Source organism: Vidua macroura, chromosome Z (genome assembly GCF_024509145.1).
Source record: "Vidua macroura isolate BioBank_ID:100142 chromosome Z, ASM2450914v1, whole genome shotgun sequence".
Taxonomy (NCBI): domain Eukaryota; kingdom Metazoa; phylum Chordata; class Aves; order Passeriformes; family Viduidae; genus Vidua; species Vidua macroura.
The window spans coordinates 74,436,790-74,505,362 of record NC_071611.1 but is presented as its reverse complement, the minus strand read 5'-3'; the positions used below and the strand labels follow the sequence as shown (position 1 = coordinate 74,505,362).

General features: G+C 50.7%; 2 protein-coding genes across 2 annotated transcripts in view; both read left to right on the top strand.

Annotated features, from left to right (window-relative positions):
* The window catches only part of LOC128822362 (serine/threonine-protein kinase PAK 3-like), an 11,058-nt gene extending 3,269 nt beyond the window's left edge, over window positions 1-7,789 (top strand). The window contains exons 6-13 of the mRNA XM_054004057.1: window positions 1,204-1,267; window positions 2,069-2,117; window positions 3,411-3,520; window positions 3,947-4,064; window positions 4,895-4,994; window positions 5,423-5,619; window positions 5,950-6,084; window positions 7,604-7,789. Of these exons, the coding sequence (XP_053860032.1) occupies window positions 1,204-1,267; window positions 2,069-2,117; window positions 3,411-3,520; window positions 3,947-4,064; window positions 4,895-4,994; window positions 5,423-5,619; window positions 5,950-6,084; window positions 7,604-7,648 (818 nt within the window). The 3' untranslated portion in view covers window positions 7,649-7,789. The remainder of the gene's footprint in view (window positions 1-1,203; window positions 1,268-2,068; window positions 2,118-3,410; window positions 3,521-3,946; window positions 4,065-4,894; window positions 4,995-5,422; window positions 5,620-5,949; window positions 6,085-7,603) is intronic.
* A 17,192-nt stretch (window positions 7,790-24,981) lies between these two features.
* LOC128822360 (serine/threonine-protein kinase PAK 3-like) lies at window positions 24,982-66,500 on the top strand. Its single transcript, XM_054004056.1, has 11 exons — window positions 24,982-24,997; window positions 26,162-26,199; window positions 27,546-27,677; window positions 56,387-56,518; window positions 56,795-57,130; window positions 60,059-60,171; window positions 60,801-60,918; window positions 61,763-61,862; window positions 62,309-62,505; window positions 65,040-65,177; window positions 66,281-66,500. Exons 1-11 carry the CDS (start codon window positions 24,982-24,984, stop codon window positions 66,386-66,388), a joined length of 1,428 nt encoding a protein of 475 aa, XP_053860031.1. The 3' UTR covers window positions 66,389-66,500.
* Window positions 66,501-68,573: the final 2,073 nt, after the last annotated feature.

The following is a 68,573-nucleotide window of genomic DNA, read 5'->3' as shown; positions in this document are numbered from 1 at the left end:
GTTGTATGCTTAGGAAGATGCATCAAAGAAGGAAGCCTCTGCTGCATGTTCCTCTGGTACCAGGCACGCTGTACTGCTACTGCCCGCTGGTAAATACTCCTGGAATACTAAGCATTGGCCTCAATCCCTGCACAGATCGTACTCTAGGAAAGCACACCAAGGCCTTGCTGATTCTGCAGTACAACTGAGTTGCTTCTTGCCACTGGTAATAGCTGCCAGTGCAGTGCTGTCAGAGAATAAGCGGTCAGGTACAGAACAGAGCCCGGTTTACTCAGCGTCTGCCACCAGCTGTTGGGACAAAAGGTGGATTGATCTACTGCTCCGTGGGTCTGAAGTCAAAGACAATCATGTCCTGTCTTGAGTGAGGTCAGCAGCTTGTAACGGGGCTCAGTCTGGCTCTGTCTTCTTCACAGTGGCTGTCAGTGGCCATTTGTGGGCTTTGCCGAGCTTTTTGTCATACCTGCCCTGCCACTGACAGCTGGTGTGACTGCAGAGGCTGGAGCCTTCCTTAGCTGTGAGGTTGCAGCTGCCGTCCCATTGCTGCAGCTTTGCCTGGACTGATGAAAGGATCAGCATCTCATTTGTGCAGGTGTCTGTGTCACGGCAGCGCCTGAGGAGCGGCGCTGTCCTTGTTCCCCGTCTGGGCTGTGCCCATTTGGGAAGATGGGGCACGTGGGTGGTGTTCAAGGGGCTGAGTCCAGTGCCAGTGACTGCTGCACGCCAGGCTGAAGACAAGGACTTGTAGTTCTTCACTAGATGGGGGAATGGGCAAAGTCATCTTCAGAACTTAGCCTGCTCATCAATGAAGAGGGTCCTAATTCTTAGAGCCACTGTTCTTGGTTATAGCATGAGCTGCTGCTCTCTAAAAATGTCAAGGCATTTTTTAGGCAAACTGCTGAGAGGTAGAGAAGGTGCCTTCCTCTCCCGGAATTCACTTTGCAATATTCTTTCTGCCTTGGTGCCTGTACTTTTCTGGTCTCTGTCTGCTCTGATGCTTTTTCCATGGGCTTAGTTTCCTCTCAAGGTAACCCTTCAATGGAGTGTGGAGAATCAGGCTCTGTGCAGGCCAGGTGTGCTACAGAGCTGCCTGTCTTGCTGGGGCTGCTGTTGTTGTTCTTGTTGATGTGAGTGGAGCTGGGTTTCAGATCTCCTGGAAGTCAGGATCTCTGTTTTGAAGTGTGCTTCTTGCATTTTTTTTTTCAGGGCGTGTGGTGAGTGTGGGAGATCCAGAGAAGAAGTACACTGGATGGAGACCTATTGGCAGTGGGTGAGTGCAGCCACGCTTACTTCTACAGAACCATGGGCCAGGTATTTTGGTGCTGCAATATCACATGGGAAGTCAGGCAAGCTGCAAGCATCTTCAGGCCCTGGCTTTAGTCTGTCCCTGTCTCAGTGCTGAGGCAGTTCAAGGCATCATGAAAGATCACTGGATGCTGACGACATCTTGCCTGCCTCAAGGAGCAGGACCTGGAAGCCTTCCTGTCCCTCAAACATGTGGCGCCAGTTTGCCTATTTTCCCAGGAGACATGGTTTTGTATGATTCAAAGTAATTTGGCCACACTCATGAAGGAAGAAAACCTGAGAGAGCAATGTCCCACCTGATAGCTGTCAGATAGCAGCTGTCAGTAGCATTTCTTAGTAGTATTTTGCTGAAAACAACATTCCGTGGTCAGGAAAATAAGGAAGGCTGTGTGGTGTTGCCTGAGTTTGGCAGGTAGGATGAAAAGAGAGTGGTGAGAAGGCCCAGCAGGACTGTATGTTTCATTGCCTGCAAAGGCACGCCACAGGCACAGATGCAAGAAGGAAAAGGCGAAGAAAACACCCGCATGCACAGTCTAGTGTGTACATTTGAGATTTGTAGCAGTCCTTTCTCTTCCAGTTGCACCCAGCTTTTCCCTTGGACACTCTGCGTGGCAGAGGGCTGCTGGGCTGCTGTGCCTTTGGCTGAAGAGTAGACAAAGCCTGGTGGTTTTGAGACACTGCAGGCAGCAGAGAGCTCCTGCCTGGGCTGCCTTTTGCTTCTCAGCACTGACCAACTTCTCTGTTCTTGCCACTGTTCTGTTTCCAGGGGGTTTGGAACCGTTTATAAGGCCTTCAATGCTGCCACAGGACGAGCAGTAAGTGCCAACAGCCCATTCAGATTTTGCAGCCCTTGAGTGCTTTCCCTTGTGATGTGATCCGTGGCCAAAGCTTTGGGCCGCCTGACTCTTTGCTGCAAAGGCTGTCCCACAGAAGCAGCCTGTCCAGAGGCAGGCTGCAAAATGCATTTGGGACAGACTTTGTCCTCCCTCCCTACCTGAATGAATGCAAGGATGGCGGTGGTGCCTTTCAGAGAAGGACACGCTGGCTTGGACTTCCTGGATAAACATGCATAGATTAGCAGATGGCAAGAGCCGTCATTCCAGCCCAACTCCTCTTAAGCCCAGGTTCAGACACAGATAGGATTTCCCATTGTTTTCCATCACGTGGTTCAGTTTGAAAATATAATGCAAGTCCTAAAGAAGGAGAGATCTTGTTTGGAGCAGAGTTTTGCCTTTCAGTCCTAGGGAACCTAGTTCACACACACACACACACACACACACACACACACACACAGGCACAGATCAATGCGAAGAAATCGATGAAGAGCCTTAAATAATACAACCTTGTGTTGATCCTGTGTTGAAGACATGGTGTCTTGGAGAGTGCCGCTGCTCTTTGGGACGATAAGTTCATAGTCCTTGATTCTTGTTTTGGGCTCTCGGCAAATACAACTGCATCTTTCTGGTAGTTCATTATCCACCTGCAGTGCTGCGCTCAGGAACTGCACTTGGAGGGAGGTGGAGGAGGCGTCCGAAAGCCCGAAGCCCTGCTTATGACCTGCCGTGCATCCATAGGGTACCACATAAAGGGTTATTCATTCTTAAAGCCATTAAAAAATTATAAATGACAATAATTCCACGGTGTAAACCATGTTCAAGATTGTTCTTCAGAGTTGCGAAGCCCAAACTGAAGAACTTAGGATGTGCTAGGATTGTAACTTTACTCTGAGTTGCCTTGGAGTTCTTTTTTGGACAGCATGTTCCCCGTCATGTAGGTGTGTGTTTCCTTTGGCACCCAGTCAAGAATGGCAGCCATCTCCAAAAGGCTGGTGAAAGCCCCTAGAAATGCTAACGTATTTCCAGTGGTTACAATTTACCTTCACAGGAGCAAAATTACTTTTGGCTTGCAAAACCTGTGTAAATGATAATAGTAGTGATAAACAAAGTCTGTTTGAGAAGTCTGCAGGTGCAGAGAGTGCTGTTAGCGCTTTGTGGTTGATGGTTTAGTGTCCATTTCTACCGAGGTGACAAGGCATCCAGGCCTGTGAGTGCACGGAGTAAGAGGCTCTCGTAATGTCCACTCCTGATGGCTTTTCAATGTCATTGTAGGTGGCCGTAAAGCAAGTTAATCTCCAGCAGCAGGGCTGCGAGGATGTGTTGAAGGAAATCCTGGTCATGAAGGAATATAAGAACCCCAATATTGTCACCTACCTAGAAAGGTAAATATTCTGGCAGAAAATGGATCTTTCAATTAACATCAATCTAGTCCTGCACAAGGCATGGGAGGAGATTGCATTTTGTCCCCATGAATGCTTCCTGGCAGAAATAGCTTGGAGATCGATCTCAGAAACCTGGCTCTCTTACTAAGCCAGCAGCATGTTTCCCAGGCTCTTGCCTGATTAGAAAACCTTTCTCTTTCTCTCTGACTGAGCTGAGAATACCCACAGCCTCCTTTTCCACGGATGTGCCTTCCTCATTCAGACGGCACAGATGGCAAGCAGTGGATAGCCTGGGTGGAGTGTGTCTTCATTTGATTCCGTCTTCATTTACCAGTGACCTGGAAACAAAACTCAGCTGCAGTCTTTCCTTCATCCGGCAATTCAGCTGTGCACATTCAGCTCAATTCTGTTGCGTTCATCTTGCAGCTACCTTGTCAGTGAGGATGTCCTGGTGGTGTTGGAGTATATGGATGGAGGCTCCTTAGCTGATGTGGTCAGCATGAAAAGGATGGCTGTAGGACACATAGCAACAGTGTGTCGGGAGGTAAGGGGCCCTGCTTGTGCTTGGGATGGCTTGGACAGGCTCGTCCCTCAAAAGCGCTGCAAAGCGAGTGATTCCATGTTCAGAGCTTTCTTTCTGTGTTGCTCTTATGCTTTGGAGAAGAAAGAGCATTGGGAGTGAACTGCCTGCCAGTGTCCCTGCCCTTACTATAGTCTGTTCTTTACTCTTCTAGACCATTGTTGAACTCCCTGTCTCGATTTCATTTGTATTTTCTGTTCTGCACTTTGCCTCTCCAAGCCTTTGCCCAAACCCTTTCTGCATTGCCTTCTTTGCCTGTAAGTGCAAAGGTGCTGGTGTCCAAGTTTTAAACCAGCGGCAAAGCCAAAGAGAGACTCATCTGTCACATTCCCAACTTCAAAGGATGGCACGGCACCCACCATGCTGCTTGCTCCTGAAAACTGACAAATGAGCTCCTTCCAAGTCTGCTGTCAAGGAGGCCCTATAACCCTTGTCCTCCAGCCTCCCACTCGACAGTGATCCCCTTGGTACCCAAGGCAGGAACTTTTTCTCTTTTGGCAAACCATTGCTTGTCCTCCAGACAGGGAGAGCGCATCCAGTGCAGCGGGGATCATTCTGACTGGCTTTGCAGGGGACAGTCTTGAGCAAGGACTGATGTTTCCCTCTCAAGCGCTAATATGCCTTGCCTTGGAAAGATCCTGCTCTCCTCCTCGTGTTGCAGCAGCATGCACTTCCTCTTGCCAGCGCTCACTGCTCCTTTGAGATCTGTGAATCTTCAGGAGCAGTGTCCTTTTGGATGTGATGAAATCAGATCAGGCTAACTTTTGGCCTCCTGTTTCTTTTTTCTCTCCCAGTGCCTGCAAGGCCTGGCTTTCCTTCATGCCAACCAGGTGATCCACAGAGACATCAAAAGTGACAACATCCTTCTGGGCCGGGATGGCTCCGTCAAGCTGGGTGGGTGTTCTGGGTCAGGCGCAGCGCTCCGGGGAGGCGGTGTGGGGCTGCTTTTGAGCAGCTGCCGGGTGCCCAGCAGTGGCGCTGGTGAGAGGGCAGGGAGCACTCTGCGAGCCCAGGGCACAGCTGTAAGGGGCTGAGTGGTCTAGAGAGCAAGAAGGTAGCAAGAGTAACTTTGGTTTGTGTGTGTGTTCCTTCCAAAGGGAGAGAGTTACAGTGTAAACGTTCCGGTGCCTGAGGAAAAGCCAGGGTGGGAATCCTGGGGGGGGGTTGCTAAGTGGACAATTGCCCATGTCCTTGGCTGCAGCCCTGAGGAATGAGAGCCCAGCTGCTTTTCCAGCTCGATTCAGCACTGCATTCTGAGACGTAGAGTGAGGAAGCCTTTTCCTTGGTTCCCTACTTGAAGCAGTGTTTGTTTTTCTCTTCAGCCGATTTTGGCCTCTGTGCTCCGCTCAGCCCTGAGCAGAGTAAACGGAGGTCGATGGTCGGGACCACTTGCTGGATGGCACCCGAGGTGGTGAGAAGAGAGCCATACGGCCCCAAAGTGGACATCTGGTCCCTTGGCATTGTGGGAATAGAAATGGCCAAAGGAGAGGCTCCTTATATTCGGGAAACCCGTGAGAGGGTAAGGTGCAAATACGCTCAGAGAGCGGTGTCCTTCTCCTCTGTGTCCATTAGACAAAATCCCATGCCCACAGCTTAAAGTGCTTCCACCAAGGCCCACTTGTAAAACCGTCCTTGGGGCTCGCATCAGCTGTCAAGGCAAGACCTGTTGCAGCTTGGAAGAGCTGGGGCTGCACTGGAGCCTTTTTTCCTTTGGGAGGGAAGGCTCATCTCTAAGCATCTGCTAGGCAAGAAATTGCCACTGCAGCCTGGAGCTTAAAAGATGGGGTCTAGGTGAGCACTGAAGGATATGGAAGAATCACGTAGAGTCTCATGTTTCCTTTGGCTTCAGGCTAACTACCTGATAGGCAAGCAAGGCGTACCAGACCTGCACAAGCTCAGGCTGCCCTCTGGCTTGTGTGAATTTCTGGGCTGCTGCCTGCAGATGGATGTGGACAGGCGAGGCTCTGCCAAGGAACTTCTGCAGGTACAAGGCAAAGCGGCTGCAGCCCAAAGAGCTGTTCCCTGTCAGGGTTTGTTCCTCGGCCAAACTCCAGGGCTTCCGATGGGCCCCCCCACATAGCAATATCCACTCTGGGTGCTTTTCCAATGAAAACCAAGCAGGATCCAAGATTGGTTGAGATTAGAAGGGACCAGTGAAGGTCATCTAGTCCAAAACCCCAGTCACTGGCAAAGACATCTTCAAGTGGATCAGGTTGCTCAGGGTCCCATTCAAGCTCACCTTGAATGTTGCCGGGCTTGGGGCTCCTCCCAGCTCTCTGGGCAGCCTGTGCCAGTGTTTCAGCACTCTCCTCGTAAACACTTTCTTCCTTAGAGCCAATCGAGTGTCTTGTAGCTTAAAACCATTTACACTTGTCCTCTTACAATTGGCCCTACGAAAAGATTTGTCCCCATTCTTCTTAGAAGGCCCTACAAATATTGAAAGGTCTCCTTGGGGCTTGCTCTTCTCCAGGCTAAACAAGCACAACTCTCCCAGCCCTTCCTCAGAGGAGAGCTCCCAGCTTCTGGTCATTTCTGTGACCCTCTTTTGTTCTCAGGTGGTGTATTCATGTTTACCTGGTAGCAAAGGAACTGAAGTATTGCAATGCCAGGGACGGGGGCTTGAAGAACACAACAAAAGCAGTCTAGAACCAAGCGGTTCTAGATTGGTCCGTGGGAAGGCAGGGGCTGTGGGGGAGCTCACTGTGAGCATCCGAGGGCACTCAGCTTGTCCCTCCTGCCCCACTCTTAGAGGTTTCTGCCAGCCAGACGGGGACAGCTGAGCAGGAGTTGTGCCAGCCCCATGTGCTGCCTGGCCCGCTCAAGTAGATGAGAATTGCTGCGGCTTTGCTGCCAGGTTTTGTGGCAGACAAGGAGCTGGTGACCAGGCCATTTCCTTGGCTGTTCCTGCTGAGAAGGAAGATGGCAGCCAGCACAGGAGCGGGGGGCATGCCAAGGCAGACACTGCTCTTCCTGCAAGCCAGAGCTCAGCCCATCTGTGCCCTGCTGCTTGTGTCCTTGCTCCTGGCTTGCTGCTGAAAACCTGCGTGTCCAGCACTCCTGAGAACAACACGTGCGGTCAATAATTTCAGAGCCCTTGGGAGTCTCTTGAGGACTGCCCAATGCCCCACATCTCTTTTGGACACTCAAATAGCCCATGTCTGTAGAAAAGAGGAGCTGGAATAAGTCTGTTGAGTTTCCTGAAAGGAACAAAACCTTTGGACAGCAAGCAGCAATCCCACAGTGCTGTCAGGACAAAAATGCCAGCAAGTGATGACACCTTGAGGAACGGACTAGTGCAGTTCTGGGCCATGTTTGCCTGTGCTAGCAGCATCCTGGACATGAGGGCTCATGTGCTGATGGTGACCTCAGGCCACCTATGTTTGTGTATTTCTGGGGGCTAGAGGAATCCAGCTTGACCCTGTTAGGAAGTCAGTTTGGAAAAGAATGGTTCCTTTTTCCTTTCTCTCTTTTAATTTGGTTTGTTCCTTTTCCCCTTTGGGCAGCATCCATTTCTCCAGTCAGCGGAGCCTCTCTTAAGCCTCTTCTGACAGCCTGATCGCTGTCATCCCTGCAGCCAAGTCATGCAGGAAGCAAAGGAGATGACAAGGACCACTTGAGCACTTGGAGAACTGAACCTGTGAGAACAGGTAGAAATCCTGAGGGGAGAGGGGCCAGGAAACAGGCAGCCATCAGAGCAGGAAAGGAAGGTGGCATCTCCTTTTCCTCGTACCTGCTGATCCTGCTTTTGAATTTCTGCTTGGGACAGCATTGCTGGAGGGCACAAAGTCACTACTGACGTGCACTTTTCAGGTGGGGGGTGGTGTGAGGCATGAAGGTTCCACTGATTATTTGGGGAGCTTGGCTGGCACTTCATGTGGAAGTGTCTTCCTCCCCTCACCAGGAGTCGGAAGGGCAGCGTCTGGAGGCACAGCAGCTGCTGGCACAAGGGGAAAATTTCCTGGCAGAGGTACAGAAGGAGCAAGAGAAAAGGCTGCTTGAGATGAAGCAGTAAATTGCCATCATGCAGCCTGGGCGAGAAAAGATAAGAACCAGAGAGAGTCAAGAGGCACAGAGTGTGAAAAGAGAGTTTGTGTGTTGTTTTGGACTCCTCTGGGCTCCTTCTGGGCACTGTTTCTCTGGACACTGTCTGTCTGGGTGGCATTGTCTCTTAGCTGGCCCTTGGTAAACAGTGCTGGAGAGATTTTTGTGTCTTCAGGGAGCGGTCTGGTGAGAGGCTACCAGAGCGCAGGTTTGAGGAAGGCAGGAATGGTGCTGCAGGCCCAAAGAGAAAGGGAAGCCCAGAACTTCCCCTCAGAAGGAGGGAGGTGCCACGGGAAGCCCCTGCAGAGCCAGGCTGGAGCTGTGGGAGAGGGCTGGCTCTCAGGCTGCTGAGGAGGTGCCTGAAGCTGCTGAGTACGTCCTGTGCATTCTTTGTCCAGTCGAGCAGTGTATTATAGTGTGTGTGCCTCAGCATGGGCTGTAACACACGTTCCTCCTCCTTTGGTGTTGGGAGAGACATTTTGGACTCCCTACAGAAGCCACTGTGGCGCTTGGATGCAGGCAGGGAGCACTTGGGGCATTCCTTTTGCCTTTGAGGGCAGCTGGCAGTGGGTGGGCTTTGCCTGAGCTTCCCTCTACAGTAAAGACAAAAGCAGGGATTGTTTTGGGAGCAGCAGATGGCTGTGACCTAGCCAATGACTCAGAGAAGGTGTGTGTGCTAGTCTGGCCACACTGATCAGAACAGTTGGCTTCCTAGATTCCCTTTAGACTCCAGACTTGTCACCAGTCTTTGGAGACAAAATACTTCAGAGAAATTGATTGGCTGTAGGGCTGGTTTCATACTGCTGTTGTTTCTATGACTGTTTGTACTTCTATTATTCCTTCTCCAGATCACATGGGCCCCTGCCATCTAAATCCCAACTCTAAGGGCTTTTCAAATGAAAAGGAAGGAAACTTGCAGCGAAGCAATCGAGGAAGCAGAAGAGATGACCAGGACCACTTCAGGATTACTTCCTCCAAAGGCAGCTTGGAGCTGGACTCACAATAAAAGTCCTATACACCCCCAAGCCTGCTGGACGATTGCCTTCCTTGTCAGCCATGGAATAAGGCTCTACGTTCCCTTCTGAATTGGCCATTCTTTCTTAAAAATGGAAAGTCCCTCTAAAGGGCATCCTGGTGTGGTTTGGATTTGGCAACAATCTCCTCCATTTATCAGCTCCAACCCACACTGCCTTTGGAATGCTGTCCATTGGCTAGCTTTTTCCCCAACCATGGATTTCTGGATGAGGAAGAAAGGGCAATTGCATTTCCAGCCAAAACCCAGTGAAGAGCAGGGCAGCCAAAACATCCTGTGGAGATACAGGCTTTCAGCCGGGCACACAGAGGCTTTTGGTTCCTGCTCGGTGTAGCCGGCACGTCTCCTCTGTGGACTGCTCCTGCCTCCCACGTGGCCATGGCTAATAGGTACAAGGCTCTGCAAGTGGATCGAAGAAGGTGGGCACATCTGCTGGCAGTACAGGAGAGCAGAGAGGAAACAGCCTGGCAGGACCCTGGCCAGCAAGGCAAGGCACCCGCTGGACCTGCTCTTTGTCAACAGAAAAGGACTGGTGGGTGATGGCACGCTTGGGGTTGTCTGGGGTTCAGCAATCATGACAAGTCTCTGTGCTTGGCTGGGTTTGTTCCTCTTTCTGTGCTTTCTGTTGTCCCTGTGCTCTGCGGTGTCTACCCAGGGCTGTGTAGCTGCACGGCACAGCTAAAGAGCAGGAGGGCCTCATTTGTCTGCCCTTTGATATGGCTGCTCACGGCAGCCTTTTCAATCTGCAAGCTCCATCTGGAGAGTGACTTTCCCCCTGTGTTTGGTCTCAGAGGCCAGGGCCTGTCATCTGTAGTCTCAGGTGGCATTGAGGGCTGCCCAGTGCCTCAGGCTGCTGTGACCCTGCCGCAGAACAACAGGAGACAGTGGCAGGTGGTTGTTTCCAAAGTCACATCCTTCAGGGGTGGTGTGCCATGTGTGTCCTTTGTCCAGCCCAGCCCCAGACCTAGGGATCAGACGCAGGCGCTGCTGCTGCTGCCACTGAAGTCAGTGAGGATTTGGTGGTTGGTTTCCATCCCAGCAGAACTGGTCACTTATGAAGCCGGCTGCTGATGGCGCCCTGCAGATCTCTGGGCTGCACGGCTGTGAGGGAGCTGTTCCTTGTTGTTTTTCTCCATCAGGGAAAGCTGTGCCGGCCAGGTGTGCGTCTACAGGGCAAACAGGGAGCGCGCAAGTCTCTTCCATCTGTGTCTGCTGAGAGTGGTGATCTTTGAGATTAAGTGGCACAAAGTCAATTGCTTGTGGTCCCTCTGTGGGTATCCATGTTAGGTAATGCTGCTAAATCTGCCTGTAGCACAGCAGGAGGGGGAAAAGCCTCTCAGCTCTGCAGGTGCGGTAAGCTGCCATTGGTGCGCAGGAAAACTGCATTTTGTCTTTATGAGGAAGAGAACTGGCTTAGCAGCGAGAGAAGGTGGAATGGTTCTTCTGATCTTTCCTTCTGCCTCGTACAGGCAGATCTCTGTGGCTCATAGGTGTGCCCCTGACTGGCAGTAAACGGGGGAATCCCTGGAGCCATAGCCAGGTTGGGCCATGAGATGCCGGCTCCAACTGGGAGCACAGCCCTGGGTGGGCTCACCTGCAAAGTGTGGGCAGACTGTGTCTTGGAGGTCGGTGCCACAGGCAAAGTCCATCAGTTTTGCCTGTCCGGTGGCCAGGTCGAGGAGGATGTTCTCTGGTTTGATGTCCCGGTGCAGGACCCCACAGCTGCTGCAGTATTGCATGGCCTCCAGCACCTGGAGGAACAGCCCCTGCACCACCTCCTCCGACATGGAGCCCCCATGGCAGAAGGAAATCAAAGAGGTTCTAAGACTGCTCAGGGCGCTCCATCACCAACACGAAGTTGTTAGGGAGCTGACACCAATCCAAGAGCTGAACAACACCATGGAACCCAGTGGACACCTTGTCCAGCAGCTCGATCTCCACGGGCACGTGGATTCCATTGGGCTGCAAGAAGACCACAATGCCGTCAGTGGGGCTGATGCCGTGCCGGGGTCTAGAAGCCCTCACCCAGCCCAGGATGCTCTGAGCCCTCCACTGAGCTCACGCCAGCTCTCTCCTGAGGCGTCCTGGCAGCTTCCACTCTCCCGGGCCTCAGCTTACCCCGCCCGTCATGTGCTGTTTTCTGCCGCTGGCCCAAGTCATTCACCAGCTCGCCCTAATGACGGATGCAATCCCGCGACACACATTTGATGGCCACCTGCGAGCCAATGGGAGCAGCGGGCTGAGCTCAGATCCCACCCTGCCCAGCCCCGCCTTCCCTCTCCTCTGCCCTCCCCCTACTCCGCCCCTTGCCAGCCCCACCACCCACCGGGGCGTTGTCCGCCAGGCACGTCCCCAAGCAGACGGTGCCCAAGGCACCGCGGCCCTGCAGGTAACCCAGCGGAATCGCTCCTGCAGGGCCTTCCCTGCAGGCGAGGTGTGGCTGTTGGCGTTCGGGCCAGGGCTGGGAACGGTTCCCGACCTCCCGGCTACGGCCCCCCAGGCACCTCGGGCTGGGCATCCCCATCTGAACAGGGCACTGGCATCGGGCTGGGCGGCCACGCTGCCGAGTGGCGGAGCTCAGTCCGGGGAACCTGCAGCGGAGGCGGGAGTGAGGCCCTGCCGCGCGTGTCCTCCGCGGGCCCGAGAGGAGCCACAAGCGGAGTCGGGGCCGGAGTCGTGACAGACGGAGCTGAGGGGTGGCGATGCTGCCCAAGACGCAGCTACTGAGGCCTGCCCGGCAGCACCACGGGCAGTATGGCGAGGGCCATCAAGGAGAAAGCGCTGCCGACTGCTCTATGGACTCGCTCCATCATTTGAGCAATGCTGCTCCAGTCCACAGACCATGAAACAGAAAGGGAAAAATCACCCACTTGCAAGAATGCCCAGAGCGTGCCGTGAAAAGACTAAAAAAAAGAACTCTTGCAAAAGTCCCCAGATCATGCAACTAAATTGGTAAAATAAGGACACTTACATGAGTTTGCAGACTGTGCCAAAAAAGGAGGATAAAAGGACACTTGCATGAATTCTCGGACTGCACAGCAAAACAGGGGAAAAAAAGAAAAGGACACTTGCACAAATCCACAGAGTGTAGAAGAAAAAGGAAGAAAAAAGGATACCTGCACATGTCTGCAGACCCTAGAATTGCAGCTGAAAATAAAAGGATGCCTGCATTTGTCCACAGACTTTACGGCATCAGGCGACAAAAAGGACTCCTTTGACAAGGCACACACTGTCCCAAAGCAGCACAAAACCCGCTTGAAGTGCATAACCCATAGCTCAAAGGATCCAAGAGGAACGCAGAACAGGCACCAAGCCCACACACCCTGTCCTTTGGCCACCAATGCTTCTGACTAAAACCAGTTCCCTAAATTGGAATGCCTGTCATTCCTGCCCGTTCACTGCGTGGCTAACATCAACCAGCAAATTGTAGGGCTCACTGAAGGAAGAATGATTTTTTAGCGGGGAAAAGATGCCGACTAACAAATCACCCATATGTGTTTGCATGACACAGGAGCAGCGTTTATGTTGGCAATATGGCAGGGACACGTCCTCTGCACGGGGCAGTGCCCACGTCCTGTGCATGGCAGGGGGTGCCCTTGGAGCAACCCTCACACAGTGAGGGTGCACCCATGGGGGCATTTGCCCATTCTCTCCACTTCCACCAGCTCCCAAGTCAGCCCTTCTCTTGACAAACTTCTCCGTCCAACACTGAGCTCCTTGTGCCTTTGCCAAAACCCACTCCCGTTGGCTTGTGGGAAACCTGCAAGGTCAGATTCTCCATGGATGTGGGTTTGAAATCTCCGTCATGCCCACGATGGGTACGTGCTGCATAGTACTGCATTTTTCAGTCATCTGCTGCTCTCTCATTTCCGGCCTGCAGGAGCTGAGTAAATTGATCCTGGTTTTCCTGAGCTAACTTAGTCTTTTCTTTTCGGGGCCATATAGCTCACTGAACCACAAACTTCACATCTACTGCGGACAGTTGCAAGCACCAAGCAGGGCAAACGATCCAAAGTGCAGCTTCTGAAGAATTCTCCTCCGTCATTTCATTCTAGACTTCCTCATAACGTGCCTCAGTACCTCAGGTTTCCAGTCTCACGGGTAACAGGAGAAGGCCGCAGGTCAAGAACAGGAGTTCAGCCAATGGCTACAGGAAGCAGAGGAATTTGCAAGGCAGGTGAGTGCTGGAGCTGATGGAGGCCTGCCAAGCTGCCTGCTCTTGTCTTGCTGCTGAAACCCTGAACTTCAGTGCTCCTGAGAACAGCACTTGGGCCTAAATCCCACTGGAATCAGCATTTCTTAGAGGGATTGGCATTTGCTGAGGAACGGCGTACACTGCTCATCCTCTTGGCAGTTAACCCAGGCCATGTGTTAGAAAGGATGAAGCTAAGTGAGTCTGTGGAGTTTCCTGGGAGGAACAAAGCCCTGTGACAGCAAGCAGCATTCCCAGGCTGCTCTCAGGAGGAAAATCCCAGCAAGCTGATGACACCTGGATAAAGGGGTGAATACAAATGTGAGCTACGTTGGCATACAATAGCAAGGTCTGGGACATGAAGGTAAGGGGCAAATAGTGTCATTGATGCCTTTGCTCAGGTGTTCCATATCAATTTAGCTGAAAATGTCAGTGGTAAGTCTATCATTTTATTACATTAGAAAAAAAAACAATAACAAAATGACTTTAACTTCTGTGGCTGCTTTGTCTCCAGGTTCAAACGTTGTTAGGTTTGAATTCTGATGCCTATTGGAAAAGTGAATGGAATTAGCAGAATTAATGCATTGTTTAGTTATTTTTTGTTTGTGCTTGTTTTGAAGTATTAGCAGATGCTGCGGTGTGTCTAAAGTAGTGTTAAATTCATATGAACTGAGTGGTGGGATGAAGTCAGAAACAAATTCTGTCTGGCCTGGATTTTAAAAATCATGTAAGCCACATTCACAGCGCCTTTAGGTGAAAAAGAAAGAATGTTTTTCTTTGGTTTGCTGGTTTATTTGTTCATTTATTTATTCATTTGTAATTCTCAGCTGATAATAGGCACAATGAAACCAGTGCAACTGCACTAATGATAGCTTCAGGGAGAGGCTTTTTGAGTCAAGTAGAGCAGCTGATCAGTATGGGAGCAAGTATCCACTGCAAATCCTCTAATGGCTGGTAAAAAACAAACAGGCAAACCAAAGCATAGATTTGTCAGTATACAAATGAGAAAGTTTAAATGTTAAAGAAAATTCTAATTGCTAACTTAACAGGCTACTGTAAGCAATAGTAAATTTTGACATTCGAAACATATTTGAACTTCTGTTTATCACATTGTATTCCGGAAATTATAAATTGAATTCAGAGTCTTAGGCTGTGTGTCTTTTGAAGCGAGAAGTTCAAAAAGGATTTCTGTGTATTCTTTCAGGATGGCTGTGGACTGGGCTAAGCACTTGGGAGAGACAGAGGTGGTTGACTCGTTGGAATCCTACAGGTAAGCTACAACGACTTTGTAGAAACAGCTGAAGGGAAATGTTGAAGGGAAATTTGCATTTTGGCTTCTAATCAGAACAATTTTTAGCTTTTTGTGCCTTTAAGTCTGACCTAAATAGCAGGATTTATTTGAGACCAGGAATGTTTCAAAACCATGCTTTTTAAAAAAATGGTGTTTGTAGTCAGTGTATTTCTTTGATTATGTTTGATTATTGATTTGCACTTGATTATATGTAAATCCTAGGATAAGTATAGTTACAGTGGTATAGACTTCTTTCATATTTTTTTTTTATCATTTTGATGTGGGCATTGCTATCATGATTATATGTCTAGGCAGGAAATGAGTATAGTGACTTAGATAAATAGAGATAATGATTCTACTATGTACCATTTTAATTTCAGATGCTTATTTAGGAAACAAACCTGTTGTGTTTTTGTCTATACATTGTTGTCCATACATAGTAGCCATATGAAAGAAATTCAGTAGAAGTGACATTTGTACTAGGTCATTCAAGAATTGGTTTCTGATTAACGTACAGTTACAGTTCAGTTGTCGTTTTGCAGAGACTAGTATTTTTAGAACACTTTTTAGTGTAGTTTCCACTTGCACAGTACCTACTTATGGGAGGAAAACATTTGGGAAAACATTGCTTTGAAATACTTTTTATTTAACAGGTAAACAAGTAGTGTCTTTATACTTTGAGTTCTGACACTTTGCTTATGGCTGTGTTTCAACAAAGAGTAAGAACTGAAAGTTATGCTAAAAATTGAAGTTTCATGCTTTGTTGGATTGCACTTAAACCAGTGAACAGTAAGAGTATTTTGGAGGTGCTGTTCTGCTACACTTGAAAATTAAAATTGGAAAGGAGTAGTCTTGTTGGTGTTGATCTAAGTTTAGTTGGTGGCTGAATGCAAACCTGAAACAAACAGCCTTGATTCTGGTGTGGTCTGTGCATTTTTCTATTTGCTTCAGCAGGTTTTGGACATCTGGATGAAAGCTCCCTGGTCTGAGCAAGTGCTAGTGAGCTTAGCGCAGAGGACAGAGAACTACTGACAGCTTATCATCACAGTTTTGATGAAAAGGTGGATCTGGACCTCATTATGCACTCACTTCATAACATCTGTCATAGTTGTGAGACCGGTAAGTATAAACACACACTCCCAGCCAATGATTGTACTTTGAGCCTTTGATGAATCCTGCCCTTCTTTTGGAAACACTACATAGGTAAAACCTTCCAAATGCTACTCTGCACAGTACTGATGGATATTTTAAGCGAATTTGCTGCTTAACTCTGCAAACCTGCTTCTCTTTCAGGAGCAATTTTAATATTTCTTCCTGGATATGATGAGATAGCTTGAGGGACCGCATTCTTTTTGATGACAGGAGATTTGCTGACCATGCGCACAGGTAAAGCCTCTATGGTTGAGGTTTTCACTGTGTCTTTCAAAAACACTTAAATGTGCATTAGATATCAGGTTTTCATGCTTCATTCAAATACTCCGACTTTGGATCAGAAGAAAGTCACCTCCTGCTGTGCGCAAGATAGTACGATTTAGAGGACTTTGTCAGATATTGTATTAATCTCTTTTGTCTTTGCTTTTAACTATAGTTCTGGTTGTTTTAATTGCAGATTCTTTCTACAAATACAGCAGAAACCAGCATAACAGTCAATGATGTGGTATTTGTTATTGGCTCAGGCAAGGTGAAAGAGGTATGAGTGGTTAAAAGCTTCTGTGACAAGTAAACTTCCTAGTGTTATTCTAACATATGTAATAGGTAAATTTTAGAGTACTATTTTCTTATAGTAGGCTGACAGCTAGTGCATGTCAAGTAACAAAGATCACAGAAGTTTTGACATTCTTTTTATGACAAATACTGTAAAAAATTAGCTGTTAATAAACCTTGTAAAAGCTATTGTAGATTGAAATGTTGATGCATTTTACAGTTTCTGTTAGGTGTTTTAAAATGAGTCCATCTGTTTAGACTGCCATATTCCTGAGACTTAAGAGAGCACTGGGAATTCCCTTTGTCCTACTGTTGTGTCAAGTCGAAATCAAATCCATTAAGTTTTTAAGTATTGCTTATGTTGTGTTGAATGCCCATTCCCAAATGACATGTGAAGGAAAGGAGAGATAGTATGATGAGGCAGTTTAAGACCTATGTCTTTGAAAATGAAGTTGGATTTCATAGGGCAGATACATGCCAAATTTCTAAAGTTCCTGTCTTTTTCTGTGACTTTGCATCAAATGTAAGAAAATAAGGATGTGTTTTCTAAGTGAGACAAAGAAAGAAGACCTTAATCAACACAAGAACATGTTTTTTCCTGGTTTGTGATAATTCAAAATACAGTCCATCTATTTTATTGACTCAAAATTACCTACTGAGACTACAAAGAAAACTTCAAGTTAGGAAACCGTAGCACAAAGATAATGCAAAACGTGTATTATAAATTCAATTGAAAGGAGGTACTTCAGGGCATACCTCTGTGCCAGAAGCTGCTGGTGTTTGTTAAAATTATTTTTTCTATTTTTTAAAGAATTTCTGTTAAAAGCTTATTAATAACTTCTTTATTTCATGTATCATGGTTAATCATGGTTTTATGTTCCTTGCTCTGCTTTTATAGAAGTCTTTTGATGCACTGAGTTGTGTTACAATGCTGAAAATGGTGTGGATTTCAAAAGCCAGTGCTATCTAGAGAAAAGGCAGGTGATAAATGCTTGAGATTTGTTTTTATTTTGCACATTTCAGCCGTCCTGTATGTTAAGAGTGAAGTGCAAACCCATAGCAGCCAACTATTCCCCAGCCAAAACAACTGGGTAATATTTCTAGGCTAGTCCAGTATCATCTTGAACAATGGCTAATACTTCTTCTCTGCAGTAAATAAAGAGTCAGCATGTATTTTCTTGGAGTAATTTCCCAAGATACAGAAAAGCGGCCCTCAAGAATGTCCCAGAACTTACATTAGGTCCAGGTTGTTGTTCCCCCATGAACTGAATTGCTCTTTCTGCCACGTAGCACCAGCATGCAAAGTTGTTTGTCCGTGGGTAAAGGACTGCCTGCTGCTAGTTTTTAATCGATACCCTGGCGTCCCTTCTTTAGAAGTGACACTGAGCAGTGATTCCTTATTGACCATCTCCAAAGTACTCATAGATATTCAGACTTTGCATATTCATCAGGATGCTCAGGATCATACTCCTGTCAGCGCTGTGAGGGCTGAGAAGTTACGTGTGTAGATAGCAACAACTGCCTGTAATGTTGTCATTATCCTCCAGGTTTCTGAGCATGAACTGTGAGCATTTGCTGTCTCTGTTCCTTCGTTCACACATGTTAGGGTCTTCATTCTACCATTTACATCTAGACTTCCATTTACCCTTTCCACTTTACCCGAGCTTTGTGGATGCCAGGGAGTATGATATTGCCGCTTTGTTCCTACTTCTTTAATTATTTTGGAGGCAAAGTGTGGGCCTCTGTCTGAGTCTATTACTTCTGCTAGTCCGTAGTGGGGGATTATCTCTTCTAATAGTATTTTTACTACTGTTTGTGTAGTTGGAGGTAGGGAATGCCTCTACAAAGTGAGTCAAGTGATCTATTATCACCAATAAGTGTTTATACCTTCCTACTTTAGGCAAATCAGTAAAATCAATTTGAATGTGGGAAAACGCTCTATGTGCCAATTCCCGTCCCCCCATTTCCCTTTGTCTCCATTGCCTCTTGTTGACCCGTTGACAGGTTAGGCATTGTTGTGTTATTTGTTTAGCTAAGGTGTGCATCCCCATACAAGTGCATTTAATTGCAATTTGGTCTATTAATGCCTGGGTACCCCAATGTGTTTTTGTGTGAATTGCTTCCAGGATTTTTCAAGCCACTGACTTTGGGAGTACCTTGCGGCCATCTGGTAATTCTTTTCCATTTCCCTTCTCTATGATCCCCATTTCTCTTAGTTTTTCCTGCTCCTTTTCGGTGAACACCAATATCTGGATTGGTCCGTGTAGTATACAATACTTCTTGTTGGGATTCTCGCAAGCGCAATTTATTCCACACATCCCAAAATCTTTCCAACAGTCATGACAACGTTTGCCCTCTAAATCAGCTGCACAATCGGGGCAGTCTTCCCTAACCCTTTTGGTAATTACAGTTTCTTTTAACGCTCTAAGAGCCGCATTTTTGGCCTCTTGATCAGCGACATTGTTTCCCCTTATTTGGTTACGTATCCCCCTCGGGTGGCCTTTTACATGAACTACAGCGATTCCTTCAGGCAACCTTAAAGCTCTCAGTACTCTCCTAATTAAAGCCTCACGAATTAATCCCTTTCCCTGTGAAGTAATCAAGCCCCTTTCTTCCCATATCTTTCCAAATGTATGTATTACCCTTTCCAAATGTCTGTATTATAAGCATATTTTGACTCTGTATAAATGGTTCCAACCTTTCCTTTTAACAGCTCTAAGGCCCGTAATACTGCATATAACTCACAAGCCTGTGCCGACCACCCTGAGCTTAATGGCCCTGATTCTATTACCTTCAAGGTTTTTCCATCAATTACAGCGTAACCTGATTTTCTTTTTCCATCTATTACTCGAGACGATCCATCCACAAATAATTTCTCACCATCTTCTAGTTCTTCTTCCTCCAAATCAGGCCTTATCTTTGTCTGTTCTTCAAGAACTTTTAGGCAATCGTGTGTCAAGTTTTTGCTAGGTTCTCCGTACAGAAATTGAGTAGGGTTTTGGAGGGAAGTGGTTTCTAAGCTTAATTTTGGTGAAGAAATCAGGATTCCCTCATATTTTAGGAGCCTAGCATCTGTGATCCATTTCTCTGCTTTTTGCTGTAACACTCCTCGAATGTTGTGGGGAGATAGTACATGTAATTCCCCTCCAAAGGTTATTTTTACTGTTTCCTCTACTAACAGTGCTGCTGCAACTATTGTTTGTAAACAAGTGGGCCAACCCCCAGATACTGGGTCTAGCAGTTTTGATAAAGAAGCCACTGGTTTTTTTCCTCCCTGCCCAATCTTGAGCTAATACTCCGTATGCTGTTCCATCCTCAATGTTTACAGAAAGATAAAAGGGCCTTTTTAAATCAGGAAGACTGAGAACCGGTGCATTTACTAATTCTGCCTTAAGGTCCTGTAGTTTTTCCTCATCTTCCTGAGTCCACCTAAGCAAGCCTTCTTTTGTTAGTTTCTCATATAGGAATTTTACTTTCCTGCTAAATCCCTCTATCCATTGTCTACAGTACCCAGATGATCCTAGCAGCTGTCTAACCTCCCGCTTTGTCCTTGGCCCTGGCATAGCCAAGATTCCCTTAACCCTTTCCAGGTCTAATGTCTTCATTCCTTGACTCAGTCTATGTCCGAGATACTTCACCTCTTTTTCCACAAATTGTAGTTTGGATTTTGACACTTTGAGTCCTTTCAGGCTTAGAAAATTGAGTAATCTCATAGTCTCTTCCCTGACAACTTCCTCTTCTTTTCCAGCTATTAACAAGTCATCTACATTCTGAATCAGGACAGGCCCTTCTCTCAATTGAAAACCTGTAAGTAACTGCTCCAGTGCCTGGCCAAATAAATTAGGGGACTCTGTAAACCCTTGTGGGAGTACCCTGTGGGTGTCTGGGTCTTCCCATTCAAAGGCAAAATAGTCCCTACAACTCTCTTTGAGGGGACATGCCCAGAATGCATCCTTTAAATCTATAACACTATACCACTGATATTCGGGGCCTAACTGACTTAATAAAGTATAAGGGTTAGCTACTACCGGGAATCTTTCTACAGTCCTTTTGTTCATTTCTCCTAATCATGTACCAAACGGTATTTCCCATTGGGTTTTTTAACAGGAAGGATAGGAGTATTAAAAGGGGACATGCAGGGTTCTAATAACCCTTGTGCTTTTAATCATTCGGTTTCAGGTTTGACCCCTTTCCTTCCTTCATTTGGAATTGGGTATTGCTTAACTCAAACTGGGACTTCAGGATTCCTTAACATTACTTCAAAGGGCTTTATGTCCAGTCGGTCTGCCGTTTCTGGGGTATACCATACTTCAGGGTTAATTTTCTATTCATCCTCTACCCAAAGAGAACATAATTTAATAGTAGCTTTTTGTCATTTATGTCGATTTCAATTCCTAATTCAATCATCAAATCTCGTCCCAGTAAGTTATAGTCAGCCTCTGGAACGAATAGCAGTGACCCTATACCTATTTTGGAGCTGGTTTCAAAAATCACGTCTTTAATTACAGGCACTTTAAAGGCTTCCCCTTTTGCCCCAGCTACCTGTATTGTTTCTCTTGATAATTTACACCCTGAGGGAAGGGTTTGAACCGTTGATCTCTCAGCTCCTGAGTCCACAAGAAACTCATATTCTTGCTGCTGGGGACCAATTCTCAGTTTTACCAGGGGTTCTGTTCTTTCCTGGGTCCCCAGCAAATAGAGCCCCTGACTTCCTCAGTCTTCCTTGAATTGCTTTTCATCTGCCAACCTTTTTCTGCATTCCCGCCGAAAATGCCCTCTCTTACCACAATAAAAGCAGCTTCCCTGTCCACCCTCCTTTTCTCTTCTCCCTCCTTCCACCCTCTGGCCGCTCGGCTTACTTCCCTGGAACCGATGAGGCGTTCCCTTCTGCCCTTCACGTACCACAGCCATCGTTACTCTCGCTCCTTTCCTCTGTCCTTCTTCCTCTCTCCGGACATACACTTTCTGACCTTCCCGCAACAACTCTTCCAGGCCTCTACCGTGACAATCCTCAATCTTTTCCAATTTTCTCCTAATGTCAGGCCAGGCTCTGGCCACGAATTGGGTCTTTAACAACATCTGTCCTTCTGGAGTGTCAGGGTTTACTCCGGAGTACAGCTGAAAAGATCTCCGGAGCCGTCCTAACCATTCCGTGGGATCCTCATCTTTCTTTTGACTCTCACAAAAAGCTTTATTCATGTTCTGCCCCTTAGGGACTGAGTCTCTGATGCCTTGGATAAGAATTGTTCTTCAGTCTGCCATATGTGTCCTATGCAGGGGATCCTGTTTATCCCAATTAGGACGCTGTAAAGGCCACTTAGCATCTGCTTGGGGTCCTGCCTGATGGTCTCTCTCCCAAATCCTCATACCGGCCGTCCTGATCATCCCTCGCTTCTCAGATGTGAATAGAATCCCCAGTATTGACTGCATTTCGTCCCACGTACACACGTTGGGCCCCAGAAACTGATCCACCCGCTCTGCAACTCCGAGGGGGTCTTCCAATAGGTGTCCCATTTCTTTCTTGAACTCCCTCCCATCTCCTGAGTTGAGAGGTACCTCCACATAACCTATTCCTGGAATTTGGGCTGGTTGTCCCTGCTGACCAGCATTGGGGTTAGGGATCATTCCCAAAGCTACTTCCCTTAATGAATATAGAGCTTGCCCTTCCCTTTCTCTTTCCCCCCATGTTAGGCTACGAGTAACGCGGCGATTTTCCTCAGAGACCGGCTCCGGGATTTCTACCTCTTGGTTATCAAAATCTCCCCCTTGATCCAAATCGGGGTAGACTACGGGTGGTACTGGTGGGGGTGGAGGAGGGGGAGGTATGTATGGTAGAGGGGGTGCAGTTGGAACTTCCTCAGGCTTTTTATTTTTCTTTTTCCCTCCCTGGGTGCTTAAGGCAAGAAGTTTTGCTCTTGTTTCCCCCACTATCCAGAGAGCAGCATACTTGCTCTCTTCCATATCAAAAGGTTCTTTAGAGTTTCCGTAAATGTTTAATGTCTGGCAAATCCAGTCCTCAAAGCTTCCAGACACTGGCCAAAATGAATTATCACCACGGATCTGTTTCCCTCCCCATACTTCCATACAATAATGTACCATTTTTGCCCTATCCTTCCCTTTTCTTGAAGGATATTCACCCCAAGATTTTATCATTAGACCTAACGGACTGTCAGGTGGTATCTGGGGAAACTTTACTGGGGTCCCCGTCCCCATGGAATCAGAGGGCTTGCTTTTCCTCCATCCCATCTTCCAGGACACCTTCATGCACACACACACTCGCGGCCCCGTTTGTGGCCCAGCCCCTCTCGGGGTCTGGAAACCGCACTACTTAGAGGTCCACACTTGCCTCGTCCTAAAGGGACGTCTCATAGGTTATGTCCTGGGATCCCAACCCCAACCGAGAGGATTCCCACTTTTATACTCACGCTGTTCTGCGTCTTCACCCAGGCTTTGTGCACAAAGATTATGGGGTTACCGGTATCCCTTTTGCTTAATACCAAATTTAGGTTCATTGGTAAGGGTCCGGGAAGGCAAAGCCTGCACCAGGGCCGCTGCAGAGGCAGCGGGGCGCCTCCCTGATGAGGAATTCCCACCCGGTCGCCCTCATCCGAGTCACGGCACCAAATTTGTTATGGACAAATTCAGTTGGGGAGGCCAATTACAGAAAAATCAATTAACAAGAATTTATTAAGCAAGCGGTAGTGAGCAAAAGACAGCGCTGGGCGTCCGGAGAGTCTCTGCTCTACCACGGCATGCCCCCCCACCCCTTGCCCTTTTTGTTTTTATAATCTTTTTTTTTTTTTCTTCTTTCCAGGTGACGTATTTTCTCTCAATGCACTCTGCGCCTGTGCAATTGGTTGCTAGGGGTTGTGGGGGAGGTCCTGGAAGTGCACAGCCTACCTGCCCCCCCCCACACCAAGCACCACGCTCTATCTCCTTCTCCTGCTCAGCGGATTTTTGGGAAACCAGGGGTTGGTATGTATTATTTGCCACTGGAACTAATGGAATAAATTTGCTTTGCAAGCCCAGTTGTGTCTTAGATTATTTTGTGCATGAGTCTCCTCCTGAACCGGTGGCAATGACCACCAGGGACCTACAGGATACTCCTACTCTGCTGTCAATCAATTCTGAGAAATGATTTAAATATGTCAAAGAATTGGGAGTAATGTTTAGCCTGTGAGTTTCAGCAAAGTATTGACTCTGTCTTAGTTCCATGGATACAAACTAGTAAGTGAGATTGCTGGGTGTGCAGGTGTTAGGGAAGTGATTCCCTATGCACCGAGTACTGAAATAAACAAATGCCTCCTTTCTAAGCCTGAGCTGGCAGCAGGGATCAGGCCCTGCTTGGTAACTTTCATTTTGGCAACTTCTGTGAACAGGTAAGAAAGGTCAAAATGAAACCTTTTCCAGCTATTCCCCTCTGCTTCATCTTTTTAGGCGCCAGAACTCTGTGCCACAGGTGGCCTGGCTGTGTGCAGAGCAATGCAGCCCCCACAAACCCCTTGATTTCCCCACAAGCTGCCATGCCTTGTTCCCAGGTGTGCCCAGCTCTGCCAGGAGAAAGAGCCCGCAGCGCAGTGGGCACCGTGCCCTGCCCAGCCAGGGCTCTCTGGCACAGAGCAGCAGCAGCAGCTCCAGTGCCTTTCAACCCACTCCTGCCTTGGCTTCTCCTGGGACACAGAAGCCTCTGGAAATCAGCATTGCCAGTCGCAATGCAGCTTGGAGCAGCTCCTGTGGGCAGGCAGATGCTGCCAGTTTGACTGCTTCCAAAGGGGAATAAAGGCAGAGATGTACGTGCTCAGGAGCCCTGGGCATATCCAGGAAACGTGTAAATATGTGGGAGATTTGTGAGGAATTATTTCAGCTGTTATGCCAACAGTGCCTTCTCTCCTGGTTCTGTGTGTTCTAGATGAGTAATGTAACAGTTGGCTCTCCCAATTAAGAGGTAGATAGTATGTGGATGTTACAATGTATAGTGATGTTATTGTAATATATCCTCCCATAGCCTTATTTCCCCTCCCCCTTGTAACAGCCTTGGTAGTCAGGGCTTTTGGGGAGGGCCGGCTTGTGACCAGGAGGCGCGGTGTAACAACACCTGACCTCCAATCAAGATGTAAGAAAGTAATCTCCACCAGTGGACAGCAGAGAAAGAGTTGACTGATAAAACTTTGGAGGGGCTAAGGGTATAAAAGGCAGAGCATCTGTTTTGTAGATGAGCTGCTCGTAATGGTCATAGAGACTCCCAGTGCTGCAATTTTTCCTTATTCAGTCCTTTGTTAAGGTTTATTAAACCTTTAACATTTTAAAAGTGAGGGTCATTTCTCAGATGTGCAGTGCTTTGGGCTATTCTCTTGGTCAGCTTTCCTTTGCTTGGGTCCCATCTGAGTGCTTTGTTGGGGTACAGGCTGTAGGTGCTTGGTGCGCTCTTGGAGTTACTCTTGGATCCCTTGAACAGCAGGGTTTGGCCCACAAAGGGAATTTGTGCTACTTTGTGACAGAGGAGAACTTCCCAGGCTATTTTGCGTTTGCTGTACAGATGGTTGGTTATTGCTTTGCATCAATTCACAGGCCAATATAGAGGGTTTGCATTGTGATGTCAGGGCATGGTTGCCATGCGGTCATGGTGACATCAGAAGGTTGCTGTGGTGCACAAAAGGCCTCAGCGTCAGAGCAGCCCTAGGCCTTGCTCAGTGCAGGATGCTCAGTGCATCCTCCTGGTTGAGGCACGTGTCAGTGGGCAGCTGCACACTGACAAGAGCCTTGTTTTTTCTCGTGTTGGAGTGAATCTGCGCAGCAGTGCTACAATGATTGAGCAATTTGCTGCTGCATTTGTCACTGTTTACGGCGTTTCTTATTCCGCCTATTACCTGACTAACCTGGCACGTAAGTAGAGGTTTTCCCTGGGTGTAACCGAACCTGGCTTTTGTATGTCTTCCTGCTCTTAGTGACCGAGTTATTTTGAAACAGAAGGAGCATTAGGGTGCCACTGGTTTGGGAAAGCTCCTGTCAAGAGATTCAGCTAAAAAGGGGGTGTCTGTAGGCACAGGGGCAGCATTTGCAAGGGAACCTGCAGGGGTTCTGGTCCCTCCACAGGAGAATCTGAGGCAGCAGAGTCTGTCATTTCCTCAGATTGCTGGGACAAGCAAGACAGCTTTGAAAATATAAACTGGAGAACTCCTTGGAAGGCCTTCTAAAAACTCTGCAGTTGTTCCCAGAATTCAGAGAAAGCTTCTTTCTTTCTACATTTTGTCATGAAAGGATTTGAGTGCCTAACTTGACCCTTGTCTAAGTGCTAAAATAGTGATTCCCTTTGCAATGAAATGCTAACTCCAAAGCAGTGAGTATCTGCTCCTGAACCCTGGAGCTGCTGCTGTGCTGCGTCACAACAGAGCTGCCACAGCTCAGTGGAATTTTGGGGAAGCTTTTCTGGGCAACTGTTTCCAGCAAGTTAATGAGAATTAGTGCATACAACTGATTAATAAAAAAAAAAAAGGGCACTGGAAGGAGAGAATTTTTAAAGATGTGTTATCTGTTCGGTAGAACAGGAGCATTGAGTGTGAAAGAACAATTTGCATTTTCTTGATCACGTTTATATTAATTTACCAGCTAAACAGGCCAAAGTGTAGGCACGACCAAGAATATGGTCCTGATCTCTTGCTGGTTGCGTGAATGAAATGTGTCTCCTGGAGGGATATTGTGAAGCGGAAAATACTCTCTGTTTGCGATTCTTGTTCTGTGGGATTCACCAGACCAGGCAGTTTTCTGACAGCATCTGCTTCATTTTCCCTTGCCCACTACAGGTCACCTGAAGCATGTATTCAGCGGTGCTGATGCTAAGGTAAGTGAGCAAGGAAAATTTCATCTTGGTGGTGTTTAGGTATTGTAGAGTACGCTGTGAGCTTAGCCAGAACAAGTAGACTGTTCAGGGCCAGCCATGCAGGCCAAAAGAAAAACCATTTTCATTCCTTCAACAACAAACAACAAGGCAAATCTGGATATTTCCTAATTTCCATCTCAGAGCCTTTAAGTCTTACAAACTAAGATTTGCAGAGAGAATATTATTTCCTAACACCAAACACGGATGAATACTTAATAAACAGCAATTTCCTATAGAGTTCAATTAGCCCATTTTCATAAAGCCACAGTGACTTAGACTTTTATTCCTATCAAATATCAGGAAACTTCCTAAAAAGATGTGGTTGTACAACAAGAAGGACAAATTAAAATTGTGGATATTGTATTTAAAGTCAAAGGGGCAAGTTTGTGGTGGGGGAGCTGCGTGGGCCCAAAGGACCCAGGGGTGCCGGTCAAGAGCAGCTGAAGGTGGGCCAGCACGTGGCCAGGGAGCCAAGAAGGGCAAGGGCGTCCTGGCCTGTGTCAGCAAGAGTGGGGCAGCAGGAGCAGGGCAGGGAGCGTCCCCCTGGGCTGGGCAGCGCTGCGGCCACAGCTGGGAGTGCTGTGCCCAGTTGTGGGCCCCTGTGAGCAGAAAGTCCTTGAGGGGCTGGAGCGTGTGCAGAGGAGGACACGGGAGCTGGGGAAGGCTGTGGAGCGCAAGGCCAAGGAGGAGGTGCTGAGGGAGCTTTAGCCTGGACAACGGGAGGCTCGTCAGGGCCCTTCAGGCACACTTCCATAGATCCATAGAGGACAGCGCTCACCCCAAGGCCTGCTTCCCTGCCAAACATCCCCGCTCTGCATGCAAGGGCTTTAGCCACCTGAGCAGGTGACACTTGCAACTTGTGGTTTCTTGGCTTGCTAGGAGGAGAAGCCCTGCTGATTTTCTCTCTTCCCAGCAAGCAAAGATGCTTCTGCACAAGCTTTCCTGCCCTTTTCCTGCACCGAATGGGATTCTGATCCACTTGTAGTTTTCCATGTCTGCTGCAGCAATAGCAAAGGCCTTGCTGGCTATTTCCTACTTTTCCATTTCACAGCTTTCAAGAGCTAAAAGCTCCCTTGTGCAGAGGCACTGTGCCTTGCAGATAGCAGCCATGGAGGACTATCAAATTCCTAGGCAAATTCCTAGAGTTCTCTTGAATTAGCCCATTTCAATCTGGCCGGAGTGACTTAGAATGCCATTGCTAAGAAAGCTGATGATTCTCCTTCAAAGAGGTGGTTGTAGATGCCAGGAGAAAGGAGGTTCTAAACGATAGGTAACGGCCTGTCCCTCATGTTTCTCTCTTGTCACAGATAACAGAAGCAGCAGCAGTCTCTGCCCTGGCTCCCTCTGCTCCTGAGGAAGAAGCCAAAGAAGAGCAAAATGTGCAAGATGACCACAAGCCTGCAGCTGTGGTCACAGCAGAGCCTGATGCTTCCAAGAGAGTAAGTGCCAGTTGTGGGTGGTGCTGTCTTTAGTGCAAGGCAGAGCTGCAAGTTTCTGAGCAGCCAGCACTTGCTGTTGCTGGCTGAGGATGCTGAGTGCTGGAATCCCGCAGGACGCGGCCATTTCCTGCAGGCAGGGACAGCTAGAAATTGGCCCTTGGCCTGTCACCTTGAGGCACCCAAGAGCTGGGGGCTGCGGCTCAGCTTCTGCCTACTTGGCTCAGTGAAGCTCTGTCTCTGGGCTTCTGCAGGGCCGTGGCCAAGGGCACAGGTGCTCGTGCTGGAGGTCACGGGGCTTTCTTTAGTTGTTTTCCCTTTGTGCAAAGGTGTGTTTGGCTTGTGGAAGTGTTCTGCAGTTTTCTGCAGCAGTTCTTCACTTGTACGGTCTCTTTTGGCTTTTGATAAGCGGCAAGGAGATGATTGCATTGTCCATGAAGCTGGGGTAGGCTATTATTGTGGGGTGAGGCCAAAGGAAGCAAGTGCCTTGTAGGGAAGGCTTCTTGCCAGGCAAAAAGCAGAAGGGGCAAGTTTCTGTGGATGCGTTTTGGGATGAAGCCTGCAGCTTTGGAAATGGCATTAGTGCCTCGGGTGGGGGTGAAGCTGCAAGTCCTTGACTGCTGTCTTGTGTTGCTGAGAAGAGGAAGGACATCTTGGAATTGTGGCTGCTGTATTTGACGTCAAAGGGGCAAGTTTGTGGTGGGGGAGCTGCGTGGGCCCAAAGGACCCAGGGGTGCCGGTCAAGAGCAGCTGAAGGTGGGCCAGCGCGTGGCCAGGGAGCCAGGAAGGCCAAGGGCGTCCTGGCCTGTGTCAGCAAGAGTGGGGCAGCAGGAGCAGGGCAGTGAGCGTCCCCCTGGGCTGGGCAGCGCTGCGGCCACAGCTGGGAGTGCTGTGCCCAGTTGTGGGCCCCTGTGAAGCAGAAAGTCCTTGAGGGGCTGGAGCGTGTGCAGAGGAGGACACGGGAGCTGGGGAAGGCTGTGGAGCGCAAGGCCAAGGAGGAGGTGCTGAGGGAGCTTTAGCCTGGACAACGGGAGGCTCGTCAGGGCCCTTCAGGCACACTTCCATAGATCCATAGAGGACAGCGCTCACCCCAAGGCCTGCTTCCCTGCCAAACATCCCCGCTCTGCATGCAAGGGCTTTAGCCACCTGAGCAGGTGACACTTCCAATTTGTGGTTTCTTGGCTTGCTAGGAGGAGAAGCCCTGCTGATTTTCTCTCTTCCCAGCAAGCAAAGATGCTTCTGCACAAGCTTTCCTGCCCTTTTCCTGCACCGAATGGGATTCTGATCCACTTTTACTTTTCCATGTCTGCCGCAGCAATAGCAAAGGCCTTGCTGGCTATTTCCTACTTTTCCATTTCACAGCTTTCAAGAGCTAAAAGCTCCCTTGTGCAGAGGCTCTGTGCCTTGCAGATAGCAGCCATGGAGGACTATCAAATTCCTAGGCAAACAGAGTTCTCTTGAATTAGCCCATTTTAATCTGGCCGGAGTGACTTAGAATGCCATTGCTAAGAATGCTGATGATTTCTCCTTCAAAGAGGTGGTTGTAGATGCCAGGAGAAAGGAGGTGCTAAACGATAGGTAACGGCCTGTCCCTCATGTTTCTCTCTTGCCACAGATGACAGAAGCAGCAGCAGTCTCTGCCCCGGCTCCCTCTGCTCCTGGAGAAGAAGCCAAAGAGGAGCAAAAGGAGCAAGACGACCACGAGCCTGCAGCTGTGGTCACAGCAGAGCCTGATGCTTCCAAGAGAGTAAGTGCCAGTTGTGGGTGGTGCTGTCTTTAGTGCAAGGCAGAGCTGCAAGTTTCTGAGCAGCCAGCACTTGCTGTTGCTGGCTGAGGATGCTGAGTGCTGGAATCCCGCAGGATGCGGCCATTTCCTGCAGGCAGGGACAGCTAGAAATTGGCCTTTGGCCTGTCACCTTGAGGCACCCAAGAGCTGGGGGCTGTGGCTCAGCTTCTGCCTGCTTGGCTCAGTGAAGCTCTGTCTCTGGGCTTCTGCAGGGCCGTGGCCAAGGGCACAGGTGCTCGTGCTGGAGGTCACAGGGCTTTCTTTAGTTGTTTTCCCTTTGTGCAAAGGTGTGTTTGGCTTGTGGAAGTGTTCTGCAGTTTTCTGCAGCAGTTCTTCACTTGTACACTCTCTTTTGGCTTTTGATAAGCGGCAAGGAGATGATTGCGTTGTCCATGAAGCTGGGGTAGGCTATTCTTGTGGGGTGAGGCCAAAGGAAGCAAGTGCCTTGTAGGGAAGGCTTCTTGCCTGGCAAAAAGCAGAAGGGGCGAGTTTCTGTGGTTGCGTGTTGGGATGAAGCCTGCAGCTTTGGAAATGGCATTAGTGGCTCGGGTGGGGGTGAAGCTGCAAGTCCTTGACTGCTGTCTTGTGTTGCTGAGAAGAGGAAGGACATCTTGGAATTGTGGCTGCTGTATTTGACGTCAAAGGGGCAAGTCTGTGGTGGGGGAGCTGCGTGGGCCCAAAGGACCCAGGGGTGCCGGTCAAGAGCAGCTGAAGGTGGGCCAGCGCATGGCCAGGGAGCCAAGAAGGCCAAGGGCGTCCTGGCCTGTGTCAGCAAGAGTGGGGCAGCAGGAGCAGGGCAGTGAGCGTCCCCCTGGGCTGGGCAGCGCTGCGGCCACAGCTGGGAGTGCTGTGCCCAGTTGTGGGCCCCTGTGAAGCAGAAAGTCCTTGAGGGGCTGGAGCGTGTGCAGAGGAGGACACAGGAGCTGGGGAAGGCTGTGGAGTGCAAGGCCAAGGAGGAGGTGCTGAGGGAGCTTTAGCCTGGACAACGGGAGGCTCGTCAGGGCCCTTCAGGCACACTTCCATAGATCCATAGAGGACAGCGCTCACCCCAAGGCCTGCTTCCCTGCCAAACATCCCCGCTCTGCATCCATGTGCTTTAGCCACCTGAGCAGGTGACACTTCCAATTTGTGGTTTCTTGGCTTGCTAGGAGGAGAAGCCCTGCTGATTTTCTCTCTTCCCAGCAAGCAAAGATGCTTCTGCACAAGCTTTCCTGCCCTTTTCCTGCACCGAATGGGATTCTGATCCACTTTTAGTTTTCCATGTCTGCCACAGCAATAGCAAAGGCCTTGCTGGCTATTTCCTACTTTTCCATTTCACAGCTTTCAAGAGCTAAAAGCTCCCTTGTGCAGAGGCACTGTGCCTTGCAGATAGCAGCCATGGAGGACTATCAAATTCCTAGGCAAACAGAGTTCTCTTGAATTAGCCCATTTCAATCTGGTCGGAGTGACTTAGAATGCCATTGCTAAGAATGCTGATGATTTCTCCTTCAAAGAGGTGGTTGTAGATGCCAGGAGAAAGGAGGTGCTAAACGATAGGTAACGGCCTGACCCTCATGTTTCTCTCTTGCCACAGATGACAGAAGCAGCAGCAGTCTCTGCCCTGGCTCCCTCTGCTCCTGGAGAAGAAGCCAAGGAGGAGCAAAAGGAGCAAGACGACCACGAGCCTGCAGCTGTGGTCACAGCAGAGCCTGATGCTTCCAAGAGAGTAAGTGCCAGTTGTGGGTGGTGCTGTCTTTAGTGCAAGGCAGAGCTGCAAGTTTCTGAGCAGCCAGCACTTGCTGTTGCTGGCTGAGGATGCTGAGTGCTGGAATCCCGCAGGACGCGGCCATTTCCTGCAGGCAGGGACAGCTAGAAATTGGCCTTTGGCCTGTCACCTTGAGGCACCCAAGAGCTGGCGCCTGTGGCTCAGCTTCTGCCTGCTTGGCTCAGTGAAGCTCTGTCTCTGGGCTTCTGCAGGGCCGTGGCCAAGGGCACAGGTGCTCGTGCTGGAGGTCACGGGGCTTTCTTTAGTTGTTTTCCCTTTGTGCAAAGGTGTGTTTGGCTTGTGGAAGTGTTCTGCAGTTTTCTGGAGCAGTTCTTCGCTTGTACAGTCTCTTTTGGCTTTTGATAAGCTGCAAGGAGATGATTGCGTTGTCCATGAAGCTGGGGCAGGCCATTCTTGTGGGGTGAGGCCAAAGGAAGCAAGTGCCTTGTAGGGAAGGCTTCTTGCCTGGCAAAAAGCAGAAGGGGCAAGTTGCTGTGGATGCGTTTTGGGATGAAGCCTGCAGCTTTGGAAATGGCATTAGTGCCTCGGGTGGGGGTGAAGCTGCAAGTCCTTGACTGCTGTCTTGTGTTGCTGAGAAGAGGAAGGACATCTTGGAATTGTGGCTGCTGTATTTGACGTCAAAGGGGCAAGTTTGTGGTGGGGGAGCTGCGTGGGCCCAAAGGACCCAGGGGTGCCGGTCAAGAGCAGCTGAAGGTGGGCCAGCGCGTGGCCAGGGAGCCAAGAAGGCCAAGGGCATCCTGGCCTGTGTCAGCAAGAGTGGGGCAGCAGGAGCAGGGCAGGGAGCGTCCCCCTGGGCTGGGCAGCGCTGCGGCCACAGCTGGGAGTGCTGTGCCCAGTTGTGGGCCCCTGTGAAGCAGAAAGTCCTTGAGGGGCTGGAGCGTGTGCAGAGGAGGACACGGGAGCTGGGGAAGGCTGTGGAGTGCAAGGCCAAGGAGGAGGTGCTGAGGGAGCTTTAGCCTGGACAACGGGAGGCTCGTCAGGGCCCTTCAGGCACACTTCCATAGATCCATAGAGGACAGCGCTCACCCCAAGGCCTGCTTCCCTGCCAAACATCCCCGCTCTGCATCCATGTGCTTTAGCCACCTGAGGAGGTGACACTTCCAATTTGTGGTTTCTTGGCTTGCTAGGAGGAGAAGCCCTGCTGATTTTCTCTCTTCCCAGCAAGCAAAGATGCTTCTGCACAAGCTTTCCTGCCCTTTTCCTGCACCGAATGGGATTCTGATCCACTTTTAGTTTTCCATGTCTGCCGCAGCAATAGCAAAGGCCTTGCTGGCTATTTCCTACTTTTCCATTTCACAGCTTTCAAGAGCTAAAAGCTCCCTTGTGCAGAGGCACTGTGCCTTGCAGATAGCAGCCATGGAGGACTATCAAATTCCTAGGCAAACAGAGTTCTCTTGAATTAGCCCATTTTAATCTGGCCGGAGTGACTTAGAATGCCGTTGCTAAGAATGCTGATGATTTCTCCTTCAAAGAGGTGGTTGTAGATGCCAGGAGAAAGGAGGTGCTAAACGATAGGTAACGGCCTGTCCCTCATGTTTCTCTCTTGCCACAGATGACAGAAGCAGCAGCAGTCTCTGCCCCGGCTCCCTCTACTCCTGGAGAAGAAGCCAAAGAGGAGGAAAAGGAGCAAGACGACCACGAGCCTGCAGCTGTGGTCACAGCAGAGCCTGATGCTTCCAAGAGAGTAAGTGCCAGTTGTGGGTGGTGCTGTCTTTAGTGCAAGGCAGAGCTGCAAGTTTCTGAGCAGCCAGCACTTGCTGTTGCTGGCTGAGGATGCTGAGTGCTGGACTCCCGCAGGACGCGGCCATTTCCTGCAGGCAGGGACAGCTAGAAATTGGCCTTTGGCCTGTCACCTTGAGGCACCCAAGAGCTGGGGGCTGCGGCTCAGCTTCTGCCTGCTTGGCTCAGTGAAGCTCTGTCTCTGGGCTTCTGCAGGGCCGTGGCCAAGGGCACAGGTGCTCGTGCTGGAGGTCACAGGGCTTTCTTTAGTTGTTTTCCCTTTCTGCAAAGGTGTGTTTGGCTTGTGGAAGTGTTCTGCAGTTTTCTGGAGCAGTTCTTCACTTGTACACTCTCTTTTGGCTTTTGATAAGCAGCAAGGAGATGATTGCGTTGTCCATGAAGCTGGGGTAGGCTATTCTTGTGGGGTGAGGCCAAAGGAAGCAAGTGCCTTGTAGGGAAGGCTTCTTGCCTGGCAAAAAGCAGAAGGGGCGAGTTTCTGTGGTTGCGTGTTGGGATGAAGCCTGCAGCTTTGGAAATGGCATTAGTGGCTCGGGTGGGGGTGAAGCTGCAAGTCCTTGACTGCTGTCTTGTGTTGCTGAGAAGAGGAAGGACATCTTGGAATTGTGGCTGCTGTATTTGACGTCAAAGGGGCAAGTTTGTGGTGGGGGAGCTGCGTGGGCCCAAAGGACCCAGGGGTGCCGGTCAAGAGCAGCTGAAGGTGGGCCAGCGCATGGCCAGGGAGCCAAGAAGGCCAAGGGCGTCCTGGCCTGTGTCAGCAAGAGTGGGGCAGCAGGAGCAGGGCAGTGAGCGTCCCCCTGGGCTGGGCAGCGCTGCGGCCACAGCTGGGAGTGCTGTGCCCAGTTGTGGGCCCCTGTGAAGCAGAAAGTCCTTGAGGGGCTGGAGCGTGTGCAGAGGAGGACACGGGAGCTGGGGAAGGCTGTGGAGCGCAAGGCCAAGGAGGAGGTGCTGAGGGAGCTTTAGCCTGGACAACGGGAGGCTCGTCAGGGCCCTTCAGGCACACTTCCATAGATCCATAGAGGACAGCGCTCACCCCAAGGCCTGCTTCCCTGCCAAACCTCCCCGCTCTGCATCCATGTGCTTTAGCCACCTGAGGAGGTGACACTTCCAATTTGTGGTTTCTTGGCTTGCTTGGAGGAGAAGCCCTGCTCATTTTCTCTTTTCCCAGCAAGCAAAGATGCTTCTGCACAAGCTTTCCTGCCCTTTTCCTGCACCGAATGGGATTCTGATCCACTTTTAGTTTTCCATGTCTGCCGCAGCAATAGCAAAGGCCTTGCTGGCTATTTCCTACTTTTCCATTTCACAGCTTTCAAGAGCTAAAAGCTCCCTTGTGCAGAGGCACTGTGCCTTGCAGATAGCAGCCAGGGAGGACTATCAAATTCCTAGGCAAACAGAGTTCTCTTGAATTAGCCCATTTTAATGTGGCCAGAGTGACTTAGAATGCCGTTGCTAAGAATGCTGATGATTTCTCCTTCAAAGAGGTGGTTGTAGATGCGAGGAGAAAGGAGGTTCTAAACCATAGGTAACGGCCTGTCCCTCATGTTTCTCTCTTGCCACAGATGACAGAAGCAGCAGCAGTCTCTGCCCCAGCTCCCTCTGCTCCTGGAGAAGAAGCCAAAGAGGAGCAAAAGGAGCAAGACGACCACAAGCCTGCAGCTGTGGTCACAGCAGAGCCTGATGGTTCCAAGAGAGTAAGTGCCAGTTGTGGGTGGTGCTGTCTTTAGTGCAAGGCAGAGCTGCAAGTTTCTGAGCAGCCAGCACTTGCTGTTGCTGGCTGAGGATGCTGAGTGCTGGACTCCCGCAGGACGCGGCCATTTCCTGCAGGCAGGGACAGCTAGAAATTGGCCCTTGGCCTGTCACCTTGAGGCACCCAAGAGCTGGGGGCTGCGGCTCAGCTTCTGCCTGCTTGGCTCAGTGAAGCTCTGTCTCTGGGCTTCTGCAGGGCCGTGGCCAAGGGCACAGGTGCTCGTGCTGGAGGTCACAGGGCTTTCTTTAGTTGTTTTCCCTTTCTGCAAAGGTGTGTTTGGCTTGTGGAAGTGTTCTGCAGTTTTCTGCAGCAGTTCTTCACTTGTACAATCTCTTTTGGCTTTTGATAAGCGGCAAGGAGATGATTGCGTTGTCCATGAAGCTGGGGTAGGCCATTCTTGTGGGGTGAGGCCAAAGGAAGCAAGTGCCTCGTAGGGAAGGCTCCTTGCTAGGCAAAAAGCAGAAGGGGCAAGTTTCTCTGGTTGCGTTTTGGGATGAAGCCTGCAGCTTTGGAAATGGCATTAGTGCCTCGGGTGGGGGTGAAGCTGCAAGTCCTTGACTGCTGTCTTGTGTTGCTGAGCAGAGGAAGGACATCTTGGAATTGTGGCTGCTGTCTTTGAAGTCAAAGGGGCAAGTTTGTGGTGGGGGAGCTGCGTGGGCCCAAAGGACCCAGGGGTGCCGGTCAAGAGCAGCTGAAGGTGGGCCAGCGCGTGGCCAGGGAGCCAGGAAGGCCAAGGGTGTCCTGGCCTGTGTCAGCAAGAGTGGGGCAGCAGGAGCAGGGCAGGGAGCGTCCCCCTGGGCTGGGCAGCGCTGCGGCCACAGCTGGGAGTGCTGTGCCCAGTTGTGGGCCCCTGTGAAGCAGAAAGTCCTTGAGGGGCTGGAGCGTGTGCAGAGGAGGACACGGGAGCTGGGGAAGGCTGTGGAGTGCAAGGCCAAGGAGGAGGTGCTGAGGGAGCTTTAGCCTGGACAACGGGAGGCTCGTCAGGGCCCTTCAGGCACACTTCCATAGATCCATAGAGGACAGCGCTCACCCCAAGGCCTGCTTCCCTGCCAAACATCCCCGCTCTGCATCCATGTGCTTTAGCCACCTGAGGAGGTGACACTTCCAATTTGTGGTTTCTTGGCTTGCTAGGAGGAGAAGCCCTGCTGATTTTCTCTCTTCCCAGCAAGCAAAGATGCTTCTGCACAAGCTTTCCTGCCCTTTTCCTGCACCGAATGGGATTCTGATCCACTTTTAGTTTTCCATGTCTGCCGCAGCAATAGCAAAGGCCTTGCTGGCTATTTCCTACTTTTCCATTTCACAGCTTTCAAGAGCTAAAAGCTCCCTTGTGCAGAGGCACTGTGCCTTGCAGATAGCAGCCATGGAGGACTATCAAATTCCTAGGCAAACAGAGTTCTCTTGAATTAGCCCATTTTAATCTGGCCGGAGTGACTTAGAATGCCGTTGCTAAGAATGCTGATGATTTCTCCTTCAAAGAGGTGGTTGTAGATGCCAGGAGAAAGGAGGTGCTAAACGATAGGTAACGGCCTGTCCCTCATGTTTCTCTCTTGCCACAGATGACAGAAGCAGCAGCAGTCTCTGCCCCGGCTCCCTCTACTCCTGGAGAAGAAGCCAAAGAGGAGGAAAAGGAGCAAGACGACCACGAGCCTGCAGCTGTGGTCACAGCAGAGCCTGATGCTTCCAAGAGAGTAAGTGCCAGTTGTGGGTGGTGCTGTCTTTAGTGCAAGGCAGAGCTGCAAGTTTCTGAGCAGCCAGCACTTGCTGTTGCTGGCTGAGGATGCTGAGTGCTGGACTCCCGCAGGACGCGGCCATTTCCTGCAGGCAGGGACAGCTAGAAATTGGCCTTTGGCCTGTCACCTTGAGGCACCCAAGAGCTGGGGGCTGCGGCTCAGCTTCTGCCTGCTTGGCTCAGTGAAGCTCTGTCTCTGGGCTTCTGCAGGGCCGTGGCCAAGGGCACAGGTGCTCGTGCTGGAGGTCACAGGGCTTTCTTTAGTTGTTTTCCCTTTCTGCAAAGGTGTGTTTGGCTTGTGGAAGTGTTCTGCAGTTTTCTGGAGCAGTTCTTCACTTGTACACTCTCTTTTGGCTTTTGATAAGCGGCAAGGAGATGATTGCGTTGTCCATGAAGCTGGGGTAGGCCATTCTTGTGGGGTGAGGCCAAAGGAAGCAAGTGCCTCGTAGGGAAGGCTTCTTGCCTGGCAAAAAGCAGAAGGGGCGAGTTTCTGTGGTTGCGTGTTGGGATGAAGCCTGCAGCTTTGGAAATGGCATTAGTGGCTCGGGTGGGGGTGAAGCTGCAAGTCCTTGACTGCTGTCTTGTGTTGCTGAGAAGAGGAAGGACATCTTGGAATTGTGGCTGCTGTATTTGACGTCAAAGGGGCAAGTTTGTGGTGGGGGAGCTGCGTGGGCCCAAAGGACCCAGGGGTGCCGGTCAAGAGCAGCTGAAGGTGGGCCAGCGCATGGCCAGGGAGCCAAGAAGGCCAAGGGCGTCCTGGCCTGTGTCAGCAAGAGTGGGGCAGCAGGAGCAGGGCAGTGAGCGTCCCCCTGGGCTGGGCAGCGCTGCGGCCACAGCTGGGAGTGCTGTGCCCAGTTGTGGGCCCCTGTGAAGCAGAAAGTCCTTGAGGGGCTGGAGCGTGTGCAGAGGAGGACACGGGAGCTGGGGAAGGCTGTGGAGCGCAAGGCCAAGGAGGAGGTGCTGAGGGAGCTTTAGCCTGGACAACGGGAGGCTCGTCAGGGCCCTTCAGGCACACTTCCATAGATCCATAGAGGACAGCGCTCACCCCAAGGCCTGCTTCCCTGCCAAACCTCCCCGCTCTGCATCCATGTGCTTTAGCCACCTGAGCAGGTGACACTTCCAATTTGTGGTTTCTTGGCTTGCTTGGAGGAGAAGCCCTGCTCATTTTCTCTTTTCCCAGCAAGCAAAGATGCTTCTGCACAAGCTTTCCTGCCCTTTTCCTGCACCGAATGGGATTCTGATCCACTTTTAGTTTTCCATGTCTGCCGCAGCAATAGCAAAGGCCTTGCTGGCTATTTCCTACTTTTCCATTTCACAGCTTTCAAGAGCTAAAAGCTCCCTTGTGCAGAGGCACTGTGCCTTGCAGATAGCAGCCAGGGAGGACTATCAAATTCCTAGGCAAACAGAGTTCTCTTGAATTAGCCCATTTTAATGTGGCCAGAGTGACTTAGAATGCCGTTGCTAAGAATGCTGATGATTTCTCCTTCAAAGAGGTGGTTGTAGATGCGAGGAGAAAGGAGGTTCTAAACCATAGGTAACGGCCTGTCCCTCATGTTTCTCTCTTGCCACAGATGACAGAAGCAGCAGCAGTCTCTGCCCCAGCTCCCTCTGCTCCTGGAGAAGAAGCCAAAGAGGAGCAAAAGGAGCAAGACGACCACAAGCCTGCAGCTGTGGTCACAGCAGAGCCTGATGGTTCCAAGAGAGTAAGTGCCAGTTGTGGGTGGTGCTGTCTTTAGTGCAAGGCAGAGCTGCAAGTTTCTGAGCAGCCAGCACTTGCTGTTGCTGGCTGAGGATGCTGAGTGCTGGACTCCCGCAGGACGCGGCCATTTCCTGCAGGCAGGGACAGCTAGAAATTGGCCCTTGGCCTGTCACCTTGAGGCACCCAAGAGCTGGGGGCTGCGGCTCAGCTTCTGCCTGCTTGGCTCAGTGAAGCTCTGTCTCTGGGCTTCTGCAGGGCCGTGGCCAAGGGCACAGGTGCTCGTGCTGGAGGTCACAGGGCTTTCTTTAGTTGTTTTCCCTTTCTGCAAAGGTGTGTTTGGCTTGTGGAAGTGTTCTGCAGTTTTCTGCAGCAGTTCTTGACTTGTACAATCTCTTTTGGCTTTTGATAAGCGGCAAGGAGATGATTGCGTTGTCCATGAAGCTGGGGTAGGCCATTCTTGTGGGGTGAGGCCAAAGGAAGCAAGTGCCTCGTAGGGAAGGCTCCTTGCTAGGCAAAAAGCAGAAGGGGCAAGTTTCTCTGGTTGCGTTTTGGGATGAAGCCTGCAGCTTTGGAAATGGCATTAGTGCCTCGGGTGGGGGTGAAGCTGCAAGTCCTTGACTGCTGTCTTGTGTTGCTGAGAAGAGGAAGGACATCTTGGAATTGTGGCTGCTGTATTTGACGTCAAAGGGGCAAGTTTGTGGTGGGGGAGCTGCGTGGGCCCAAAGGACCCAGGGGTGCCGGTCAAGAGCAGCTGAAGGTGGGCCAGCGCATGGCCAGGGAGCCAAGAAGGCCAAGGGCGTCCTGGCCTGTGTCAGCAAGAGTGGGGCAGCAGGAGCAGGGCAGTGAGCGTCCCCCTGGGCTGGGCAGCGCTGCGGCCACAGCTGGGAGTGCTGTGCCCAGTTGTGGGCCCCTGTGAAGCAGAAAGTCCTTGAGGGGCTGGAGCGTGTGCAGAGGAGGACACGGGAGCTGGGGAAGGCTGTGGAGCGCAAGGCCAAGGAGGAGGTGCTGAGGGAGCTTTAGCCTGGACAACGGGAGGCTCGTCAGGGCCCTTCAGGCACACTTCCATAGATCCATAGAGGACAGCGCTCACCCCAAGGCCTGCTTCCCTGCCAAACCTCCCCGCTCTGCATCCATGTGCTTTAGCCACCTGAGCAGGTGACACTTCCAATTTGTGGTTTCTTGGCTTGCTTGGAGGAGAAGCCCTGCTCATTTTCTCTTTTCCCAGCAAGCAAAGATGCTTCTGCACAAGCTTTCCTGCCCTTTTCCTGCACCGAATGGGATTCTGATCCACTTTTAGTTTTCCATGTCTGCCGCAGCAATAGCAAAGGCCTTGCTGGCTATTTCCTACTTTTCCATTTCACAGCTTTCAAGAGCTAAAAGCTCCCTTGTGCAGAGGCACTGTGCCTTGCAGATAGCAGCCAGGGAGGACTATCAAATTCCTAGGCAAACAGAGTTCTCTTGAATTAGCCCATTTTAATGTGGCCAGAGTGACTTAGAATGCCGTTGCTAAGAATGCTGATGATTTCTCCTTCAAAGAGGTGGTTGTAGATGCGAGGAGAAAGGAGGTTCTAAACCATAGGTAACGGCCTGTCCCTCATGTTTCTCTCTTGCCACAGATGACAGAAGCAGCAGCAGTCTCTGCCCCAGCTCCCTCTGCTCCTGGAGAAGAAGCCAAAGAGGAGCAAAAGGAGCAAGACGACCACAAGCCTGCAGCTGTGGTCACAGCAGAGCCTGATGGTTCCAAGAGAGTAAGTGCCAGTTGTGGGTGGTGCTGTCTTTAGTGCAAGGCAGAGCTGCAAGTTTCTGAGCAGCCAGCACTTGCTGTTGCTGGCTGAGGATGCTGAGTGCTGGACTCCCGCAGGACGCGGCCATTTCCTGCAGGCAGGGACAGCTAGAAATTGGCCCTTGGCCTGTCACCTTGAGGCACCCAAGAGCTGGGGGCTGCGGCTCAGCTTCTGCCTGCTTGGCTCAGTGAAGCTCTGTCTCTGGGCTTCTGCAGGGCCGTGGCCAAGGGCACAGGTGCTCGTGCTGGAGGTCACAGGGCTTTCTTTAGTTGTTTTCCCTTTCTGCAAAGGTGTGTTTGGCTTGTGGAAGTGTTCTGCAGTTTTCTGCAGCAGTTCTTGACTTGTACAATCTCTTTTGGCTTTTGATAAGCGGCAAGGAGATGATTGCGTTGTCCATGAAGCTGGGGTAGGCCATTCTTGTGGGGTGAGGCCAAAGGAAGCAAGTGCCTCGTAGGGAAGGCTCCTTGCTAGGCAAAAAGCAGAAGGGGCAAGTTTCTCTGGTTGCGTTTTGGGATGAAGCCTGCAGCTTTGGAAATGGCATTAGTGCCTCGGGTGGGGGTGAAGCTGCAAGTCCTTGACTGCTGTCTTGTGTTGCTGAGCAGAGGAAGGACATCTTGGAATTGTGGCTGCTGTCTTTGAAGTCAAAGGGGCAAGTTTGTGGTGGGGGAGCTGCGTGGGCCCAAAGGACCCAGGGGTGCCGGTCAAGAGCAGCTGAAGGTGGGCCAGCGCGTGGCCAGGGAGCCAGGAAGGCCAAGGGTGTCCTGGCCTGTGTCAGCAAGAGTGGGGCAGCAGGAGCAGGGCAGGGAGCGTCCCCCTGGGCTGGGCAGCGCTGCGGCCACAGCTGGGAGTGCTGTGCCCAGTTGTGGGCCCCTGTGAAGCAGAAAGTCCTTGAGGGGCTGGAGCGTGTGCAGAGGAGGACACAGGAGCTGGGGAAGGCTGTGGAGTGCAAGGCCAAGGAGGAGGTGCTGAGGGAGCTTTAGCCTGGACAACGGGAGGCTCGTCAGGGCCCTTCAGGCACACTTCCATAGATCCATAGAGGACAGCGCTCACCCCAAGGCCTGCTTCCCTGCCAAACATCCCCGCTCTGCATCCATGTGCTTTAGCCACCTGAGGAAGTGACACTTCCAATTTGTGGTTTCTTGGCTTGCTAGGAGGAGAAGCCCTGTTGATTTTCTCTTTTCCCAGCAAGCAAAGATGCTTCTGCACAAGCTTTCCTGCCCTTTTCCTGCACCGAATGGGATTCTGATCCACTTTTAGTTTTCCATGTCTGCCGCAGCAATAGCAAAGGCCTTGCTGGCTATTTCCTACTTTTCCATTTCACAGCTTTCAAGAGCTAAAAGCTCCCTTGTGCAGAGGCACTGTGCCTTGCAGATAGCAGCCAGGGAGGACTATCAAATTCCTAGGCAAACAGAGTTCTCTTGAATTAGCCCATTTTAATGTGGCCAGAGTGACTTAGAATGCCGTTGCTAAGAATGCTGATGATTTCTCCTTCAAAGAGGTGGTTGTAGATGCGAGGAGAAAGGAGGTTCTAAACCATAGGTAACGGCCTGTCCCTCATGTTTCTCTCTTGCCACAGATGACAGAAGCAGCAGCAGTCTCTGCCCCAGCTCCCTCTGCTCCTGGAGAAGAAGCCAAAGAGGAGCAAAAGGAGCAAGACGACCACAAGCCTGCAGCTGTGGTCACAGCAGAGCCTGATGGTTCCAAGAGAGTAAGTGCCAGTTGTGGGTGGTGCTGTCTTTAGTGCAAGGCAGAGCTGCAAGTTTCTGAGCAGCCAGCACTTGCTGTTGCTGGCTGAGGATGCTGAGTGCTGGACTCCCGCAGGACGCGGCCATTTCCTGCAGGCAGGGACAGCTAGAAATTGGCCCTTGGCCTGTCACCTTGAGGCACCCAAGAGCTGGGGGCTGCGGCTCAGCTTCTGCCTGCTTGGCTCAGTGAAGCTCTGTCTCTGGGCTTCTGCAGGGCCGTGGCCAAGGGCACAGGTGCTCGTGCTGGAGGTCACAGGGCTTTCTTTAGTTGTTTTCCCTTTCTGCAAAGGTGTGTTTGGCTTGTGGAAGTGTTCTGCAGTTTTCTGCAGCAGTTCTTGACTTGTACAATCTCTTTTGGCTTTTGATAAGCGGCAAGGAGATGATTGCGTTGTCCATGAAGCTGGGGTAGGCCATTCTTGTGGGGTGAGGCCAAAGGAAGCAAGTGCCTCGTAGGGAAGGCTCCTTGCTAGGCAAAAAGCAGAAGGGGCAAGTTTCTCTGGTTGCGTTTTGGGATGAAGCCTGCAGCTTTGGAAATGGCATTAGTGCCTCGGGTGGGGGTGAAGCTGCAAGTCCTTGACTGCTGTCTTGTGTTGCTGAGCAGAGGAAGGACATCTTGGAATTGTGGCTGCTGTCTTTGAAGTCAAAGGGGCAAGTTTGTGGTGGGGGAGCTGCGTGGGCCCAAAGGACCCAGGGGTGCCGGTCAAGAGCAGCTGAAGGTGGGCCAGCGCGTGGCCAGGGAGCCAGGAAGGCCAAGGGTGTCCTGGCCTGTGTCAGCAAGAGTGGGGCAGCAGGAGCAGGGCAGGGAGCGTCCCCCTGGGCTGGGCAGCGCTGCGGCCACAGCTGGGAGTGCTGTGCCCAGTTGTGGGCCCCTGTGAAGCAGAAAGTCCTTGAGGGGCTGGAGCGTGTGCAGAGGAGGACACAGGAGCTGGGGAAGGCTGTGGAGTGCAAGGCCAAGGAGGAGGTGCTGAGGGAGCTTTAGCCTGGACAACGGGAGGCTCGTCAGGGCCCTTCAGGCACACTTCCATAGATCCATAGAGGACAGCGCTCACCCCAAGGCCTGCTTCCCTGCCAAACATCCCCGCTCTGCATCCATGTGCTTTAGCCACCTGAGGAAGTGACACTTCCAATTTGTGGTTTCTTGGCTTGCTAGGAGGAGAAGCCCTGTTGATTTTCTCTCTTCCCAGCAAGCAAAGATGCTTCTGCACAAGCTTTCCTGCCCTTTTCCTGCACCGAATGGGATTCTGATCCACTTTTAGTTTTCCATGTCTGCCGCAGCAATAGCAAAGGCCTTGCTGGCTATTTCCTACTTTTCCATTTCACAGCTTTCAAGAGCTAAAAGCTCCCTTGTGCAGAGGCACTGTGCCTTGCAGATAGCAGCCAGGGAGGACTATCAAATTCCTAGGCAAACAGAGTTCTCTTGAATTAGCCCATTTTAATCTGGCCGGAGTGACTTAGAATGCCATTGCTAAGAATGCTGATGATTTCTCCTTCAAAGAGGTGGTTGTAGATGCCAGGAGAAAGGAGGTGCTAAACGATAGGTAACGGCCTGTCCCTCATGTTTCTCTCTTGCCACAGATGACAGAAGCAGCAGCAGTCTCTGCCCCGGCTCCCTCTGCTCCTGGAGAAGAAGCCAAAGAGGAGGAAAAGGAGCAAGACGACCACGAGCCTGCAGCTGTGGTCACAGCAGAGCCTGATGCTTCCAAGAGAGTAAGTGCCAGTTGTGGGTGGTGCTGTCTTTAGTGCAAGGCAGAGCTGCAAGTTTCTGAGCAGCCAGCACTTGCTGTTGCTGGCTGAGGATGCTGAGTGCTGGAATCCCGCAGGACGCGGCCATTTCCTGCAGGCAGGGACAGCTAGAAATTGGCCTTTGGCCTGTCACCTTGAGGCACCCAAGAGCTGGGGGCTGCGGCTCAGCTTCTGACTGCTTGGCTCAGTGAAGCTCTGTCTCTGGGCTTCTGCAGGGCCGTGGCCAAGGGCACAGGTGCTCGTGCTGGAGGTCACGGGGCTTTCTTTAGTTGTTTTCCCTTTGTGCAAAGGTGTGTTTGGCTTGTGGAAGTGTTCTGCAGTTTTCTGCAGCAGTTCTTCGCTTGTACAGTCTCTTTTGGCTTTTGATAAGCTGCAAGGAGATGATTGCGTTGTCCATGAAGCTGGGGCAGGCCATTCTTGTGGGGTGAGGCCAAAGGAAGCAAGTGCCTTGTAGGGAAGGCTTCTTGCCTGGCAAAAAGCAGAAGGGGCAAGTTGCTGTGGGTGCGTTTTGGGATGAAGCCTGCAGCTTTGGAAATGGCATTAGTGCCTCGGGTGGGGGTGAAGCTGCAAGTCCTTGACTGCTGTCTTGTGTTGCTGAGAAGAGGAAGGACATCTTGGAATTGTGGGTGCTGTATTTGACGTCAAAGGGGCAAGTTTGTGGTGGGGGAGCTGCGTGGGCCCAAAGGACCCAGGGGTGCCGGTCAAGAGCAGCTGAAGGTGGGCCAGCGCGTGGCCAGGGAGCCAAGAAGGCCAAGGGCGTCCTGGCCTGTGTCAGCAAGAGTGGGGCAGCAGGAGCAGGGCAGGGAGCGTCCCCCTGGGCTGGGCAGCGCTGCGGCCACAGCTGGGAGTGCTGTGCCCAGTTGTGGGCCCCTGTGAAGCAGAAAGTCCTTGAGGGGCTGGAGCATGTGCAGAGGAGGACACAGGAGCTGGGGAAGGCTGTGGAGCGCAAGGCCAAGGAGGAGGTGCTGAGGGAGCTTTAGCCTGGACAACGGGAGGCTCGTCAGGGCCCTTCAGGCACACTTCCATAGATCCATAGAGGACAGCGCTCACCCCAAGGCCTGCTTCTCTGCCAAACATCCCCGCTCTGCATCCATGTGCTTTAGCCACCTGAGCAGGTGACACTTCCAATTTGTGGTTTCTTGGCTTGCTAGGAGGAGAAGCCCTGCTGATTTTCTCTCTTCCCAGCAAGCAAAGATGCTTCTGCACAAGCTTTCCTGCCCTTTTCCTGCACCGAATGGGATTCTGATCCACTTTTACTTTTCCATGTCTGCCGCAGCAATAGCAAAGGCCTTGCTGGCTATTTCCTACTTTTCCATTTCACAGCTTTCAAGAGCTAAAAGCTCCCTTGTGCAGAGGCACTGTGCCTTGCAGATAGCAGCCATGGAGGACTATCAAATTCCTAGGCAAACAGAGTTCTCTTGAATTAGCCCATTTTAATCTGGCCGGAGTGACTTAGAATGCCATTGCTAAGAATGCTGATGATTTCTCCTTCAAAGAGGTGGTTGTAGATGCCAGGAGAAAGGAGGTGCTAAACGATAGGTAACGGCCTGTCCCTCATGTTTCTCTCTTGCCATAGATGACAGAAGCAGCAGCAGTCTCTGCCCTGGCTCCCTCTGCTCCTGGAGAAGAAGCCAAGGAGGAGCAAAAGGAGCAAGACGACCACAAGCCTGCAGCTGTGGTCACAGCAGAGCCTGATGCTTCCAAGAGAGTAAGTGCCAGTTGTGGGTGGTGCTGTCTTTAGTGCAAGGCAGAGCTGCAAGTTTCTGAGCAGCCAGCACTTGCTGTTGCTGGCTGAGGATGCTGAGTGCTGGAATCCCGCAGGACGCGGCCATTTCCTGCAGGCAGGGACAGCTAGAAATTGGCCTTTGGCCTGTCACCTTGAGGCACCCAAGAGCTGGGGGCTGCGGCTCAGCTTCTGCCTGCTTGGCTCAGTGAAGCTCTGTCTCTGGGCTTCTGCAGGGCCGTGGCCAAGGGCACAGGTGCTCGTGCTGGAGGTCACGGGGCTTTCTTTAGTTGTTTTCCCTTTCTGCAAAGGTGTGTTTGGCTTGTGGAAGTGTTCTGCAGTTTTCTGCAGCAGTTCTTCACTTGTACAGTCTCTTTTGGCTTTTGATAAGCTGCAAGGAGATGATTGCGTTGTCCATGAAGCTGGGGCAGGCCATTCTTGTGGGGTGAGGCCAAAGGAAGCAAGTGCCTTGTAGGGAAGGCTTCTTGTCAGGCAAAAAGCAGAAGGGGCAAGTTGCTGTGGGTGCGTTTTGGGATGAAGCCTGCAGCTTTGGAAATGGCATTAGTGGCTCGGGTGGGGGTGAAGCTGCAAGTCCTTGACTGCTGTCTTGTGTTGCTGAGAAGAGGAAGGACATCTTGGAATTGTGGCTGCTGTATTTGACGTCAAAGGGGCAAGTTTGTGGTGGGGGAGCTGCGTGGGCCCAAAGGACCCAGGGGTGCCGGTCAAGAGCAGCTGAAGGTGGGCCAGCGCGTGGCCAGGGAGCCAAGAAGGCCAAGGGCATCCTGGCCTGTGTCAGCAAGAGTGGGGCAGCAGGAGCAGGGCAGGGAGCGTCCCCCTGGGCTGGGCAGCGCTGCGGCCACAGCTGGGAGTGCTGTGCCCAGTTGTGGGCCCCTGTGAAGCAGAAAGTCCTTGAGGGGCTGGAGCGTGTGCAGAGGAGGACACGGGAGCTGGGGAAGGCTGTGGAGTGCAAGGCCAAGGAGGAGGTGCTGAGGGAGCTTTAGCCTGGACAACGGGAGGCTCGTCAGGGCCCTTCAGGCACACTTCCATAGATCCATAGAGGACAGCGCTCACCCCAAGGCCTGCTTCCCTGCCAAACCTCCCCGCTCTGCATCCATGTGCTTTAGCCACCTGAGCAGGTGACACTTCCAATTTGTGGTTTCTTGGCTTGCTAGGAGGAGAAGCCCTGCTGATTTTCTCTCTTCCCAGCAAGCAAAGATGCTTCTGCACAAGCTTTCCTGCCCTTTTCCTGCACCGAATGGGATTCTGATCCACTTTTAGTTTTCCATGTCTGCCGCAGCAATAGCAAAGGCCTTGCTGGCTATTTCCTACTTTTCCATTTCACAGCTTTCAAGAGCTAAAAGCTCCCTTGTGCAGAGGCACTGTGCCTTGCAGATAGCAGCCAGGGAGGACTATCAAATTCCTAGGCAAACAGAGTTCTCTTGAATTAGCCCATTTTAATCTGGCCGGAGTGACTTAGAATGCCATTGCTAAGAATGCTGATGATTTCTCCTTCAAAGAGGTGGTTGTAGATGCCAGGAGAAAGGAGGTGCTAAACGATAGGTAACGGCCTGTCCCTCATGTTTCTCTCTTGCCACAGATGACAGAAGCAGCAGCAGTCTCTGCCCCGGCTCCCTCTACTCCTGGAGAAGAAGCCAAAGAGGAGGAAAAGGAGCAAGACGACCACAAGCCTGCAGCTGTGGTCACAGCAGAGCCTGATGGTTCCAAGAGAGTAAGTGCCAGTTGTGGGTGCTGCTGTCTTTAGTGCAAGGCAGAGCTGCAAGTTTCTGAGCAGCCAGCACTTGCTGTTGCTGGCTGAGGATGCTGAGTGCTGGACTCCCGCAGGACGCGGCCATTTCCTGCAGGCAGGGACAGCTAGAAATTGGCCCTTGGCCTGTCACCTTGAGGCACCCAAGAGCTGGGGGCTGCGGCTCAGCTTCTGCCTGCTTGGCTCAGTGAAGCTCTGTCTCTGGGCTTCTGCAGGGCCGTGGCCAAGGGCACAGGTGCTCGTGCTGGAGGTCACAGGGCTTTCTTTAGTTGTTTTCCCTTTCTGCAAAGGTGTGTTTGGCTTGTGGAAGTGTTCTGCAGTTTTCTGCAGCACTTCTTGACTTGTACAATCTCTTTTGGCTTTTGATAAGCTGCAAGGAGATGATTGCGTTGTCCATGAAGCTGGGGTAGGCCATTCTTGTGGGGTGAGGCCAAAGGAAGCAAGTGCCTCGTAGGGAAGGCTCCTTGCTAGGCAAAAAGCAGAAGGGGCAAGTTTCTTTGGTTGCGTTTTGGGATGAAGCCTGCAGCTTTGGAAATGGCATTAGTGCCTCGGGTGGGGGTGAAGCTGCAAGTCCTTGACTGCTGTCTTGTGTTGCTGAGCAGAGGAAGGACATCTTGGAATTGTGGCTGCTGTCTTTGAAGTCAAAGGGGCAAGTTTGTGGTGGGGGAGCTGCGTGGGCCCAAAGGACCCAGGGGTGCCGGTCAAGAGCAGCTGAAGGTGGGCCAGCGCGTGGCCAGGGAGCCAGGAAGGCCAAGGGTGTCCTGGCCTGTGTCAGCAAGAGTGGGGCAGCAGGAGCAGGGCAGGGAGCGTCCCCCTGGGCTGGGCAGCGCTGCGGCCACAGCTGGGAGTGCTGTGCCCAGTTGTGGGCCCCTGTGAAGCAGAAAGTCCTTGAGGGGCTGGAGCGTGTGCAGAGGAGGACACGGGAGCTGGGGAAGGCTGTGGAGCGCAAGGCCAAGGAGGAGGTGCTGAGGGAGCTTTAGCCTGGACAACGGGAGGCTCGTCAGGGCCCTTCAGGCACACTTCCATAGATCCATAGAGGACAGCGCTCACCCCAAGGTCTGTTTCCCTGCCAAACATCCCCACTCTACATCCATGTGCTTTAGCCACCTGAGGAGGTGACACTTCCAATTTGTGGTTTCTTGGCTTGCTTGGAGGAGAAGCCCTGCTCATTTTCTCTTTTCCCAGCAAGCAAAGATGCTTCTGCACAAGCTTTCCTGCCCTTTTCCTGCACCGAATGGGATTCTGATCCACTTTTAGTTTTCCATGTCTGCCGCAGCAATAGCAAAGGCCTTGCTGGCTATTTCCTACTTTTCCATTTCACAGCTTTCAAGAGCTAAAAGCTCCCTTGTGCAGAGGCACTGTGCCTTGCAGATAGCAGCCAGGGAGGACTATCAAATTCCTAGGCAAACAGAGTTCTCTTGAATTAGCCCATTTTAATGTGGCCAGAGTGACTTAGAATGCCATTGCTAAGAATGCTGATGATTTCTCCTTCAAAGAGGTGGTTGTAGATGCGAGGAGAAAGGAGGTTCTAAACCATAGGTAACGGCCTGTCCCTCATGTTTCTCTCTTGCCACAGATGACAGAAGCAGCAGCAGTCTCCGCCCCAGCTCCCTCTGCTCCTGGAGAAGAAGCCAAAGAGGAGCAAAAGGAGCAAGACGACCACAAGCCTGCAGCTGTGGTCACAGCAGAGCCTGATGCTTCCAAGAGAGTAAGTGCCAGTTGTGGGTGGTGCTGTCTTTAGTGCAAGGCAGAGCTGCAAGTTTCTGAGCAGCCAGCACTTGCTGTTGCTGGCTGAGGATGCTGAGTGCTGGAATCCCGCAGGATGCGGCCATTTCCTGCAGGCAGGGACAGCTAGAAATTGGCCTTTGGCCTGTCACCTTGAGGCACCCAAGAGCTGGGGGCTGCGGCTCAGCTTCTGCCTGCTTGGCTCAGTGAAGCTCTGTCTCTGGGCTTCTGCAGGGCCGTGGCCAAGGGCACAGGTGCTCGTGCTGGAGGTCACAGGGCTTTCTTTAGTTGTTTTCCCTTTCTGCAAAGGTGTGTTTGGCTTGTGGAAGTGTTCTGCAGTTTTCTGCAGCAGTTCTTCACTTGTACAGTCTCTTTTGGCTTTTGATAAGCGGCAAGGAGATGATTGCGTTGTCCATGAAGCTGGGGTAGGCCATTCTTGTGGGGTGAGGCCAAAGGAAGCAAGTGCCTTGTAGGGAAGGCTTCTTGCTACGCAAAAAGCAGAAGGGGCAAGTTTCTTTGGTTGCGTTTTGGGATGAAGCCTGCAGCTTTGGAAATGGCATTAGTGCCTCGGGTGGGGGTGAAGCTGCAAGTCCTTGACTGCTGTCTTGTGTTGCTGAGCAGAGGAAGGACATCTTGGAATTGTGGCTGCTGCCTTTGAAGTCAAAGGGGCAAGTTTGTGGTGGGGGAGCTGCGTGGGCCCAAAGGACCCAGGGGTGCCGGTCAAGAGCAGCTGAAGGTGGGCCAGCGCATGGCCAGGGAGCCAAGAAGGCCAAGGGCGTCCTGGCCTGTGTCAGCAAGAGTGGGGCAGCAGGAGCAGGGCAGGGAGCGTCCCCCTGGGCTGGGCAGCGCTGCGGCCACAGCTGGGAGTGCTGTGCCCAGTTGTGGGCCCCTGTGAAGCAGAAAGTCCTTGAGGGGCTGGAGCGTGTGCAGAGGAGGACACGGGAGCTGGGGAAGGCTGTGGAGTGCAAGGCCAAGGAGGAGGTGCTGAGGGAGCTTTAGCCTGGACAACGGGAGGCTCGTCAGGGCCCTTCAGGCACACTTCCATAGATCCATAGAGGACAGCGCTCACCCCAAGGCCTGCTTCCCTGCCAAACCTCCCCGCTCTGCATCCATGTGCTTTAGCCACCTGAGGAAGTGACACTTCCAATTTGTGGTTTCTTGGCTTGCTAGGAGGAGAAGCCCTGCTGATTTTCTCTCTTCCCAGCAAGCAAAGATGCTTCTGCACAAGCTTTCCTGCCCTTTTCCTGCACCGAATGGGATTCTGATCCACTTTTAGTTTTCCATGTCTGCTGCAGCAATAGCAAAGGCCTTGCTGGCTATTTCCTACTTTTCCATTTCACAGCTTTCAAGAGCTAAAAGCTCCCTTGTGCAGAGGCACTGTGCCTTGCAGATAGCAGCCAGGGAGGACTATCAAATTCCTAGGCAAACAGAGTTCTCTTGAATTAGCCCATTTTAATCTGGCCGGAGTGACTTAGAATGCCGTTGCTAAGAATGCTGATGATTTCTCCTTCAAAGAGGTGGTTGTAGATGCCAGGAGAAAGGAGGTGCTAAACGATAGGTAACGGCCTGTCCCTCATGTTTCTCTCTTGCCACAGATGACAGAAGCAGCAGCAGTCTCTGCCCCGGCTCCCTCTGCTCCTGGAGAAGAAGCCAAAGAGGAGCAAAAGGAGCAAGACGACCACGAGCCTGCAGCTGTGGTCACAGCAGAGCCTGATGCTTCCAAGAGAGTAAGTGCCAGTTGTGGGTGGTGCTGTCTTTAGTGCAAGGCAGAGCTGCAAGTTTCTGAGCAGCCAGCACTTGCTGTTGCTGGCTGAGGATGCTGAGTGCTGGAATCCCGCAGGACGCGGCCATTTCCTGCAGGCAGGGACAGCTAGAAATTGGCCTTTGGCCTGTCACCTTGAGGCACCCAAGAGCTGGGGGCTGCGGCTCAGCTTCTGCCTGCTTGGCTCAGTGAAGCTCTGTCTCTGGGCTTCTGCAGGGCCGTGGCCAAGGGCACAGGTGCTCGTGCTGGAGGTCACGGGGCTTTCTTTAGTTGTTTTCCCTTTCTGCAAAGGTGTGTTTGGCTTGTGGAAGTGTTCTGCAGTTTTCTGCAGCAGTTCTTCACTTGTACACTCTCTTTTGGCTTTTGATAAGCTGCAAGGAGATGATTGCGTTGTCCATGAAGCTGGGGTAGGCCATTCTTGTGGGGTGAGGCCAAAGGAAGCAAGTGCCTCGTAGGGAAGGCTCCTTGCTAGGCAAAAAGCAGAAGGGGCAAGTTGCTGTGGGTGCGTTTTGGGATGAAGCCTGCAGCTTTGGAAATGGCATTAGTGCCTCGGGTGGGGGTGAAGCTGCAAGTCCTTGACTGCTGTCTTGTGTTGCTGAGCAGAGGAAGGACATCTTGGAATTGTGGCTGCTGTCTTTGAAGTCAAAGGGGCAAGTTTGTGGTGGGGGAGCTGCGTGGGCCCAAAGGACCCAGGGGTGCCGGTCAAGAGCAGCTGAAGGTGGGCCAGCGCGTGGCCAGGGAGCCAAGAAGGCCAAGGGCATCCTGGCCTGTGTCAGCAAGAGTGGGGCAGCAGGAGCAGGGCAGGGAGCGTCCCCCTGGGCTGGGCAGCGCTGCGGCCACAGCTGGGAGTGCTGTGCCCAGTTGTGGGCCCCTGTGAAGCAGAAAGTCCTTGAGGGGCTGGAGCGTGTGCAGAGGAGGACACGGGAGCTGGGGAAGGCTGTGGAGCCCAAGGCCAAGGAGGAGGTGCTGAGGGAGCTTTAGCCTGGACAACGGGAGGCTCGTCAGGGCCCTTCAGGCACACTTCCATAGATCCATAGAGGACAGCGCTCACCCCAAGGTCTGTTTCCCTGCCAAACATCCCCGCTCTACATCCATGTGCTTTAGCCACCTGAGGAGGTGACACTTCCAATTTGTGGTTTCTTGGCTTGCTTGGAGGAGAAGCCCTGCTCATTTTCTCTTTTCCCAGCAAGCAAAGATGCTTCTGCACAAGCTTTCCTGCCCTTTTCCTGCACCGAATGGGATTCTGATCCACTTTTAGTTTTCCATGTCTGCCGCAGCAATAGCAAAGGCCTTGCTGGCTATTTCCTACTTTTCCATTTCACAGCTTTCAAGAGCTAAAAGCTCCCTTGTGCAGAGGCACTGTGCCTTGCAGATAGCAGCCAGGGAGGACTATCAAATTCCTAGGCAAACAGAGTTCTCTTGAATTAGCCCATTTTAATGTGGCCAGAGTGACTTAGAATGCCATTGCTAAGAATGCTGATGATTTCTCCTTCAAAGAGGTGGTTGTAGATGCGAGGAGAAAGGAGGTTCTAAACCATAGGTAACGGCCTGTCCCTCATGTTTCTCTCTTGCCACAGATGACAGAAGCAGCAGCAGTCTCTGCCCCGGTTCCCTCTGCTCCTGGAGAAGAAGCCAAAGAGGAGCAAAAGGAGCAAGACGACCACGAGCCTGCAGCTGTGGTCACAGCAGAGCCTGATGCTTCCAAGGGAGTAAGTGCCAGTTGTGGGTGGTGCTGTCTTTAGTGCAAGGCAGAGCTGCAAGTTTCTGAGCAGCCAGCACTTGCTGTTGCTGGCTGAGGATGCTGAGTGCTGGAATCCCGCAGGACGCGGCCATTTCCTGCAGGCAGGGACAGCTAGAAATTGGCCTTTGGCCTGTCACCTTGAGGCACCCAAGAGCTGGGGGCTGCGGCTCAGCTTCTGCCTGCTTGGCTCAGTGAAGCTCTGTCTCTGGGCTTCTGCAGGGCCGTGGCCAAGGGCACAGGTGCTCGTGCTGGAGGTCACAGGGCTTTCTTTAGTTGTTTTCCCTTTCTGCAATGGTGTGTTTGGCTTGTGGAAGTGTTCTGCAGTTTTCTGGAGCAGTTCTTCACTTGTACACTCTCTTTTGGCTTTTGATAAGCGGCAAGGAGATGATTGCGTTGTCCATGAAGCTGGGGTAGGCCATTCTTGTGGGGTGAGGCCAAAGGAAGCAAGTGCCTTGTAGGGAAGGCTTCTTGCTACGCAAAAATCAGAAGGGGCAAGTTTCTTTGGTTGCGTTTTGGGATGAAGCCTGCAGCTTTGGAAATGGCATTAGTGGCTCGGGTGGGGGTGAAGCTGCAAGTCCTTGACTGCTGTCTTGTGTTGCTGAGCAGAGGAAGGACATCTTGGAATTGTGGCTGCTGCCTTTGAAGTCAAAGGGGCAAGTTTGTGGTGGGGGAGCTGCGTGGGCCCAAAGGACCCAGGGGTGCCGGTCAAGAGCAGCTGAAGGTGGGCCAGCGCGTGGCCAGGGAGCCAAGAAGGCCAAGGGCGTCCTGGCCTGTGTCAGCAAGAGTGGGGCAGCAGGAGCAGGGCAGGGAGCGTCCCCCTGGGCTGGGCAGCGCTGCGGCCACAGCTGGGAGTGCTGTGCCCAGTTGTGGGCCCCTGTGAAGCAGAAAGTCCTTGAGGGGCTGGAGCGTGTGCAGAGGAGGACACGGGAGCTGGGGAAGGCTGTGGAGTGCAAGGCCAAGGAGGAGGTGCTGAGGGAGCTTTAGCCTGGACAACGGGAGGCTCGTCAGGGCCCTTCAGGCACACTTCCATAGATCCATAGAGGACAGCGCTCACCCCAAGGCCTGCTTCCCTGCCAAACATCCCCGCTCTGCATCCATGTGCTTTAGCCACCTGAGCAGGTGACACTTCCAATTTGTGGTTTCTTGGCTTGCTTGGAGGAGAAGCCCTGCTCATTTTCTCTTTTCCCAGCAAGCAAAGATGCTTCTGCACAAGCTTTCCTGCCCTTTTCCTGCACCGGATGGGATTCTGATCCACTTTTAGTTTTCCATGTCTGCCGCAGCAATAGCAAAGGCCTTGCTGGCTATTTCCTACTTTTCCATTTCACAGCTTTCAAGAGCTAAAAGCTCCCTTGTGCAGAGGCACTGTGCCTTGCAGATAGCAGCCAGGGAGGACTATCAAATTCCTAGGCAAACAGAGTTCTCTTGAATTAGCCCATTTTAATGTGGCCAGAGTGACTTAGAATGCCATTGCTAAGAATGCTGATGATTTCTCCTTCAAAGAGGTGGTTGTAGATGCGAGGAGAAAGGAGGTTCTAAACCATAGGTAACGGCCTGTCCCTCATGTTTCTCTCTTGCCACAGATGACAGAAGCAGCAGCAGTCTCTGCCCCGGTTCCCTCTGCTCCTAGAGAAGAAGCCAAAGAGGAGCAAAAGGAGCAAGACGACCACAAGCCTGCAGCTGTGGTCACAGCAGAGCCTGATGCTTCCAAGAGAGTAAGTGCCAGTTGTGGGTGGTGCTGTCTTTAGTGCAAGGCAGAGCTGCAAGTTTCTGAGCAGCCAGCACTTGCTGTTGCTGGCTGAGGATGCTGAGTGCTGGAATCCCGCAGGACGCGGCCATTTCCTGCAGGCAGGGACAGCTAGAAATTGGCCTTTGGCCTGTCACCTTGAGGCACCCAAGAGCTGGGGGCTGCGGCTCAGCTTCTGCCTGCTTGGCTCAGTGAAGCTCTGTCTCTGGGCTTCTGCAGGGCCGTGGCCAAGGGCACAGGTGCTCGTGCTGGAGGTCACAGGGCTTTCTTTAGTTGTTTTCCCTTTGTGCAAAGGTGTGTTTGGCTTGTGGAAGTGTTCTGCAGTTTTCTGCAGCATTTCTTCACTTGTACAATCTCTTTTGGCTTTTGATAAGCTGCAAGGAGATGATTGCGTTGTCCATGAAGCTGGGGTAGGCCATTCTTGTGGGGTGAGGCCAAAGGAAGCAAGTGCCTCGTAGGGAAGGCTCCTTGCTAGGCAAAAAGCAGAAGGGGCAAGTTTCTTTGGTTGCGTTTTGGGATGAAGCCTGCAGCTTTGGAAATGGCATTAGTGCCTCGGGTGGGGGTGAAGCTGCAAGTCCTTGACTGCTGTCTTGTGTTGCTGAGCAGAGGAAGGACATCTTGGAATTGTGGCTGCTGTCTTTGACGTCAAAGGGGCAAGTTTGTGGTGGGGGAGCTGCGTGGGCCCAAAGGACCCAGGGGTGCCCGTCAAGAGCAGCTGAAGATGGGCCAGCGCGTGGCCAGGGAGCCAGGAAGGCCAAGGGTGTCCTGGCCTGTGTCAGCAAGAGTGGGGCAGCAGGAGCAGGGCAGGGAGCGTCCCCCTGGGCTGGGCAGCGCTGCGGCCACAGCTGGGAGTGCTGTGCCCAGTTGTGGGCCCCTGTGAAGCAGAAAGTCCTTGAGGGGCTGGAGCGTGTGCAGAGGAGGACACGGGAGCTGGGGAAGGCTGTGGAGTGCAAGGCCAAGGAGGAGGTGCTGAGGGAGCTTTAGCCTGGACAACGGGAGGCTCGTCAGTGACCTCCAGGCAGAGTTCCATAAATCCCTGCAAGATAGTGCTCACTACAAATGCTATTTCTTCTACAAATACCATCTCACTGCATCCAGGTGTTTTTCACACTTCATTTGGTGACTCTTTCATCTTTTGCTTTCTTCGTTTGTTAGGAGGAGAATTCCTGTTCCGTTTCTCATTTCTCAGCAAGGCAGGGCTATTTTCCTCAAACTTTTCTGCCCTTTTCCAGCACTTTTTGAGATTCTGCTTGCATTTTCTTTTGTAAGGTGATGTTTTTGGAGGATGCAGTATTTTTGCATGGGAACACATTTTTTGGGGCAGCGAGCTTGGTGCAGAAGGAGCTGTTCTGGTGCCAGGCCAGTCAACAGGGCCTTGCACTTCACATTCATATTGACAGTACCTCTGTCTTTTTGCAGCCCAGGGAATCAGTAAATGTGGTGTTTGGGAATTGAGCAGGAAATCAGTGGTCTTGCATTCCAGCTTGTCCTCAGAGATCAGAGGAGCTGGAAGGGGCTGGGCTTTATTTCTGATTACAGCCCCTTTAGCACTCTCAGTGTAGTCAAGTCCAAGAGAAGCACTTGGCCGAGCACAGATGCTGCAAGAATGCCATTCCCAGTGCAATGCTCTGCATCTGATTGCATTCCATAAGGACCTAAGTGCTCCAGATTCCCTGGGAGTGTGGTTTATTGAAGCAACAGGAGAGCAATCTCAGGATTGCTGCTGATCAGGGCAATGGCTACCAAGTGTGTGTAGCAACAGAAACGATAGGAAAGAGAGATTATAAGAGTGAGTACTATATTTCTATCTATCTATCTATCTATCTATCTATCTATCTATCTATCTGTCATTTGCATAATTGAATCTTCTTGTCTCTGGTCCAAAGCAGTTGGAGGTGCAAAGTTCACCTAAAGCATCCCTTTCAGGAGAGGATTAGAGACACGTTCTGTTGACTGATTCTGAGCAGGCAGAGCTGTTTCCCCCTCCAGATATGGTGGTTTTTTTCCCCTCAGAGCTGTTTTCCTCCTCCAGCCTCTTCGTCCTGAGGCCCCCAGTTAATTCTTTAATTTTCTGCCTGTCCCAGAGAGGTGGAAGAATTCCATGTTTTAGGTGGTGAAGAGAACATGAACTCCAGAAGTGTCTCTCATAAAGGGTGAGCTCACCCAGGAAGCCACCTGCAGAGGCAGGATGGAGCTGTGGGACTGGGCTGGGTGTCAGTCACTACTGAAAGACAAACAGGACATGGCAGGAGCAGAGGGAGGCCCTCACCAGATCCCTGAGAAATGCCACACCTTCCCTGTCAGCTGCCTGAGAGGCTGTTGGAGCTTCAGCCCCAGATGGCCCCTGATTGTAGTGCCAGGGTCACTTTGGAATCTGTGCCTCCCCACGGGCAGAGAATGACCCAGGAGAGCAGCAGCACAGTGCTCTGGGAACGTGTGAGCCCATCAGTCCTTGAGTCTTGGCCCACAAATGTCCTATGGAAAGTTGAAACCCATCTTCTCTTGCTTTCTGTGCAGATCCTTCCAGAGAAAGAGCAGGAGCAGATTGCATTCTCAGAGATGCCATGCCAGACTCAGGGAGAGCTGAGAGCCCGAGAGCAGGAAGAGCAGCTCAGGCAGCAGGTGGAAGAGCCACAGGAGAATGGCCAGGTAAGCCTGACTCGCCAGGTGTCAGGAAAAGGGCAGGAAGAAGGGCATAAAACAGAGCTCTTGGGAGTGAGGAGGCCAGGAGTCCCAGAGGCACTGAAAGCACAGAGCCTTGGAATCTGCAGAGATCAGCACTGGGACAAGAGGGTTCCATTGGAAGCAGGTGTGGGTAGGGAAGCAGAAAGAAGTGGCTGAATAAATGTGATTTTGAGGCTGCAAGAGGAAAAAGCTGAGCCTTATGGCAGCTCCCAGTCACTTGCTCTGCATTTGTGTGTACAGAATATCAAGGCAGAGCCACAAGCAGAGCTGCCCGAAGCTCAGAGTGCCATCACAGAAGTAAAGAAGAGAAACCAGGAAGAGACAAGAAGAATTCAAGAGGAGATGAATCTCCATCAGCAGAGGGGCGATCAACAAAACCAGGTGAGTGAAAGAGTGGCAGCCACTCCACTCATGAAAGATCCTCTCTCTCGTATTTTACAGAACTTGAAGGAACAACTGGACACAGACTTTCAGAAAGCTCACGCTAAGATCAAGGCAAGGGAGAAGAGGCAGGAGGAAGAAATGAAAATCATCAGAGAAAAACTTAATCCCCTCCCTCAGGCTCTACAAAAGCAAGTGAGTGAAAGAGGGATAGCCACGGCAGTCACCAAACTGGTGGTTTCTGCCCTTCTGGCCTTCCCAGTGCAGAGCAGCAGGGAGCGGGGTGATGCCTCTGAGTGCCATCCTGCTCTAGTGTGTATCACAGTCACTCAGAAGGACATTTCCTGGTGTGCTGAATCTCAGCTGCTGCCCTGGACAGTGGGACTTGTCCTTTGGCCTTTTGGCCAGCAGTCATCCAAATTGATTCCTGCTGGCCTGTTCCTGCTCTCCTTGTTTCTTGAGGTGTTTTTACAGGGGAATATGGTGACCCAGATGGAGGATTGAAACAAGCTGTCTGTATCCCTTGTAAATCTGTTCTTTCCTCACAGTCAGTGACTCTTGACTGACAGGGACAAGCTGTAGTCTCTGACTGCTTTGTTCTGTTTGACTCGAGGTGCAAGTGTTGACATCTCACCGGGCAGCCGGCAAAGACTTCCGGCAAATGAGTGGCAATGAAGAGCCCCGAGGCGGGCGTGAGGCACAGGAACTGTCCCCACCAAAGGTGCTACAGGTTGGGCATGACCTGAAGATGGTGCAGGAAAAGAGGACACAGTGGGGGGAGGCCGAACACTTGAACAAGGAGCTGCAAGTGTATCTGAAGCCCTTGGAGGGGGAAAGGAATCCTTGAGAGGAAGTAGAATGGTCATTGTGGCAGTGATCCTTCAGAAAATCCATGAAAATGGACCATGAATCTGGCCATCCACTCAAGTAGAACTAGCCTTTGGTTTTGACCCATCCAGTCTGAGAAGTGGACATCAGAAAAAACCCACTTAAGAGCCCTGCATGTTGCTGACAGCACCTTCCTAAGGGCTTGCATTTGAAATGGAATCTCAGGCTAATCTCTGCCAGCCACCTTTCTGACATAAACTCATTTCTTGTCTCAGATCTACAAGGGCTTTGTCACCAAACCTGCTGCAGCCTTTGCTCTCCAACCTGAGAAGCGGAGCCGGGGCGGTTTGTTCATCTCCAGTGCTGACCCAGCTGCTGCTCAGCAACAGGAGATCAAGGATGACTCCCTGGAGCTACTGAGTACGTCTGCTGTATTTCTTGTCTGAGGGACAGTCTATTGTGTGCAGGTGCCAGCATAGCTGTACCAAATGTTTTTCCTGAGTTTGGTGTCCCAGGGACATTTAGAGACATTTCCCCACAGGAACTGCTGTAGAAAAGCAGTCTCTGTGCTGGCCACCTGTGCCGCAGAGCTGTCTGCCTGGTTGTTGTTGTTACCCAGCCAACCACAAAGGGTTCAAAACTCCAGGCTCTGGGTCTGCCTTTTGAATGTCCTGGAAGCTGGGATCTCTGCTTTAAAGTGAGCATCTTGCATTTTGTTTCCCTCAGGGAAAATAGTGAACATGGAAAATCCTGTGATGAAATACACTGAACTGGAATATATTGGCAGAGGGTGAGTCCAACCACAGTTACTTCTACATAACCACGGGCCAGGTGTTTTTCTGGTGGAATATCTATGCAGTGTGAAGTCAGAACAGCTGCAAACAGACATCTCTCCCCATGTTCAGACACTGGGGATAGATTGTCCCATCTCTCAGTGCTGCTCCGAATTCGTGAGTGTGCCCAGAAGGCATTGGCAGAGACACCTCCATGCTGCCAAGTTCTTGCCTGCAGCAAGGAACAGGACCTGGAAGATCTCCTTGTCTCACAAGTGTGGGACAGTTCTGTGTTAATTTCCTGAGCATTTTTGTATATCTCCAAATCATACAGCCACACTAATAAAAGGGGAAGAAACGTGCTTGCCTGAAAGAGCAACCTACTCCCTGATAGCTGTCAGATAACAGTTCTCAGGAACATTTCTTTCCAAAAGATTGCTGAAGGAAATACTCCATGGTCAGGATAAAAACTGCACAGTTTAGAACCTGAAACCCAAGATGAAAGAAGGAGCTCTCCTTAGGAGCTGAGGCAGTAAACAGCAACGCTTCAGGGACAGGCCCAGTGCCCATGCACTTGAGAGGAAAATGCATCATCTGCCTTCGGGCAGAGCCGCCTGCATCCGGCAGGTTTTAGGCATTTGCAGCAGAGATCTCCTCTGTGGGCTGGCTTTCACTGCAAGATCTGAATGTCTTCTCCTTTCTTTGCTGCTTTTTTGTTTCTAGGACTTTTGGAGATGTTTGCAGAGCACTTGACAATGCCACAGGAGGGCAGGTAAATGTCAACATCTCCCGCAGGTCCTCTGGTGTGAGCAGCTGTGGCTGGAGCTTTGAGTAGAGCTGTGCTGAAAAGGCACAAGAAGCACAGACTGCTACCAGCCTGCAAAATACATTTGGGACAGTCTTTGTCCTTCTCAGCTGCCAGAAGGAAGGCAAGGAGGGCAGCAGTTCCTTTCAGAGAAGGATGTGCTCATTCGCTCTCCATTGCTAAAACAAAGGTGGTGCCTTTGAGCATCTCACTGCTCTTTGGGGCTACGGCTTCAGAGTCCTGAATTCTCACTTCTGGCTGCCAGGAAATGCATCTGAAAGTTACTGGTAGTTCCTTAGCCACCTGCAGTGCTGCACTGGGGAACTGCACGTAGGGAGAGATCTGCACGGTGTCCCTAAAAGCCCTAAGCCCTGCCCATAGCCCGAGATGTATCCACAGAGTATTAAGGCAGGGATTACTTCTTCTGAATCCCATACAAAGCAGCAGGGAGTGTGCTCAGAGCTTTGTGGGTGATAGTTGAGACACCACAGTTACCAAGTGGACAAGGCAAAACCTCAGTGGCCACGTGTCCTGTAAGTGGCCTCCAAGGGAGCAGAGAAATGGGCTGTTGCAATGTCAGTTCCTAATTACTGCAATGCCCAATCACAAGGCAGTTTGGCACAGCTGGGCTGTGGCATTGCAAAATCACTCGCTCCATGTGCCTTGTGGTCTTGTGCCGCCAACTTCTCAAGTTACTGATTTTCAATGTCATTTTAGGTGGCCATAAAGAAAATAAATCTCCAAGGACCGAGGAAGAAGGAACTAAAAGTCAATGAATTCATGCTCATGAAGACAAATAAGAATCCCAACTTGGTCAACTATTTAGACAGGTGAGTTGTTGTGAATGTTTGTTTACATATTGCAAACATGCATGGTAAAATTCCACTTTGTTCACTGGCAGAAAATAGAGCTGTAATTATTGGTTAATTATTATTGCTCTGCTCATCTCCAGTGGATGGGAAGAGAGTGCATCTTGTCTGCATGAGTCTTCCCTGGTACACAGAGTTTGAAAATTATTCAAAAACCTGCATCACTCATATCTTACTAAATCAATAGCCTGTAAGTTCACAGCCACCACATTGTTTTGGGGATTGATTTTTTTTCAAGGGTCCTCTTACATCCAGATAAACTGACATGGATTTCCCTTGGATTGTGTCCCCTCTTTTCCATTACTTTGCATGCCAGGAAGACTAGTTGCTTATTTCCAGAAACACGCAGTTTGACAGGTTTTTGATCTGTTCCTAACCTGCAGTTTTTACTTGCTGGCAATTGAAGACATCTCCTTTTTTCACAGCTGTGCCTTTCTTCTTGAGACAGATTGTAAACAATGCACAGCCTAGAGGGAATGTCTATTCCTTTCATTCTGTCCTTGTCACAAAGGGACTTGGAAACAAGAATCAATCAAGAAAACAACCTAGCCATGCATGTTTATCTCCATGCTCTTGTTTCCTTCTTTCAGCTACCTTGTGGATGGGCAGCTCTGGCTGGTCATGGAGTACATGGACGGAGGCACTCTGAGCAATGTCATCAGCGAGACCCACCTGTCTGAAGACGAGATGGCAGCCATCAGTCGGGAGGTCAGCAATCCCACCTGTGCTGCCCAGGGCTTGGGCAGGATTGTCTGGGAAACAGGGCTCCGACCTGGAGTGATTTCATGTGCCAAGCTTTGTTTCTATGTTGCTGGTATGCTATGGGCAAGCAAAAGCATCTCAAGTGAAATGCCTGCCAGTGCCCCTGCACTCACAGTACTCAGTTCTTGTACTCATATCTCCTACTGTTGTATTCTCACTGTCCCTTGTATCTGTATTTGCTGCTCTCCACCTTCCCTCCCTAAACTTTTATCTCCAGCCTGTCTGCACTGCATTCCTTGCCTGTAAAAGCAAAGGTGCTGGTGGCAGCATTTGAAATGATCAGCAAAGAAAAAAGACTCATTTCTCACAGTCCTCAACTGAAAAGGACACTAGTGCAGCCAAAATGCTCTTTGCTTCAGGAAGGTGACTGTTGTGATACTTCCAAGTCTGTGCTGAGGCCAGCAACAAAACCTTTGTCATGCAGCCTCCCACCCAAAGTGATCCACTTCACACCAAAGGGAGGGACTTTTTCTTTCTTGGCAAAACCCCTCACTTGTCCTCTGCATGGAGAAAGCACATCCACAGCAGCAGCAGTCATCCTGGCTGGTTTGCAGGGGACAGTCTACAACAACAGCAGCTGCTGTTGCTCTTTCAAAAGCTGACATGCCTTTTCCTCAGAAAGATCCTGCTCTGCAAGTGGTGGAGCAGCAAGCTCTTCCTCGCAATGGCACTCTGTTCTGCCATTACTCACCATTCCCCTGCAGAGGGAATCTTTTAGAGCTCTTTCCTTTTTTGTGTAATGAAATGACATCACTAATTTTTGCCCTCCTGTTTCTGTTTTCTCTCTCAGTGCCTGCAAGGCCTGGATTTTCTTCACTCGAACCATGTGATCCACCGATATGTGAAGAGCAGCAACATCCTTCTCAGAACCGACGGCTCTGTCAAGCTGGGTCAGTGTATTCTTGGTCAGGTGCAGCATTCCAGGGACGTGGGCTGTGGGGCTGCTTTGAGTGACTGCCAGCTCCCCAAAAATGGTGCTGGTGGCAGTGCAGGGCCCCCCACTGGGAGCTGATGACACAGTTGCAATGTGCACAGAGATATAAGGAACCACGAGAATTCAAGAGTGGCGTTGCTCTGTGTGTGTCTCTTCCAGAGGGAGGGAGCTACAATGTAAAGCTTCAGGGGAATGAAGGCCACTGCTGTGAGCAGCCTTAAAACACCTGGGGTTTTTTGGAAGTGGTCAATACCATACTTCCTTGGCTAAAGCCCCAAGGAAACCAAGCGTGGACAGTTCTCCAGGAGACTCAACAGCACATTCTTAGACTGAGAGTGGGGAATTCTTTTGCTTGATTTCCTAACTTGAGCTGGCTTTCATGGTATGTTTTTTTCTCCACAGCTGACTCTGGCCTCTTTGCTCAGCTCACCCCTGAGCAGAGTCGACGGAGCTCAGTGGCCAGCACTTCTGGGTGGATGGCGCCTGAAGTGGTGACAGGTCAACCATGTGGCCCCAAAGTGGACATATGGTCTCTTGGAATCGTGGGCATCGAAATGGTGGAACGAGAAGTTCCTTACCAGTATGAAACTCCTGTTTCGGTAAGGTGCAAATACTCACTGATCCTGCTTGTCTTTCTCACCTGTCCCATGGTCAGTGTGCCATTGGACAAAATCCCATTGCCATCTGCTGGCACCACTTCCACCAAGGTCCCCTTCTGAAAATGTCCCTGCAGCACATCAGCATCTGCTGTCGATTTGGTTGCATCAGAAGGGAAGAGGAAGGTAACCAGTTCAGAAACCTAACCAGTTCAGAAACCTGCCATTTTGGCCTCCAGCCATGCCTGAAATTTCTCATTTGCTTTTTGAACCCTGCTGGAGCTCAGTCTCTGAAGGACAAGAATTTTTTCAGTGGAGAGATTAGACATGTGGTAAATAGCCTGAGAAATGGAGGTTAGACCTTCCCAGTTTCAATTTTATAGAAAAACAAAAAGCAAAAAAGAAATAGAAAAAGAAAAAGAAAAAAAGAAAAAGAAAAAGAAAAAGAAAAAGAAAAAGAAAAAGAAAAAGAAAAAGAAAAAGAAAAAGAAAAAGAAAAAACGAAACAACCACCAAAGCTATGCCCAAGTAGTTTTGTGTAGGAGCGATGGTGGGTAGGACAGTCAGGGTGGACAGAGACGAGAGCACTTTGAAGCCAGGTCTTGGAACTTTCGGTTTATTGCAAAGGGCGTGGCTGCAGGGGCCCTGTTTGGAGCTGCCAGCCACAGCTCGGAGCAGGCCCAAAAGAGGAGCCCAAAAGAGAGACCTGAAAGAGCGAGGAAGTTCTGGTTACAGCCCACTAAATCTTCTTCTGTGCTGAATATTCTAATTGTCACTAACCAATCTAGTACAAGATACAGATCCTATAGCATTTAGCTACAGCCTATAGGAATCATTACATTACCATACTGTGTTACATTTTAAACCCTAAAAACTACTCTTTGCACCCCTTCTGCCAAGCTAGTAGGGTCTGCTCTGACCCTTGGACCTGTCTGCAACCAGAGGGTATTGTTTAATCAAAAGGGGATTACCTTCAGCCAGCCATACCATTGTTTTCCAGTTGCTCAGTAACTAAGGCTAGTAACTATCTCAAAGCTTACTTTCATTTCAATCTCGCTTATAGTTTCCATATTCTAAAAATCTTTTGACAGGCAATCATATTTAGAAGGTTTCCCTGTTTCATCTTCCCCAACACTTTTGCTTTCTTGTTCTTTTTTTAACCACAGCACATCAATTTTCCTCCAAACTGTAGCATCTTTTCCCAACCCTGTTGGCCTTCAAAACTTTCAGGCTTTCAAATCATCTGTACATTGTTCAGTCTTGCGTGTGGGTGGCCTGGATAAGTTTAGGATGTGTTTTTCTCCGACTGCAGTTAGAATTGTACACTAAACTCTTGGCTGTTTCTGGGTACTTTAACAAGTTGATGAGCTTGCAGCCAGGTGCCTGGGGCTGGGATCCAACGTGGGCGGTTGACGCCGGTGCTGTGTTCCTTTACCACAGGAGCAGGGCCATCCCTGGCTTGCACAGCTCTAAGGACAGTGAGGACTCCAGCTCCCCACCATGTCCAGTGGCTGAGCCCAGTTGCAGAGAGACAGGATAAAACCCTCTTTGTGACATCTGGGGCTGTGGGAAAAGGAAAGAAAGCTGCCATAATTATTTATACTCAAGGGGAGTGTGTTTGCTGTTTTAGGCTTGGAAATTTTCCTCTGGCTTGAAGAGGATAATAACAAAGTCTTTTTGGTCACCATCTATTTCAGGGCCACCAGCACAGAGCTGTTAGTATTGTGATGGGCATTTTTATGGAGACCAGGCCACAGCCTGGTGCCATGGAGAGCTAGCCAAAACCTCCCATTTCTTACCCAACACTTTCTGCGATGGGGACACCATTAATGCATTGATTGAGTATCCAAATGAGCAGAGGGTGACCATAGGGATGGCACTTCTTCTGATTTGACCTTGAAAAGTTTTCCTTTTGCCACTTAAAGAAGCTGAAACTTGCAGCTGAGAGACAGAGCTGCAGGTGGCTCCTGTGTGCCCAAGCAGGCATTTTCATCCCAATACATTTGTGCAGGCATCTTAAACTGTCTGTGTTGAATATGAGATTCCAAATGTTTGTTTCCTTACCTGGCGGATTTCCTTTTTTGCCTTCCACGTACCGCTGTTTTCTAGAAGAGGACAAGAAGCTCGATGAGTTTTGGTTTATGACCACTGTGCTTAAGGGACCAACAAGCACTGCAGAGATGCCTTTCATGTACTAATCCTTGGAAATAGTAGAGTTAGTTAGTGTAGCAGAGTCTGTCTTCTCAAAAGCCTGTCAAGCTGGTGCAAATCCTCTGAAAAGGAAACATGCTTTGCTGATGTAGTTCCCACTAACTAGGTCAGTCAATGAAATCAGCTGCCAAGGCAAGATCTGCTGAATGCTGGAAAAGCTGTGGCTGCACTGGGGTTTGGGTTTTTGGTTGGTTAAGGAAAGTCATCTCTGGGTCTCTGCCAGGGCAGAAACTGCCCTGCAGAGTGGAGCTTAAACAATGGGATCTGAGAGAGCACTTACAGATGGGAAAGAAGCAGCTGGAGCCTTATGTTTCCTTTTCCTGCAGGCTCAACTCCTGATAGCCAGAGGAGGGAGACCAAAGCTGCGGCAGCCCAACCGATGCTCGTCTTGCCTGCGTGACTTCTTGAGCTGCTGCCTGCAGACAGACGAGGCACGGCGCTGGTCTGCCAAGAAGCTCCTGCAGGTAAAATGCAAAGGGGCTGCAGGTGAAAGAGTGTCTGAGGGATGGGCTCCTCCTCCAGTGAGGTCCAAGGCATCAGATGAGCCCCCGTTCCTCCTCACCTCCACTCTTGGTGCTGTTCAAATGAAAACGGTGAAGAATCCTAGACTGGGCTGGGCTGGCAGGGCCCTGTGAAGGTCATCTGGTCCAAGTGTCCTGCAATGAGCAGGGACATCTTCAAAGAGATCAGGTTGCTCAGAGCCCTTTCCCACCTGACCTGGAATACCTGCAGGAATGGGGCACCTACAAGCTCTTGGGACAACCTGTGCCGGTGTTGCACCATGCTCCGAGTAAACAAGTTCTTCCTCAGACTTACTCTAACTTGATCCCCATTTTGTTATTAAAAATATTTGCCTGCATTCAATTGTTAACTGGCCCTGATAAAAAAGATGTCCCCCATTTTCTTCAAAGCCACTCTGAAGTCTTGGAAAGTGGCAATAAAGTCTCCCTGGGGCCTGTTCTTCACAAAGCTGAATAACTCCACCTCTCTCCGCATTTCCTGAGAGGACAGGTGCACTGTTTTCTGGCTGTTTCTGTCACCCTGTTTTGTAATTTGGTGGTGTGTTCCATTTTATCTAATGGCAAAAGAACTGAAGTAGAGCAATGCAGGGTACAGTGCCATGGAACTGCAGCAGCCAGCGCCACTCGGCTGGCCCTGCTGGGAAGGAAGGTGCCATCCAGCACAGGAGGGGCAGGGCATGCAAAGGTAGACACTGCTCTGTCTCCCTGTGGAAATTAGCACGGTGCCTGTCTCTCAAAGACAGGGACCTATGTGAGTCATTGGAGTTTCCTGAAAGGAAGAAACCCCAGGGACAGAAAGCACCATTTCTAGAGCACTGGCAGGGCAAAAATCCCAGCTAGATGAAGACAACACAATACAGAGATGAATGGGATTCTGGGCCAGGTTTGCCTGTGATGGCAAGGTCCAGCAAAGGATGACAGGGGAGCAGATGTCCCCGTCACTCCTCTTTCTGGGTCTTTCTAAGTACCAAAGGAATCCTGAAGCACTGAGCTTGGAAAGTCATGGTTCACTGCTCTTTGTTTTTTTTTTTTTATCCTGTGGACAGCATCCATTTGTAACATCAGCCAAGCCAGCGTCCACCCTGGTACCACTCATCAACTCAGTGAAGAAGGAGAAGAAGAAGACAAGAAGAGTCAAGATATTATCTCCATAACCAAGTTAGAGTAGGATTGTAGAGTAGGACTCTAGAGTAGGATTGTTGAGTAGTTTTGTAGTATAGGTTTATAGAGTAGGATTGGAATTAAATAAAGTTTCTGAAGCATCAACTCATTTGGAAGATTCCCCTCCTGACCCCTTCAGAAAACTCAACATTTCCTTCTGAATTGCCAGGTGTTTTTTATTGGTGCTAAGACACGCTTATGGCTTCTTTGGTATGGTTTGTAAGTGGAGAAGGCTCTTCTTCATTCATTCTCTCCAGACCACACTGCCTTTGGAATACAGCCCACTGGTCCCTTTTGGCACATCTGGGGCACTTCTAGTTGAGGCAGAAATGGCAATGGCATTAGCAGGAAAAACCAAAGGGGGAGTGGGGAAGCCAAACCATCCTGTGCTGATGCAGGCCTTCAGCTGTGACTCCAGAGCATTTGGGCACCTGCCACTTGGATTTGTATCCCTAAGTGCAATGTCTTTGGCTGGAGGAGAGCCTTGCTCAGCTGAGAAAGCAGCAAGATCAGAGAGGGTGCTCTGAAAGGTCTCCAGCGGTGCAGAGCTGTCAGCGACTGTGAGGTGAGAGCGGGCCCGGCCTTGCCCGGGCTGGAGCCGCAGCAGAGCCCCGGCAGAGCCCGGAGCAGCCTGAGCCTCGGCAGAGGCAGGCTGCCAGGAGGCCCTTGTAGCTGCAGGAGGCAGCAGCCCGGCCCTGCGTGCCTCTTCCTGGTGTCATGAATGAGGTGCCATATGTCAAGTTCAATAAACTGCAAGATTTAAACTTTAGCAGCAATTTTAATTGAGGTATAAAAAAATATAAAATAATAATAACGTCAAATATAATGAAGTAGTTACTAAGAGAAATTTGGCAGTGGTTCTGATAAAGCATAAACAAAACCAACCGGGGGACGGGGGAGGACCTCTCACCCTGCCGCATGTACAAAAGGCAAAAGAATCCAAGGACAACTTTTATACTGTATGCTAATACATATTCATCAATAGTTCCTGTAAATCTCCTCCCAGTTTTGATTCTTGAAGTCTACGTCACCATATTACACAGCGCATGTTCCTGTGGTTGCTGGGGGTCTTCTGGACTCTTCAGGGGTCTTCTTGGATGAAGGCCGATGGTCTTCCTGGCTGTCCTCTGAATAACCTGGCAGGTTGCGCATGCACATGGAGCTTGGTGTTATATAAGTAAGCATTATGTTCCTGTTTTGGGTTCTCTATCTGGAATTATATCAGCTTCTTTGTCTTCAAGGCTGTTCTTGCCTAAGAAGAAGTTGCCTGGACTATTATTTGTCTCAATGTCGATTCCACTCTTGGAGGTTTTCCCAACTTTGTCCTTCCCAAGGCCGTTTGTGCTAAAATATCTCAATACTCCATCCTGGATCTTATGAACATCTGCGAACATCTGTTTTGTGATGCTAATGACATATCACTTTCCCCTATTACTTTTTAACAAATATTTTCTAAAATATCAATATAGTTACAATTATTAGCACAAATCATCTTCATTTATCACATCTCCATCTGGCTGTGTTTGAAGGTAGAGGGTCAAAGCAAACTCCCTTGGTTCCTCCCTGAGCCCTGCCCAAGAGGAGGATGAAACCAGATGTGCCCGCACTAGAAGTTAGGGTAGCTTGTTTATTCAACAGTATAAAATCTGGGCCCTCTCACAGCAAAGTTGGCAGCCTGGCCTGAGGGTGGGCGAACCACATAGGAATTCCCCGTTACTGGGAGTGCTTCTCCAATCCTTTGGTGTGACAGGGCATCCCCAGCTGACGTGTGTGTCAGGACAATGGTCAAGTATTAGGGTAACTGGTGATGTGTCTTTCTTCATCCCTACAGGCAATCTTTTGTAGCAATAATCGGGTGCATTGCTTAGCTTATCCTTCTCTACTTCTTTGCTGCTTTGCCCTACAGGAAATGACACTTCTTCCTTAAGTTGGTGTGGGTGTCTTTGGTGCTGACCCTGCCAGCAAGCCATTCCCTTCAGAATTGGACTCGGTGGATCCCTTCCAACACAGAACGCTCTGTGATTCTGTGATCACTTCTACAAAGTTTGCTCAGAATGACTTTCAGCTAAAACACTTGAAATTATTTGCTGAAATTAGAGTTGGTAGATAGTTCTTGTTGGTAAACAATGGAGGGAGAGAACAGCTTCATGTGGTTTTTTGGGGCGTTGCTCCAATTTT

Excerpts from the sequence above, each read along its gene's own strand:
- LOC128822360 (XM_054004056.1), top strand. Across the intron at positions 26,200-27,545 it reads TCAGCGGTGCTGATGCTAAG|ATAACAGAAGCAGCAGCAGT; the intron begins GTAAGTGAGCAA and ends CTCTTGTCACAG. Across the intron at positions 61,863-62,308 it reads CGACGGCTCTGTCAAGCTGG|CTGACTCTGGCCTCTTTGCT; the intron begins GTCAGTGTATTC and ends TTTTCTCCACAG.